We start from the raw sequence: 72,089 nt of genomic DNA, 5'->3' as shown, positions 1-72,089 counted from the left end.
CATTTTAACATGTTACTTTTTAACATAATACATTTTAATATGTTACATTTTAACATGTTATATTTTAATATGTTACATTTTAAAATGTTGCTTTTTAACATGATAAAATGTTACATTTTACCATGTTACATTTTAAAATGTTACATTTTAGGATGTTACATTTTAACATGTTACATTTTAACATATTACATTTTAACATGTTACATTTTAACATAATACATTTTAATATGTTACATTTTAACATGTTGCATTTTAACATGATAAAATGTTACATTTTAACATGTTACATTTTAATGTGTTACATTTTAACATGTTACATTTTAGCATATTACATTTTAACATGATAAAATGTTACATTTTAACGTGTTACATTTTAATATGTTACATTTTAAGATGTTACATTTTAAAATGTTACATTTTAACTTGTTATATTTTAAAATGTTACATTTTAATATTTTTTATTTTAAAATGTTACATTTTAACATGTTACAATTTTTTACATGTTACATTTTAACATGTTACATTTTACGACGTTACATTTTAACATGTTACATTTTAACATATTACATTTTAACATGTTACATTTTAACTTGTTACATTTTAATATGTTACATTTTAATATGTTACATTTTAACAAGATAAAATGTTACATTTTAACATGATACATTTTAAAATGTTACATTTTAACATGTTACATTTTAAAATGTTACATTTTAACTTGTTACATTTTAAAATGTTACATTTTAACATTTTTTATTTTAAAATGTTACATTTTAACATGTTACAATTTTAACATGTTACATTTTAACATGTTACATTTTACGACGTTACATTTTAACATGTAACATTTTAACATATTACATTTTAACATGTTACATTTTAACTTGTTACATTTTAATATGTTACATTTTAATATGTTACATTTTAATATGTTACATTTTAACAAGATAAAATGTTACATTTTAACATGTTACATTTTAAAATGTTACATTTTACGATGTTACATTTTATCATGTTACATTTTAACATATTACATTTTAACATGTTACTTTTTAACATAATACATTTTAATATGTTACATTTTAACATGTTATATTTTAATATGTTACATTTTAAAATGTTGCTTTTTAACATGATAAAATGTTACATTTTACCATGTTACATTTTAAAATGTTACATTTTACCATGTTACATTTTAAAATGTTACATTTTAGGATGTTACATTTTAACATGTTACATTTTAACATATTACATTTTAACATGTTACATTTTAACATAATACATTTTAATATGTTACATTTTAATATGTTGCATTTTAACATGATCAAATGTTTCATTTTAACATGTTACATTTAAATATGTTACATTTTAACAAGTTACATTTTAACATGTTACATTTAAAAATGTTACATTTTAACATGATACATTTTAAAATGTTACATTTTAACATGTTACATTTTAAAATGTTACATTTTAACTTGTTACATTTTAAAATGTTACATTTTAACATTTTTTATTTTAAAATGTTACATTTTAACATGTTACAATTTTAACATGTTACATTTTAACATGTTACATTTTACGACGTTACATTTTAACATGTAACATTTTTACATATTACATTTTAACATGTTACATTTTAACTTGTTACATTTTAATATGTTACATTTTAACAAGATAAAATGTTACATTTTATCATGTTACATTTTAACATATTACATTTTAACATGTTACTTTTTAACATAATACATTTTAATATGTTACATTTTAACATGTTATATTTTAATATGTTACATTTTAAAATGTTGCTTTTTAACATGATAAAATGTTACATTTTACCATGTTACATTTTAAAATGTTACATTTTAGGATGTTACATTTTAACATGTTACATTTTAACATATTACATTTTAACATGTTACATTTTAACATAATACATTTTAATATGTTACATTTTAACATGTTGCATTTTAACATGATAAAATGTTACATTTTAACATGTTACATTTTAATGTGTTACATTTTAACATGTTACATTTTAACGTGTTACATTTTAATATGTTACATTTTAATATGTTACATTTTAAAATGTTACATTTTAACTTGTTATATTTTAAAATGTTACATTTTAACATTTTTTATTTTAAAATGTTACATTTTAACATGTTACAATTTTTTACATGTTACATTTTAACATGTTACATTTTACGACGTTACATTTTAACATGTTACATTTTAACATATTACATTTTAACATGTTACATTTTAACTTGTTACATTTTAATATGTTACATTTTAATATGTTACATTTTAACAAGATAAAATGTTACATTTTAACATGTTACATTTTAAAATGTTACATTTTACGATGTTACATTTTATCATGTTACATTTTAACATATTACATTTTAACATGTTACTTTTTAACATAATACATTTTAATATGTTACATTTTAACATGTTATATTTTAATATGTTACATTTTAAAATGTTGCTTTTTAACATGATAAAATGTTACATTTTACCATGTTACATTTTAAAATGTTACATTTTAGGATGATACATTTTAACATGTTACATTTTAACATATTACATTTTAACATGTTGCATTTTAACATAATAAAATGTTACATTTTAACACGTTACATTTAAAAATGTTACATTTTACGATGTTACATTTTAACATGTTACATTTTAGCATATAACATTTTAACATGTTACATTTTAACATGTTACATTTTAAAATGTTACATTTTAGGATGTTACATTTTAACATGTTACATTTTAACATATTAAATTTTAACATGTTACATTTTAACATAATACATTTTAATATGTTACATTTTAACATGTTGCATTTTAACATGATCAAATGTTTCATTTTAACATGTTACATTTTAATATGTTACATTTTAACAAGTTACATTTTAACATGTTACATTTAAAAATGTTACATTTTAACATGATACATTTTAAAATGTTACATTTTAACATGTTACATTTTAAAATGTTACATTTTAACTTGTTACATTTTAAAATGTTACATTTTAACATTTTTTATTTAAAAAAATGTAACATGTTAAAATGTAATACGTTAAAATGTAACATGTTAAAATGTAACATCCTAAAATGTAACATTTTAAAATGTAACATGTTAAAATGTAACATTTTATCATGTTAAAATGTAACATGTTAAAATGTAACATCCTGAAATGTAACATTTTAAAATGTAACATGTTAAAATGTAACATTTTAAAATGTAACATGTTAAATGTAACATTTTTATCATATTAAAATGCAACATGTTAAAATGTAACAACATGTTACATTTTAACATGTTACATTTTAATATGTTACATTTTAATATGTTGCATTTTAACATGATAAAATGTTACATTTTAAAATGTTACATTTTAATATTCTACATCTTAACATGTTGCATTTTAATATGTTACATTTTAACATGTTGCATTTTAACATGATAAAATGTTACATTTTAACATGTTACATTTTAAAATGTTACATTTTACGATGTTACATTTTATATGTTACATTTTAACATGTTACATTTTAATGTGTTACATTTTAACATGTTACATTTTAATATGTTACATTTTAACATGTTGCATTTTAACATGATAAAATGTTACATTTAACATGTTACATTTTAAAATGTTACATTTTAACATGTTACATTTTAAAATGTTACATTTTAACATGTTACATTTTAAAATGTTACATTTTAACATGTTACATTTTAAAATGTTACATTTTAACATGTTACATTTTAAAATGTAACATTTTAACATGTTACATTTTAACATGTTACATTTTACGACGTTACATTTTAACATGTAACATTTTAACATATTACATTTTAACATGTTACATTTTAACATGTTACATTTTAATATGTTTCATTTTAACATTTTGCATTTTAACATGATAAAATGTTACATTTTAACATGTTACATTTTAATATGTTACATTTTAACATGTTGCATTTTAACATGATAAAATGTTACATTTTAACATGTTACATTTTAATATGTTACATTTTAACATGTTGCATTTTAACATGATAAAATGTTACATTTTAACATGTTGCATTTTAACATAATAAAATGTTACATTTTAACACGTTACATTTAAAAATGTTACATTTTACGATGTTACATTTTAACATGTTACATTTTAGCATATTACGTTTTTACATGTTACATTTTAACATGATAAAATGTTACATTTTAACATGTTACATTTTAATATGTTACATTATAACATGTTGCATTTTAACATGATAAAATGTTACATTTTAACATGTTACATTTTAAAATGTTACATTTTACGATGTTACATTTTAGCATGTTACATTTTAGCATATTACATTTTAACATGTTACATTTTAACATGTTACATTTTAATATGTTACATTTTAACATGTTGCATTTTAACATGAAAAAATGTATCATTTTAAAATGTTACATTTTAATATTCTACATCTTAACATGTTGCATTTTAACACGATAAACTGTTACATTTTCGCATGTTACATTTTAATATGTTACATTTTAACATGTTACATTTTAACATGTTGCATTTTAACATGATAAAATGTTATATTTTAACATGTTACATTAAAAAATGTTACATTTTACGACGTTACATTTTAACATGTTACATTTTAGCATATTACGTTTTTACATGTTACATTTTAACATGATAAAATGTTACATTTTAAAATGTTACATTTTAATATGTTACATTATAACATGTTGCATTTTAACATGTTACATTTTACGATGTTAAATTTTAGCATGTTACATTTTAGCATATTACATTTTAACATGTTACATTTTAACATGTTACATTTTTAAATGTTACATTTTAGGATGTTACATTTTAACATGTTACATTTTAACATATTACATTTTAACATGTTACATTTTAACATAATACATTTTAGCATATTACATTTTAACATGTTACATTTTTACATGTTACATTTTAAAATGTTACATTTTAAAATGTTACATTTTAGGATGTTACATTTTAGGATGTTACATTTTAACATGTTACATTTTAACGTATTACATTTTAACATGTTACATTTTAACATAATACGTTTTAATATGTTACATTTTAACATGTTGCATTTTAATATGATAAAAATGTTACATTTAACATGTTACATTTTAAAATGTTACATTTTAACATGTTACATTTTAAAATGTTACATTTCAGGATGTTACATTTTAACATGTTACATTTTAACATGATAAAATGTTACATTTTAACATGTTACATTTTAAAATGTTACATTTTAGGATGTTATATTTTAACATGTTACATTTTAACGTATTACATTTTAACATGTTACATTTTAACATAATACATTTTAATATGTTACATTTTAACATGTTGCATTTTAACATGATAAAATGTTACATTTAACATGTTACATTTTAAAATGTTACATTTTAACATGTTACATTTTAAAATGTTACATTTTAACATTCTACATTTTAAAATGTTACATTTTAACATTTTACATTTTAAAATGTTACATTTTAACATTTTACATTTTAACATGTTACATTTTAACATGTTACATTTTACGACGTTACATTTTAACATGTAACATTTTAACATATTACATTTTAACATGTTACATTTTAACTTGTTACATTTTAATATGTTACATTTTAATATGTTACATTTTAACAAGATAAAATGTTACATTTTAACATGTTACATTTTAAAATGTTACATTTTACGATGTTACATTTTATCATGTTACATTTTAACATATTACATTTTAACATGTTACTTTTTAACATAATACATTTTAATATGTTACATTTTAACATGTTATATTTTAATATGTTACATTTTAAAATGTTGCTTTTTAACATGATAAAATGTTACATTTTACCATGTTACATTTTAAAATGTTACATTTTAGGATGTTACATTTTAACATGTTACATTTTAACATATTACATTTTAACATGTTACATTTTAACATAATACATTTTAATATGTTACATTTTAATATGTTGCATTTTAACATGATCAAATGTTTCATTTTAACATGTTACATTTAAATATGTTACATTTTAACAAGTTACATTTTAACATGTTACATTTAAAAATGTTACATTTTAACATGATACATTTTAAAATGTTACATTTTAACATGTTACATTTTAAAATGTTACATTTTAACTTGTTACATTTTAAAATGTTACATTTTAACATTTTTTATTTTAAAATGTTACATTTTAACATGTTACAATTTTAACATGTTACATTTTAACATGTTACATTTTACGACGTTACATTTTAACATGTAACATTTCAACATATTACATTTTAACATGTTACATTTTAACTTGTTACATTTTAATATGTTACATTTTAATATGTTACATTTTAACAAGATAAAATGTTACATTTTATCATGTTACATTTTAACATATTACATTTTAACATGTTACTTTTTAACATAATACATTTTAATATGTTACATTTTAACATGTTATATTTTAATATGTTACATTTTAAAATGTTGCTTTTTAACATGATAAAATGTTACATTTTACCATGTTACATTTTAAAATGTTACATTTTAGGATGTTACATTTTAACATGTTACATTTTAACATATTACATTTTAACATGTTACATTTTAACATAATACATTTTAATATGTTACATTTTAACATGTTGCATTTTAACATGATAAAATGTTACATTTTAACATGTTACATTTTAATGTGTTACATTTTAATATGTTACATTTTAAAATGTTGCATTTTAACTTGTTATATTTTAAAATGTTACATTTTAACATGTTACAATTTTTTACATGTTACATTTTAACATGTTACATTTTACGACGTTACATTTTAACATGTTACATTTTAACATATTACATTTTAACATGTTACATTTTAACTTGTTACATTTTAATATGTTACATTTTAATATGTTACATTTTAACAAGATAAAATGTTACATTTTAACATGTTACATTTTAAAATGTTACATTTTACGATGTTACATTTTATCATGTTACATTTTAACATATTACATTTTAACATGTTACTTTTTAACATAATACATTTTAATATGTTACATTTTAACATGTTATATTTTAATATGTTACATTTTAAAATGTTGCTTTTTAACATAATAAAATGTTACATTTTAACACGTTACATTTAAAAATGTTACATTTTACGATGTTACATTTTAACATGTTACATTTTAGCATATTACATTTTAACATGTTACATTTTAACATGTTACATTTTAAAATGTTACATTTTAGGATGTTACATTTTAACATGTTACATTTTAACATATTAAATTTTAACATGTTACATTTTAACATAATACATTTTAATATGTTACATTTTAACATGTTGCATTTTAACATGATCAAATGTTTCATTTTAACATGTTACATTTTAATATGTTACATTTTAACAAGTTACATTTTAACATGTTACATTTAAAAATGTTACATTTTAACATGATACATTTTAAAATGTTACATTTTAACATGTTACATTTTAAAATGTTACATTTTAACTTGTTACATTTTAAAATGTTACATTTTAACATTTTTTATTTTAAAATGTTACATTTTAACATGTTACAATTTTAACATGTTACATTTTAACATGTTACATTTTACGACGTTACATTTTAACATGTAACATTTTAACATATTACATTTTAACATGTTACATTTTAACTTGTTACATTTTAATATGTTACATTTTAATATGTTACATTTTAACAAGATAAAATGTTACATTTTAACATGTTACATTTTAAAATGTTACATTTTACGATGTTACATTTTATCATGTTACATTTTAACATATTACATTTTAACATGTTACTTTTTAACATAATACATTTTAATATGTTACATTTTAACATGTTATATTTTAATATGTTACATTTTAAAATGTTGCTTTTTAACATGATAAAATGTTACATTTTACCATGTTACATTTTAAAATGTTACATTTTAGGATGTTACATTTTAACATGTTACATTTTAACATATTACATTTTAACATGTTACATTTTAACATAATACATTTTAATATGTTACATTTTAACATGTTGCATTTTAACATGATAAAATGTTACATTTTAACATGTTACATTTTATTGTGTTACATTTTAACATGTTACATTTTAGCATATTACATTTTAACATGATAAAATGTTACATTTTAACGTGTTACATTTTAATATGTTACATTTTAACATGTTACATTTTAAAATGTTACATTTTAACTTGTTACATTTTAAAATGTTACATTTTAACATTTTTTATTTTAAAATGTTACATTTTAACATGTTACATTTTAACATAATACATTTTAATATGTTACATTTTAACATGTTGCATTTTAACATGATCAAATGTTTCATTTTAACATGTTACATTTTAATATGTTACATTTTAACATGTTACATTTAAAAATGTTGAATTTTAACATGATACATTTTAAAATGTTACATTTTAACATGTTACATTTTAAAATGTTACATTTTAACTTGTTACATTTTAAAATGTTACACTTTAACATTTTTTATTTTAAAATGTTACATTTTAACATGTTACAATTTTAACATGTTACATTTTAACATGTTACATTTTACGACGTTACATTTTAACATGTAACATTTTAACATATTACATTTTAACATGTTACATTTTAACTTGTTACATTTTAATATGTTACATTTTAATATGTTACATTTTAACAAGATAAAATGTTACATTTTAACATGTTACATTTTAAAATGTTACATTTTACGATGTTACATTTTATCATGTTACATTTTAACATATTACATTTTAACATGTTACTTTTTAACATAATACATTTTAATATGTTACATTTTAACATGTTATATTTTAATATGTTACATTTTAAAATGTTGCTTTTTAACATGATAAAATGTTACATTTTACCATGTTACATTTTAAAATGTTACATTTTAGGATGTTACATTTTAACATGTTACATTTTAACATATTACATTTTAACATGTTACATTTTAACATAATACATTTTAATATGTTACATTTTAACATGTTGCATTTTAACATGATAAAATGTTACATTTTAACATGTTACATTTTATTGTGTTACATTTTAACATGTTACATTTTATTGTGTTACATTTTAACATGTTACATTTTAGCATATTACATTTTAACATGATAAAATGTTACATTTTAACGTGTTACATTTTAATATGTTACATTTTAACATGTTACATTTTAAAATGTTACATTTTAACTTTTTACATTTTAAAATGTTACATTTTAACATTTTTTATTTTAAAATGTTACATTTTAACATGTTACATTTTAACATAATACATTTTAATATGTTACATTTTAACATGTTGCATTTTAACATGATCAAATGTTTCATTTTAACATGTTACATTTTAATATGTTACATTTTAACAAGTTACATTTTAACATGTTACATTTAAAAATGTTACATTTTAACATGATACATTTTAAAATGTTACATTTTAACATGTTACATTTTAAAATGTTACATTTTAACTTGTTACATTTTAAAATGTTACATTTTAACATTTTTTATTTTAAAATGTTACATTTTAACATGTTACAATTTTAACATGTTACATTTTAACATGTTACATTTTACGACGTTACATTTTAACATGTAACATTTTAACATATTACATTTTAACATGTTACATTTTAACTTGTTACATTTTAATATGTTACATTTTAATATGTTACATTTTAACAAGATAAAATGTTACATTTTAACATGTTACATTTTAAAATGTTACATTTTACGATGTTACATTTTATCATGTTACATTTTAACATATTACATTTTAACATGTTACTTTTTAACATAATACATTTTAATATGTTACATTTTAACATGTTATATTTTAGTATGTTACATTTTAAAATGTTGCTTTTTAACATGATAAAATGTTACATTTTACCATGTTACATTTTAAAATGTTACATTTTAGGATGTTACATTTTAACATGTTACATTTTAACATATTACATTTTAACATGTTACATTTTAACATAATACATTTTAATATGTTACATTTTAACATGTTGCATTTTAGCATGATAAAATGTTACATTTTAACATGTTACATTTTAATGTGTTACATTTTAACATGTTACATTTTAATGTGTTACATTTTAACATGTTACATTTTAGCATATTACATTTTAACATGATAAAATGTTACATTTTAACGTGTTACATTTTAATATGTTACATATTAACATGTTACATTTTAACATGTTAAATTTTAATATGTTACATTTTAACATGTTGCATTTTAACATGATAAAATGTTACATTTTAACATGTTGCATTTTAACATGATAAAATGTAACATTTTAACATGTTGCATTTTAACAAAATAAAATGTTACATTTTAACACGTTACATTTAAAAATGTTACATTTTACGATGTTACATTTTAACATGTTACATTTTAGCATATTACATTTTAACGTGTTACATTTTAACATGTTACATTTTAATATGTTACATTTTAACATGTTGCATTTTAACATGATAAAATGTGAAATTTTAACATGTTACATTTTAATATATTACATTTTAACATGTTACATTTTAATATGTTACATTTTAACATGTTGCATTTTAACATGATAAAATGTTACATTTTATCATGTTACATTTTAAAATGTTACATTTTAACATGTTACATTTTAAAATGTTACATTTTAACATGTTACATTTTAAAATGTTACATTTTAACATGTTACATTTTAAAATGTTACATTTTAACATGTTACATTTTAAAATGTTACATTTTAACATGTTACATTTTAACATGTTACATTTTACGACGTTACATTTTAACATGTAACATTTTAACATATTACATTTTAACATGTTACATTTTAAAATGTAAAATGTTAAAATGTAACATTTTAAAATGTAACATGTTAAAATGTAACATTTTAAAATGTAACATGTTAAATGTAACATTTTATCATGTTAAAATGCAACATGTTAAAATGTAACATATTAAAATGTATTATGTTAAAATGTAACATGTTAAAATGTAATACGTTAAAATGTAACATGTTAAAATGTAACATCCTAAAATGTAACATTTTAAAATGTAACATGTTAAAATGTAACATCCTGAAATGTAACATTTTAAAATGTAACATGTTAAAATGTAAAATTTTAAAATGTAACATGTTAAATGTAACATTTTTATCATTTTAAAATGCAACATGTTAAAATGTAACATATTAAAACGTATTATGTTAAAATGTAACATGTAAAAATGTAACATGTTAAAATGTAATATGCTAAAATGTATTATGTTAAAATGTAACATGTTAAAATGTAATATGTTAAAATGTAACATGTTAAAATGTAACATTTAAAAATGTAACATGTTAAAATGTCACATGTTAAAATGTAATATGCTAAAATGTAACATGCTAAAATTTAACATCGTAAAATGTAACATGTTAAAATGCAACATGTTATAATGTAACATATTAAAATGTAACATTTTAAAATGTAACATTTTATCATGTTAAAATGTAACATGTAAAAACGTAATATGCTAAAATGTAACATGTTAAAATGTAACGTCGTAAAATGTAACATTTTTTAATGTAACATGTTAAAATATAACATTTTATCATGTTAAAATGCAACATGTTAAAATGCAACATGTTAAAATGTAACATGTTAAAATGTAACATATTAAAATGTAACATGCTAAAATGTAACAGTTTATCGTGTTAAAATGCAACATGTTAAGATGTAGAATATTAAAATGTAACATTTTAAAATGTAACATTTTATCATGTTAAAATGCAACATGTTAAAATGTAACATATTAAAATGTAACATGTTAAAATGTAACATGTTAAAATGTAATATGCTAAAATGTAACATGCTAAAATGTAACATCGTAAAATGTAACATTTTAAAATGTAACATGTTAAAATGTAACATTTTATCATGTTAAAATGCAACATGTTAAAATGTAACATGTTAAAATGTAACATATTAAAATGTAACATGCTAAAATGTAACAGTTTATCGTGTAAAATGCAACATGTTAAGATGTAGAATATTAAAATGTAACATTTTAAAATGTAACATTTTATCATGTTAAAATGCAACATTTTAAAATGTAACATATTAAAATGTAACATGTTAAAATGTAACATATTAAAATGTATTATGTTAAAAAGTAACTTGTTAAAATGTAATATGTTAAAATGTAACATGATAAAATGTAACATCGTAAAATGTAACATTGTAAAATGTAACATGTTAAAATGTAACATTTTATCATGTTAAAATGCAACATGTTAAAATGTAACATATTACAATGTAACATGATAAAATGTAACATTTTATCATGTTAAAATGCAACATGTTAAAATGTAATATGTTAAAATGTAACATGTTAAAATGTAACATCCTAAAATGTAACACTTTAAAATGTAACATGGTAAAATGTAACATTTTATCATGTTAAAATGCAACATGTTAAAATGTAACATCCTAAAATGTAACATTTTAAAATGTAACATGTTAAATGTAACATTTTATCATGTTAAAATGCAACATTTTAAAATGTAACATATTAAAATGTAACATGTTAAAATGTAACATATTAAAATGTATTATGTTAAAAAGTAACATGTTAAAATGTAATATGTTAAAATGTAACATGATAAAATGTAACATCGTAAAATGTAACATTGTAAAATGTAACATGTTAAAATGTAACATTTTATCATGTTAAAATGCAACATGTTAAAATGTAACATATTACAATGTAACATGATAAAATGTAACATTTTATCATGTTAAAATGCAACATGTTAAAATGTAACATATTAAAATGTAACATGTTAAAATGTAATATATTAAAATGTAACATGTTAAAATTTCACATTTTATCATGTTAAAATGCAACATGTTAAAATGTAACATATTAAAATGTAACATGTTAAAATGTAACACGTTAAAATGTAATATGCTAAAATGTAACTTGTTAAAATGTAACATCGTAAAATGTAACATTTGAAAATGTAACATTTTAAAATGTAACATGTTAAAATGTAACATTTTATCATGTTAAAATGCAACATGTTAAAATGTAACATTTTATCATGTTAAAATGCAACATGTTAAAATGTAACATATTAAAATGTAACATTTTATCATGTTAAAATGCAACATGTTGAAATGTAACATATTAAAATGTAACATGTTAATATGTAACATTTTATCATGTTAAAATGCAACATGTTAAAATGTAACATATTAAAATGTAACATGTTAAAATGTAACATGTTAAAAATGTAACATGTTAAAATGTAATATGTTAAAATGTTACATGTTAAAATGTAACATCCTAAAATGTAACATTTTAAAATGTAACATTGTAAAATGTAACATGTTAAAATGTAACATTTTAAAATGTAAAATGTTAAAATGTAACATTTTAAAATGTAAAATGTTAAAATGTAACATTTTAAAATGTAACATGTTAAAATGTAACATTTTAAAATGTAACATGTTAAATGTAACATTTTATCATGTTAAAATGCAACATGTTAAAATGTAACATATTAAAATGTATTATGTTAAAATGTAACATGTTAAAATGTAATACGTTAAAATGTAACATGTTAAAATGTAACATCCTAAAATGTAACATTTTAAAATGTAACATGTTAAAATGTAACATCCTGAAATGTAACATTTTAAAATGTAACATGTTAAAATGTAAAATTTTAAAATGTAACATGTTAAATGTAACATTTAAAAATGTAACATGTTAAAATGTCACATGTTAAAATGTAATATGCTAAAATGTAACATGCCAAAATTTAACATCGTAAAATGTAACATGTTAAAATGCAACATGTTATAATGTAACATATTAAAATGTAACATTTTAAAATGTAACATTTTATCATGTTAAAATGTAACATGTAAAAACGTAATATGCTAAAATGTAACATGTTCAAATGTAACGTCGTAAAATGTAACATTTTTTAATGTAACATGTTAAAATATAACATTTTATCATGTTAAAATGCAACATGTTAAAATGTAACATGTTAAAATGTAACATATTAAAATGTAACATGCTAAAATGTAACAGTTTATCGTGTTAAAATGCAACATGTTAAGATGTAGAATATTAAAATGTAACATTTTAAAATGTAACATTTTATCATGTTAAAATGCAACATGTTAAAATGTAACATATTAAAATGTAACATGTTAAAATGTAACATGTTAAAATGTAATATGCTAAAATGTAACATGCTAAAATGTAACATCGTAAAATGTAACATTTTAAAATGTAACATGTTAAAATGTAACATTTTATCATGTTAAAATGCAACATGTTAAAATGTAACATGTTAAAATGTAACATATTAAAATGTAACATGCTAAAATGTAACAGTTTATCGTGTAAAATGCAACATGTTAAGATGTAGAATATTAAAATGTAACATTTTAAAATGTAACATTTTATCATGTTAAAATGCAACATTTTAAAATGTAACATATTAAAATGTAACATGTTAAAATGTAACATATTAAAATGTATTATGTTAAAAAGTAACTTGTTAAAATGTAATATGTTAAAATGTAACATGATAAAATGTAACATCGTAAAATGTAACATTGTAAAATGTAACATGTTAAAATGTAACATTTTATCATGTTAAAATGCAACATGTTAAAATGTAACATATTACAATGTAACATGATAAAATGTAACATTTTATCATGTTAAAATGCAACATGTTAAAATGTAACATATTAAAATGTAACAGGTTAAAATGTAATATATTAAAATGTAACATGTTAAAATTTCACATTTTATCATGTTAAAATGCAACATGTTAAAATGTAACATATTAAAATGTAACATGTTAAAATGTAACACGTTAAAATGTAATATGCTAAAATGTAACTTGTTAAAATGTAACATCGTAAAATGTAACATTTGAAAATGTAACATTTTAAAATGTAACATGTTAAAATGTAACATTTTATCATGTTAAAATGCAACATGTTAAAATGTAACATATTAAAATGTAACATTTTATCATGTTAAAATGCAACATGTTGAAATGTAACATATTAAAATGTAACATGTTAATATGTAACATTTTATCATGTTAAAATGCAACATGTTAAAATGTAACATATTAAAATGTAACATGTTAAAATGTAACATTTTATCATGTTTAAATGTAACATGTTAAAATGTAACATTTTATCATGTTAAAATGCAACATGTTAAAATGTAACATATTAAAATGTAACATGTTAAAATGTAACATGTTAAAATGTAACATGTTAAAAATGTAACATTTTAAAAATGTAATATGTTAAAATGTTACATGTTAAAATGTAACATCCTAAAATGTAACATTTTAAAATGTAACATTGTAAAATGTAACATGTTAAAATGTAACATTTTAAAATGTAAAATGTTAAAATGTAACATTTTAAAATGTAAAATGTTAAAATGTAACATTTTAAAATGTAAAATGTTAAAATGTAACATTTTAAAATGTAACATGTTAAAATGTAACATTTTAAAATGTAACATGTTAAATGTAACATTTTATCATGTTAAAATGCAACATGTTAAAATGTAACATATTAAAATGTATTATGTTAAAATGTAACATGTTAAAATGTAATACGTTAAAATGTAACATGTTAAAATGTAACATCCTAAAATGTAACATTTTAAAATGTAACATGTTAAAATGTAACATTTTATCATGTTAAAATGTAACATGTTAAAATGTAACATCCTGAAATGTAACATTTTAAAATGTAACATGTTAAAATGTAACATTTTAAAATGTAACATGTTAAATGTAACATTTTTATCATATTAAAATGCAACATGTTAAAATGTAACAACATGTTACATTTTAACATGTTACATTTTAATATGTTACATTTTAATATGTTGCATTTTAACATGATAAAATGTTACATTTTAAAATGTTACATTTTAATATTCTACATCTTAACATGTTGCATTTTAATATGTTACATTTTAACATGTTGCATTTTAACATGATAAAATGTTACATTTTAACATGTTACATTTTAAAATGTTACATTTTACGATGTTACATTTTATATGTTACATTTTAACATGTTACATTTTAATGTGTTACATTTTAACATGTTACATTTTAATATGTTACATTTTAACATGTTGCATTTTAACATGATAAAATGTTACATTTAACATGTTACATTTTAAAATGTTACATTTTAACATGTTACATTTTAAAATGTTACATTTTAACATGTTACATTTTAAAATGTTACATTTTAACATGTTACATTTTAAAATGTTACATTTTAACATGTTACATTTTAAAATGTAACATTTTAACATGTTACATTTTAACATGTTACATTTTACGACGTTACATTTTAACATGTAACATTTTAACATATTACATTTTAACATGTTACATTTTAACATGTTACATTTTAATATGTTTCATTTTAACATTTTGCATTTTAACATGATAAAATGTTACATTTTAAAATGTTACATTTTAATATGTTACATTTTAACATGTTGCATTTTAACATGATAAAATGTTACATTTTAACATGTTACATTTTAATATGTTACATTTTAACATGTTGCATTTTAACATGATAAAATGTTACATTTTAACATGTTGCATTTTAACATAATAAAATGTTACATTTTAACACGTTACATTTAAAAATGTTACATTTTACGATGTTACATTTTAACATGTTACATTTTAGCATATTACGTTTTTACATGTTACATTTTAACATGATAAAATGTTACATTTTAACATGTTACATTTTAATATGTTACATTATAACATGTTGCATTTTAACATGATAAAATGTTACATTTTAACATGTTACATTTTAAAATGTTACATTTTACGATGTTACATTTTAGCATGTTACATTTTAGCATATTACATTTTAACATGTTACATTTTAACATGTTACATTTTAATATGTTACATTTTAACATGTTGCATTTTAACATGAAAAAATGTATCATTTTAAAATGTTACATTTTAATATTCTACATCTTAACATGTTGCATTTTAACACGATAAACTGTTACATTTTAGCATGTTACATTTTAATATGTTACATTTTAACATGTTACATTTTAACATGTTGCATTTTAACATGATAAAATGTTATATTTTAACATGTTACATTTTAATATGTTACATTATAACATGTTGCATTTTAACATGTTACATTTTACGATGTTAAATTTTAGCATGTTACATTTTAGCATATTACGTTTTTACATGTTACATTTTAACATGATAAAATGTTACATTTTAAAATGTTACATTTTAAAATGTTACATTTTAATATGTTACATTATAACATGTTGCATTTTAACATGTTACATTTTACGATGTTAAATTTTAGCATGTTACATTTTAGCATATTACATTTTAACATGTTACATTTTAACATGTTACATTTTTAAATGTTACATTTTAGGATGTTACATTTTAACATGTTACATTTTAACATATTACATTTTAACATGTTACATTTTAACATAATACATTTTAGCATATTACATTTTAACATGTTACATTTTTACATGTTACATTTTAAAATGTTACATTTTAAAATGTTACATTTTTACATGTTACATTTTAAAATGTTACATTTTAAAATGTTACATTTTAGGATGTTACATTTTAGGATGTTACATTTTAACATGTTACATTTTAACGTATTACATTTTAACATGTTACATTTTAACATAATACGTTTTAATATGTTACATTTTAACATGTTGCATTTTAATATGATAAAAATGTTACATTTAACATGTTACATTTTAAAATGTTACATTTTAACATGTTACATTTTAAAATGTTACATTTCAGGATGTTACATTTTAACATGTTACATTTTAACATGATAAAATGTTACATTTTAACATGTTACATTTTAAAATGTTACATTTTAGGATGTTATATTTTAACATGTTACATTTTAACGTATTACATTTTAACATGTTACATTTTAACATAATACATTTTAATATGTTACATTTTAACATGTTGCATTTTAACATGATAAAATGTTACATTTAACATGTTACATTTTAAAATGTTACATTTTAACATGTTACATTTTAAAATGTTACATTTTAACATTCTACATTTTAAAATGTTACATTTTAACATTTTACATTTTAAAATGTTACATTTTAACATTTTACATTTTAAAATGTTACATTTTAACATGTTACATTTTACAATGTTACATTTTAAAATGTTACATTTTAGGATGTTACATTTTAACATGTAACATTTTAACATATTACATTTTAACATGTTACATTTTTAACATGTTACATTTTAACATGTTACATTTTAATATGTTACATTTTAACATGTTGCATTTTAACATGATAAAATGTTACATTTTAAAATGTTACATTTTAATATTCTACATCTTAACATGTTGCATTTTAATATGTTACATTTTAACATGTTGCATTTTAACATGATAAAATGTTACATTTTAACATGTTACATTTTAAAATGTTACATTTTACGATGTTACATTTTATATGTTACATTTTAACATGTTACATTTTAAAATGTTACATTTTACGATGTTACATTTTATATGTTACATTTTAACATGTTACATTTTAATGTGTTACATTTTAACATGTTACATTTTAATATGTTACATTTTAACATGTTGCATTTTAACATGATAAAATGTTACATTTAACATGTTACATTTTAAAATGTTACATTTTAACATGTTACATTTTAAAATGTTACATTTTAACATGTTACATTTTAAAATGTTACATTTTAACATGTTACATTTTAACATGTTACATTTTAACATGTTACATTTTAACATGTTACATTTTAATATGTTACATTTTAACATTTTGCATTTTAACATGATAAAATGTTACATTTTAACATGTTACATTTTAATATGTTACATTTTAACATGTTGCATTTTAACATGATAAAATGTTACATTTTAACATGTTACATTTTAATATGTTACATTTTAACATGTTGCATTTTAACATGATAAAATGTTACATTTTAACATGTTGCATTTTAACATTATAAAATGTTACATTTTAACACGTTACATTTAAAAATGTTACATTTTACGATGTTACATTTTAACATGTTACATTTTAGCATATTACGTTTTTACATGTTACATTTTAACATGATAAAATGTTACATTTTAACATGTTACATTTTAATATGTTACATTATAACATGTTACATTTTAACATAATACATTTTAGCATATTACATTTTAACATGTTACATTTTTACATGTTACATTTTAAAATGTTACATTTTAAAATGTTACATTTTAGGATGTTACATTTTAGGATGTTACATTTTAACATGTTACATTTTAACGTATTACATTTTAACATGTTACATTTTAACATAATACATTTTAATATGTTACATTTTAACATGTTGCATTTTAATATGATAAAAATGTTACATTTAACATGTTACATTTTAAAATGTTACATTTTAACATGTTACATTTTAAAATGTTACATTTCAGGATGTTACATTTTAACATGTTACATTTTAAAATGTTACATTTTAGGATGTTATATTTTAACATGTTACATTTTAACGTATTACATTTTAACATGTTACATTTTAACATAATACATTTTAATATGTTACATTTTAACATGTTGCATTTTAACATGATAAAATGTTACATTTAACATGTTACATTTTAAAATGTTACATTTTAACATGTTACATTTTAAAATGTTACATTTTAACATTCTACATTTTAAAATGTTACATTTTAACATTTTACATTTTAAAATGTTACATTTTAACATTTTACATTTTAAAATGTTACATTTTAACATGTTACATTTTACAATGTTACATTTTAAAATGTTACATTTTAGGATGTTACATTTTAACATGTAACATTTTAACATATTACATTTTAACATGTTACATTTTTAACATGTTACATTTTAACATGTTACATTTTAATATGTTACATTTTAACATGTTGCATTTTAACATGATAAAATGTTACATTTTAAAATGTTACATTTTAATATTCTACATCTTAACAGGTTGCATTTTAATATGTTACATTTTAACATGTTGCATTTTAACATGATAAAATGTTACATTTTAACATGTTACATTTTAAAATGTTACATTTTACGATGTTACATTTTATATGTTACATTTTAACATGTTACATTTTAATGTGTTACATTTTAACATGTTACATTTTAATATGTTACATTTTAACATGTTGCATTTTAACATGATAAAATGTTACATTTAACATGTTACATTTTAAAATGTTACATTTTAACATGTTACATTTTAAAATGTTACATTTTAACATGTTACATTTTAAAATGTTACATTTTAACATGTTACATTTTAAAATGTTACATTTTAACATGTTACATTTTAAAATGTAACATTTTAACATGTTACATTTTAACATGTTACATTTTACGACGTTACATTTTAACATGTAACATTTTAACATATTACATTTTAACATGTTACATTTTAACATGTTACATTTTAATATGTTACATTTTAACATTTTGCATTTTAACATGATAAAATGTTACATTTTAACATGTTACATTTTAATATGTTACATTTTAACATGTTGCATTTTAACATGATAAAATGTTACATTTTAACATGTTACATTTTAATATGTTACATTTTAACATGTTGCATTTTAACATGATAAAATGTTACATTTTAACATGTTGCATTTTAACATTATAAAATGTTACATTTTAACACGTTACATTTAAAAATGTTACATTTTACGATGTTACATTTTAACATGTTACATTTTAGCATATTACGTTTTTACATGTTACATTTTAACATGATAAAATGTTACATTTTAACATGTTACATTTTAATATGTTACATTATAACATGTTGCATTTTAACATGATAAAATGTTACATTTTAACATGTTACATTTTAAAATGTTACATTTTACGATGTTACATTTTAGCATGTTACATTTTAGCATATTACATTTTAACATGCTACATTTTAATATGTTACATTTTAACATGTTGCATTTTAACATGATAAAATGTTACATTTTAAAATGTTACATTTTAATATTCTACATCTTAACATGTTGCATTTTAACACGATAAACTGTTACATTTTAGCATGTTACATTTTAATATGTTACATTTTAACATGTTACATTTTAACATGTTGCATTTTAACATGATAAAATGTTATATTTTAACATGTTACATTAAAAAATGTTACATTTTACGACGTTACATTTTAACATGTTACATTTTAGCATATTACGTTTTTACATGTTACATTTTAACATGATAAAATGTTACATTTTAAAATGTTACATTTTATTATGTTACATTATAACATGTTGCATTTTAACATGTTACATTTTACGATGTTAAATTTTAGCATGTTACATTTTAGCATATTACATTTTAACATGTTACATTTTAACATGTTACATTTTTAAATGTTACATTTTAGGATGTTACATTTTAACATGTTACATTTTAACATATTACATTTTAACATGTTACATTTTAACATATTACATTTTAACATGTTACATTTTAACATGTTAAATTTTAATATGTTACATTTTAACATGTTGCATTTTAACATGATAAAATGTTACATTTTAACATGTTGCATTTTAACATAATAAAATGTTACATTTTAACACGTTACATTTAAAAATGTTACATTTTACGATGTTACATTTTAACATGTTACATTTTAGCATATTACATTTTAACATGTTACATTTTAACATGTTACATTTTAAAATGTTACATTTTAGGATGTTACATTTTAACATGTTACATTTTAACATATTACATTTTAACATGTTACATTTTAACATAATACATTTTAATATGTTACATTTTAACATGTTGCATTTTTACATGATCAAATGTTTCATTTTAACAAGTTACATTTAAAAATGTTACATTTTAACATGATACATTTTAAAATGTTACATTTTAACATGTTACATTTTAAAATGTTACATTTTAACTTGTTACATTTTAAAATGTTACATTTTAACATTTTTTATTTTAAAATGTTACATTTTAACATGTTACAATTTTAACATGTTACATTTTAACATGTTACATTTTACGACGTTACATTTTAACATGTAACATTTTAACATATTACATTTTAACATGTTACATTTTAACTTGTTACATTTTAATATGTTACATTTTAATATGTTACATTTTAATATGTTACATTTTAACAAGATAAAATGTTACATTTTAACATGTTACATTTTAAAATGTTACATTTTACGATGTTACATTTTATCATGTTACATTTTAACATATTACATTTTAACATGTTACTTTTTAACATAATACATTTTAATATGTTACATTTTAACATGTTATATTTTAATATGTTACATTTTAAAATGTTGCTTTTTAACATGATAAAATGTTACATTTTACCATGTTACATTTTAAAATGTTACATTTTAGGATGTTACATTTTAACATGTTACATTTTAACATATTACATTTTAACATGTTACATTTTAACATAATACATTTTAATATGTTACATTTTAATATGTTGCATTTTAACATGATCAAATGTTTCATTTTAACATGTTACATTTAAATATGTTACATTTTAACAAGTTACATTTTAACATGTTACATTTAAAAATGTTACATTTTAACATGATACATTTTAAAATGTTACATTTTAACATGTTACATTTTAAAATGTTACATTTTAACTTGTTACATTTTAAAATGTTACATTTTAACATTTTTTATTTTAAAATGTTACATTTTAACATGTTACAATTTTAACATGTTACATTTTAACATGTTACATTTTACGACGTTACATTTTAACATGTAACATTTTAACATATTACATTTTAACATGTTACATTTTAACTTGTTACATTTTAATATGTTACATTTTAATATGTTACATTTTAACAAGATAAAATGTTACATTTTATCATGTTACATTTTAACATATTACATTTTAACATGTTACTTTTTAACATAATACATTTTAATATGTTACATTTTAACATGTTATATTTTAATATGTTACATTTTAAAATGTTGCTTTTTAACATGATAAAATGTTACATTTTACCATGTTACATTTTAAAATGTTACATTTTAGGATGTTACATTTTAACATGTTACATTTTAACATATTACATTTTAACATGTTACATTTTAACATAATACATTTTAATATGTTACATTTTAACATGTTGCATTTTAACATGATAAAATGTTACATTTTAACATGTTACATTTTAATGTGTTACATTTTAACATGTTACATTTTAGCATATTACATTTTAACATGATAAAATGTTACATTTTAACGTGTTACATTTTAATATGTTACATTTTAATATGTTACATTTTAAAATGTTACATTTTAACTTGTTATATTTTAAAATGTTACATTTTAATATTTTTTATTTTAAAATGTTACATTTTAACATGTTACAATTTTTTACATGTTACATTTTAACATGTTACATTTTACGACGTTACATTTTAACATGTTACATTTTAACATATTACATTTTAACATGTTACATTTTAACTTGTTACATTTTAATATGTTACATTTTAATATGTTACATTTTAACAAGATAAAATGTTACATTTTAACATGATACATTTTAAAATGTTACATTTTAACATGTTACATTTTAAAATGTTACATTTTAACTTGTTACATTTTAAAATGTTACATTTTAACATTTTTTATTTTAAAATGTTACATTTTAACATGTTACAATTTTAACATGTTACATTTTAACATGTTACATTTTACGACGTTACATTTTAACATGTAACATTTTAACATATTACATTTTAACATGTTACATTTTAACTTGTTACATTTTAATATGTTACATTTTAATATGTTACATTTTAATATGTTACATTTTAACAAGATAAAATGTTACATTTTAACATGTTACATTTTAAAATGTTACATTTTACGATGTTACATTTTATCATGTTACATTTTAACATATTACATTTTAACATGTTACTTTTTAACATAATACATTTTAATATGTTACATTTTAACATGTTATATTTTAATATGTTACATTTTAAAATGTTGCTTTTTAACATGATAAAATGTTACATTTTACCATGTTACATTTTAAAATGTTACATTTTACCATGTTACATTTTAAAATGTTACATTTTAGGATGTTACATTTTAACATGTTACATTTTAACATATTACATTTTAACATGTTACATTTTAACATAATACATTTTAATATGTTACATTTTAATATGTTGCATTTTAACATGATCAAATGTTTCATTTTAACATGTTACATTTAAATATGTTACATTTTAACAAGTTACATTTTAACATGTTACATTTAAAAATGTTACATTTTAACATGATACATTTTAAAATGTTACATTTTAACATGTTACATTTTAAAATGTTACATTTTAACTTGTTACATTTTAAAATGTTACATTTTAACATTTTTTATTTTAAAATGTTACATTTTAACATGTTACAATTTTAACATGTTACATTTTAACATGTTACATTTTACGACGTTACATTTTAACATGTAACATTTTTACATATTACATTTTAACATGTTACATTTTAACTTGTTACATTTTAATATGTTACATTTTAACAAGATAAAATGTTACATTTTATCATGTTACATTTTAACATATTACATTTTAACATGTTACTTTTTAACATAATACATTTTAATATGTTACATTTTAACATGTTATATTTTAATATGTTACATTTTAAAATGTTGCTTTTTAACATGATAAAATGTTACATTTTACCATGTTACATTTTAAAATGTTACATTTTAGGATGTTACATTTTAACATGTTACATTTTAACATATTACATTTTAACATGTTACATTTTAACATAATACATTTTAATATGTTACATTTTAACATGTTGCATTTTAACATGATAAAATGTTACATTTTAACATGTTACATTTTAATGTGTTACATTTTAACATGTTACATTTTAACGTGTTACATTTTAATATGTTACATTTTAATATGTTACATTTTAAAATGTTACATTTTAACTTGTTATATTTTAAAATGTTACATTTTAACATTTTTTATTTTAAAATGTTACATTTTAACATGTTACAATTTTTTACATGTTACATTTTAACATGTTACATTTTACGACGTTACATTTTAACATGTTACATTTTAACATATTACATTTTAACATGTTACATTTTAACTTGTTACATTTTAATATGTTACATTTTAATATGTTACATTTTAACAAGATAAAATGTTACATTTTAACATGTTACATTTTAAAATGTTACATTTTACGATGTTACATTTTATCATGTTACATTTTAACATATTACATTTTAACATGTTACTTTTTAACATAATACATTTTAATATGTTACATTTTAACATGTTATATTTTAATATGTTACATTTTAAAATGTTGCTTTTTAACATGATAAAATGTTACATTTTACCATGTTACATTTTAAAATGTTACATTTTAGGATGATACATTTTAACATGTTACATTTTAACATATTACATTTTAACATGTTGCATTTTAACATAATAAAATGTTACATTTTAACACGTTACATTTAAAAATGTTACATTTTACGATGTTACATTTTAACATGTTACATTTTAGCATATTACATTTTAACATGTTACATTTTAACATGTTACATTTTAAAATGTTACATTTTAGGATGTTACATTTTAACATGTTACATTTTAACATATTAAATTTTAACATGTTACATTTTAACATAATACATTTTAATATGTTACATTTTAACATGTTGCATTTTAACATGATCAAATGTTTCATTTTAACATGTTACATTTTAATATGTTACATTTTAACAAGTTACATTTTAACATGTTACATTTAAAAATGTTACATTTTAACATGATACATTTTAAAATGTTACATTTTAACATGTTACATTTTAAAATGTTACATTTTAACTTGTTACATTTTAAAATGTTACATTTTAACATTTTTTATTTAAAAAAATGTAACATGTTAAAATGTAATACGTTAAAATGTAACATGTTAAAATGTAACATCCTAAAATGTAACATTTTAAAATGTAACATGTTAAAATGTAACATTTTATCATGTTAAAATGTAACATGTTAAAATGTAACATCCTGAAATGTAACATTTTAAAATGTAACATGTTAAAATGTAACATTTTAAAATGTAACATGTTAAAATGTAACATTTTAAAATGTAACATGTTAAATGTAACATTTTTATCATATTAAAATGCAACATGTTAAAATGTAACAACATGTTACATTTTAACATGTTACATTTTAATATGTTACATTTTAATATGTTGCATTTTAACATGATAAAATGTTACATTTTAAAATGTTACATTTTAATATTCTACATCTTAACATGTTGCATTTTAATATGTTACATTTTAACATGTTGCATTTTAACATGATAAAATGTTACATTTTAACATGTTACATTTTAAAATGTTACATTTTACGATGTTACATTTTATATGTTACATTTTAACATGTTACATTTTAATGTGTTACATTTTAACATGTTACATTTTAATATGTTACATTTTAACATGTTGCATTTTAACATGATAAAATGTTACATTTAACATGTTACATTTTAAAATGTTACATTTTAACATGTTACATTTTAAAATGTTACATTTTAACATGTTACATTTTAAAATTTTACATTTTAACATGTTACATTTTAAAATGTTACATTTTAACATGTTACATTTTAAAATGTAACATTTTAACATGTTACATTTTAACATGTTACATTTTACGACGTTACATTTTAACATGTAACATTTTAACATATTACATTTTAACATGTTACATTTTAACATGTTACATTTTAATATGTTTCATTTTAACATTTTGCATTTTAACATGATAAAATGTTACATTTTAACATGTTACATTTTAATATGTTACATTTTAACATGTTGCATTTTAACATGATAAAATGTTACATTTTAACATGTTACATTTTAATATGTTACATTTTAACATGTTGCATTTTAACATGATAAAATGTTACATTTTAACATGTTGCATTTTAACATAATAAAATGTTACATTTTAACACGTTACATTTAAAAATGTTACATTTTACGATGTTACATTTTAACATGTTACATTTTAGCATATTACGTTTTTACATGTTACATTTTAACATGATAAAATGTTACATTTTAACATGTTACATTTTAATATGTTACATTATAACATGTTGCATTTTAACATGATAAAATGTTACATTTTAACATGTTACATTTTAAAATGTTACATTTTACGATGTTACATTTTAGCATGTTACATTTTAGCATATTACATTTTAACATGTTACATTTTAACATGTTACATTTTAATATGTTACATTTTAACATGTTGCATTTTAACATGAAAAAATGTATCATTTTAAAATGTTACATTTTAATATTCTACATCTTAACATGTTGCATTTTAACACGATAAACTGTTACATTTTCGCATGTTACATTTTAATATGTTACATTTTAACATGTTACATTTTAACATGTTGCATTTTAACATGATAAAATGTTATATTTTAACATGTTACATTAAAAAATGTTACATTTTACGACGTTACATTTTAACATGTTACATTTTAGCATATTACGTTTTTACATGTTACATTTTAACATGATAAAATGTTACATTTTAAAATGTTACATTTTAATATGTTACATTATAACATGTTGCATTTTAACATGTTACATTTTACGATGTTAAATTTTAGCATGTTACATTTTAGCATATTACATTTTAACATGTTACATTTTAACATGTTACATTTTTAAATGTTACATTTTAGGATGTTACATTTTAACATGTTACATTTTAACATATTACATTTTAACATGTTACATTTTAACATAATACATTTTAGCATATTACATTTTAACATGTTACATTTTTACATGTTACATTTTAAAATGTTACATTTTAAAATGTTACATTTTAGGATGTTACATTTTAGGATGTTACATTTTAACATGTTACATTTTAACGTATTACATTTTAACATGTTACATTTTAACATAATACGTTTTAATATGTTACATTTTAACATGTTGCATTTTAATATGATAAAAATGTTACATTTAACATGTTACATTTTAAAATGTTACATTTTAACATGTTACATTTTAAAATGTTACATTTCAGGATGTTACATTTTAACATGTTACATTTTAACATGATAAAATGTTACATTTTAACATGTTACATTTTAAAATGTTACATTTTAGGATGTTATATTTTAACATGTTACATTTTAACGTATTACATTTTAACATGTTACATTTTAACATAATACATTTTAATATGTTACATTTTAACATGTTGCATTTTAACATGATAAAATGTTACATTTAACATGTTACATTTTAAAATGTTACATTTTAACATGTTACATTTTAAAATGTTACATTTTAACATTCTACATTTTAAAATGTTACATTTTAACATTTTACATTTTAAAATGTTACATTTTAACATTTTACATTTTAACATGTTACATTTTAACATGTTACATTTTACGACGTTACATTTTAACATGTAACATTTTAACATATTACATTTTAACATGTTACATTTTAACTTGTTACATTTTAATATGTTACATTTTAATATGTTACATTTTAACAAGATAAAATGTTACATTTTAACATGTTACATTTTAAAATGTTACATTTTACGATGTTACATTTTATCATGTTACATTTTAACATATTACATTTTAACATGTTACTTTTTAACATAATACATTTTAATATGTTACATTTTAACATGTTATATTTTAATATGTTACATTTTAAAATGTTGCTTTTTAACATGATAAAATGTTACATTTTACCATGTTACATTTTAAAATGTTACATTTTAGGATGTTACATTTTAACATGTTACATTTTAACATATTACATTTTAACATGTTACATTTTAACATAATACATTTTAATATGTTACATTTTAATATGTTGCATTTTAACATGATCAAATGTTTCATTTTAACATGTTACATTTAAATATGTTACATTTTAACAAGTTACATTTTAACATGTTACATTTAAAAATGTTACATTTTAACATGATACATTTTAAAATGTTACATTTTAACATGTTACATTTTAAAATGTTACATTTTAACTTGTTACATTTTAAAATGTTACATTTTAACATTTTTTATTTTAAAATGTTACATTTTAACATGTTACAATTTTAACATGTTACATTTTAACATGTTACATTTTACGACGTTACATTTTAACATGTAACATTTTAACATATTACATTTTAACATGTTACATTTTAACTTGTTACATTTTAATATGTTACATTTTAATATGTTACATTTTAACAAGATAAAATGTTACATTTTATCATGTTACATTTTAACATATTACATTTTAACATGTTACTTTTTAACATAATACATTTTAATATGTTACATTTTAACATGTTATATTTTAATATGTTACATTTTAAAATGTTGCTTTTTAACATGATAAAATGTTACATTTTACCATGTTACATTTTAAAATGTTACATTTTAGGATGTTACATTTTAACATGTTACATTTTAACATATTACATTTTAACATGTTACATTTTAACATAATACATTTTAATATGTTACATTTTAACATGTTGCATTTTAACATGATAAAATGTTACATTTTAACATGTTACATTTTAATGTGTTACATTTTAACATGTTACATTTTAGCATATTACATTTTAACATGATAAAATGTTACATTTTAACGTGTTACATTTTAATATGTTACATTTTAATATGTTACATTTTAAAATGTTACATTTTAACTTGTTATATTTTAAAATGTTACATTTTAACATTTTTTATTTTAAAATGTTACATTTTAACATGTTACAATTTTTTACATGTTACATTTTAACATGTTACATTTTACGACGTTACATTTTAACATGTTACATTTTAACATATTACATTTTAACATGTTACATTTTAACTTGTTACATTTTAATATGTTACATTTTAATATGTTACATTTTAACAAGATAAAATGTTACATTTTAACATGTTACATTTTAAAATGTTACATTTTACGATGTTACATTTTATCATGTTACATTTTAACATATTACATTTTAACATGTTACTTTTTAACATAATACATTTTAATATGTTACATTTTAACATGTTATATTTTAATATGTTACATTTTAAAATGTTGCTTTTTAACATGATAAAATGTTACATTTTACCATGTTACATTTTAAAATGTTACATTTTAGGATGTTACATTTTAACATATTACATTTTAACATATTACATTTTAACATGTTGCATTTTAACATAATAAAATGTTACATTTTAACACGTTACATTTAAAAATGTTACATTTTACGATGTTACATTTTAACATGTTACGTTTTAGCATATTACATTTTAACATGTTACATTTTAACATGTTACATTTTAAAATGTTACATTTTAGGATGTTACATTTTAACATGTTACATTTTAACATATTAAATTTTAACATGTTACATTTTAACATAATACATTTTAATATGTTACATTTTAACATGTTGCATTTTAACATGATCAAATGTTTCATTTTAACATGTTACATTTTAATATGTTACATTTTAACAAGTTACATTTTAACATGTTACATTTAAAAATGTTACATTTTAACATGATACATTTTAAAATGTTACATTTTAACATGTTACATTTTAAAATGTTACATTTTACGATGTTACATTTTATCATGTTACATTTTAACATATTACATTTTAACATGTTACTTTTTAACATAATACATTTTAATATGTTACATTTTAACATGTTATATTTTAATATGTTACATTTTAAAATGTTGCTTTTTAACATGATAAAATGTTACATTTTACCATGTTACATTTTAAAATGTTACATTTTAGGATGTTACATTTTAACATGTTACATTTTAACATATTACATTTTAACATGTTACATTTTAACATAATACATTTTAATATGTTACATTTTAATATGTTGCATTTTAACATGATCAAATGTTTCATTTTAACATGTTACATTTAAATATGTTACATTTTAACAAGTTACATTTTAACATGTTACATTTAAAAATGTTACATTTTAACATGATACATTTTAAAATGTTACATTTTAACATGTTACATTTTAAAATGTTACATTTTAACTTGTTACATTTTAAAATGTTACATTTTAACATTTTTTATTTTAAAATGTTACATTTTAACATGTTACAATTTTAACATGTTACATTTTAACATGTTACATTTTACGACGTTACATTTTAACATGTAACATTTTAACATATTACATTTTAACATGTTACATTTTAACTTGTTACATTTTAATATGTTACATTTTAATATGTTACATTTTAACAAGATAAAATGTTACATTTTATCATGTTACATTTTAACATATTACATTTTAACATGTTACTTTTTAACATAATACATTTTAATATGTTACATTTTAACATGTTATATTTTAATATGTTACATTTTAAAATGTTGCTTTTTAACATGATAAAATGTTACATTTTACCATGTTACATTTTAAAATGTTACATTTTAGGATGTTACATTTTAACATGTTACATTTTAACATATTACATTTTAACATGTTACATTTTAACATAATACATTTTAATATGTTACATTTTAACATGTTGCATTTTAACATGATAAAATGTTACATTTTAACATGTTACATTTTAATGTGTTACATTTTAACATGTTACATTTTAGCATATTACATTTTAACATGATAAAATGTTACATTTTAACGTGTTACATTTTAATATGTTACATTTTAATATGTTACATTTTAAAATGTTACATTTTAACTTGTTATATTTTAAAATGTTACATTTTAACATTTTTTATTTTAAAATGTTACATTTTAACATGTTACAATTTTTTACATGTTACATTTTAACATGTTACATTTTACGACGTTACATTTTAACATGTTACATTTTAACATATTACATTTTAACATGTTACATTTTAACTTGTTACATTTTAATATGTTACATTTTAATATGTTACATTTTAACAAGATAAAATGTTACATTTTAACATGTTACATTTTAAAATGTTACATTTTACGATGTTACATTTTATCATGTTACATTTTAACATATTACATTTTAACATGTTACTTTTTAACATAATACATTTTAATATGTTACATTTTAACATGTTATATTTTAATATGTTACATTTTAAAATGTTGCTTTTTAACATGATAAAATGTTACATTTTACCATGTTACATTTTAAAATGTTACATTTTAGGATGTTACATTTTAACATATTACATTTTAACATATTACATTTTAACATGTTGCATTTTAACATAATAAAATGTTACATTTTAACACGTTACATTTAAAAATGTTACATTTTACGATGTTACATTTTAACATGTTACGTTTTAGCATATTACATTTTAACATGTTACATTTTAACATGTTACATTTTAAAATGTTACATTTTAGGATGTTACATTTTAACATGTTACATTTTAACATATTAAATTTTAACATGTTACATTTTAACATAATACATTTTAATATGTTACATTTTAACATGTTGCATTTTAACATGATCAAATGTTTCATTTTAACATGTTACATTTTAATATGTTACATTTTAACAAGTTACATTTTAACATGTTACATTTAAAAATGTTACATTTTAACATGATACATTTTAAAATGTTACATTTTAACATGTTACATTTTAAAATGTTACATTTTAACTTGTTACATTTTAAAATGTTACATTTTAACATTTTTTATTTTAAAAAATGTAACATGTTAAAATGTAATACGTTAAAATGTAACATGTTAAAATGTAACATCCTAAAATGTAACATTTTAAAATGTAACATGTTAAAATGTAACATTTTATCATGTTAAAATGTAACATGTTAAAATGTAACATGTTAAAATGTAACATCCAGAAATGTAACATTTTAAAATGTAACATGTTAAAATGTAACATTTTAAAATGTAACATGTTAAATGTAACATTTTTATCATATTAAAATGCAACATGTTAAAATGTAACAACATGTTACATTTTAACATGTTACATTTTAATATGTTACATTTTAATATGTTGCATTTTAACATGATAAAATGTTACATTTTAAAATGTTACATTTTAATATTCTACATCTTAACATGTTGCATTTTAATATGTTACATTTTAACATGTTGCATTTTAACATGATAAAATGTTACATTTTAACATGTTACATTTTAAAATGTTACATTTTACGATGTTACATTTTATATGTTACATTTTAACATGTTACATTTTAATGTGTTACATTTTAACATGTTACATTTTAATATGTTACATTTTAACATGTTGCATTTTAACATGATAAAATGTTACATTTAACATGTTACATTTTAAAATGTTACATTTTAACATGTTACATTTTAAAATGTTACATTTTAACATGTTACATTTTAAAATGTTACATTTTAACATGTTACATTTTAAAATGTAACATTTTAACATGTTACATTTTAACATGTTACATTTTACGACGTTACATTTTAACATGTAACATTTTAACATATTACATTTTAACATGTTACATTTTAACATGTTACATTTTAATATGTTTCATTTTAACATTTTGCATTTTAACATGATAAAATGTTACATTTTAACATGTTACATTTTAATATGTTACATTTTAACATGTTGCATTTTAACATGATAAAATGTTACATTTTAACATGTTGCATTTTAACATAATAAAATGTTACATTTTAACACGTTACATTTAAAAATGTTACATTTTACGATGTTACATTTTAACATGTTACATTTTAGCATATTACGTTTTTACATGTTACATTTTAACATGATAAAATGTTACATTTTAACATGTTACATTTTAATATGTTACATTATAACATGTTGCATTTTAACATGATAAAATGTTACATTTTAACATGTTACATTTTAAAATGTTACATTTTACGATGTTACATTTTAGCATGTTACATTTTAGCATATTACATTTTAACATGTTACATTTTAACATGTTACATTTTAATATGTTACATTTTAACATGTTGCATTTTAACATGAAAAAATGTATCATTTTAAAATGTTACATTTTAATATTCTACATCTTAACATGTTGCATTTTAACACGATAAACTGTTACATTTTCGCATGTTACATTTTAATATGTTACATTTTAACATGTTACATTTTAACATGTTGCATTTTAACATGATAAAATGTTATATTTTAACATGTTACATTAAAAAATGTTACATTTTACGACGTTACATTTTAACATGTTACATTTTAGCATATTACGTTTTTACATGTTACATTTTAACATGATAAAATGTTACATTTTAAAATGTTACATTTTAATATGTTACATTATAACATGTTGCATTTTAACATGTTACATTTTACGATGTTAAATTTTAGCATGTTACATTTTAGCATATTACATTTTAACATGTTACATTTTAACATGTTACATTTTTAAATGTTACATTTTAGGATGTTACATTTTAACATGTTACATTTTAACATATTACATTTTAACATGTTACATTTTAACATAATACATTTTAGCATATTACATTTTAACATGTTACATTTTTACATGTTACATTTTAAAATGTTACATTTTAAAATGTTACATTTTAGGATGTTACATTTTAGGATGTTACATTTTAACATGTTACATTTTAACGTATTACATTTTAACATGTTACATTTTAACATAATACGTTTTAATATGTTACATTTTAACATGTTGCATTTTAATATGATAAAAATGTTACATTTAACATGTTACATTTTAAAATGTTACATTTTAACATGTTACATTTTAAAATGTTACATTTCAGGATGTTACATTTTAACATGTTACATTTTAACATGATAAAATGTTACATTTTAACATGTTACATTTTAAAATGTTACATTTTAGGATGTTATATTTTAACATGTTACATTTTAACGTATTACATTTTAACATGTTACATTTTAACATAATACATTTTAATATGTTACATTTTAACATGTTGCATTTTAACATGATAAAATGTTACATTTAACATGTTACATTTTAAAATGTTACATTTTAACATGTTACATTTTAAAATGTTACATTTTAACATTCTACATTTTAAAATGTTACATTTTAACATTTTACATTTTAAAATGTTACATTTTAACATTTTACATTTTAAAATGTTACATTTTAACATGTTACATTTTACAATGTTACATTTTAAAATGTTACATTTTAGGATGTTACATTTTAACATGTAATATTTTAACATATTACATTTTAACATGTTACATTTTTAACATGTTACATTTTAACATGTTACATTTTAATATGTTACATTTTAACATGTTGCATTTTAACATGATAAAATGTTACATTTTAAAATGTTACATTTTAATATTCTACATCTTAACATGTTGCATTTTAAAATGTTACATTTTAACATGTTGCATTTTAACATGATAAAATGTTACATTTTAACATGTTACATTTTAAAATGTTACATTTTACGATGTTACATTTTATATGTTACATTTTAACATGTTACATTTTAATGTGTTACATTTTAACATGTTACATTTTAATATGTTACATTTTAACATGTTGCATTTTAACATGATAAAATGTTACATTTAACATGTTACATTTTAAAATGTTACATTTTAACATGTTACATTTTAAAATGTTACATTTTAACATGTTACATTTTAAAATGTTACATTTTAACATGTTACATTTTAAAATGTTACATTTTAACATGTTACATTTTAAAATGTAACATTTTAACATGTTACATTTTAACATGTTACATTTTACGACGTTACATTTTAACATGTAACATTTTAACATATTACATTTTAACATGTTACATTTTAACATGTTACATTTTAATATGTTACATTTTAACATTTTGCATTTTAACATGATAAAATGTTACATTTTAACATGTTACATTTTAATATGTTACATTTTAACATGTTGCATTTTAACATGATAAAATGTTACATTTTAACATGTTACATTTTAATATGTTACATTTTAACATGTTGCATTTTAACATGATAAAATGTTACATTTTAACATGTTGCATTTTAACATTATAAAATGTTACATTTTAACACGTTACATTTAAAAATGTTACATTTTACGATGTTACATTTTAACATGTTACATTTTAGCATATTACGTTTTTACATGTTACATTTTAACATGATAAAATGTTACATTTTAACATGTTACATTTTAATATGTTATATTATAACATGTTGCATTTTAACATGATAAAATGTTACATTTTAACATGTTACATTTTAAAATGTTACATTTTACGATGTTACCTTTTAGCATGTTACATTTTAGCATATTACATTTTAACATAACACATTTTAACATGTTACATTTTAATATGTTACATTTTAACATGTTGCATTTCAACATGATAAAATGTTACATTTTAAAATGTTACATTTTAATATTCTACATCTTAACATGTTGCATTTTAACACGATAAACTGTTACATTTTAGCATGTTACATTTTAATATGTTACATTTTAACATGTTACATTTTAACATGTTGCATTTTAACATGATAAAATGTTATATTTTAACATGTTACATTAAAAAATGTTACATTTTACGACGTTACATTTTAACATGTTACATTTTAGCATATTACGTTTTTACATGTTACATTTTAACATGATAAAATGTTACATTTTAAAATGTTACATTTTAATATGTTACATTATAACATGTTGCATTTTAACATGTTACATTTTACGATGTTAAATTTTAGCATGTTACATTTTAGCATATTACATTTTAACATGTTACATTTTAACATGTTACATTTTTAAATGTTACATTTTAGGATGTTACATTTTAACATGTTACATTTTAACATATTTCATTTTAACATGTTACATTTTAACATATTACATTTTAACATGTTACATTTTAACATGTTAAATTTTAATATGTTACATTTTAACATGTTGCATTTTAACATGATAAAATGTTACATTTTAACATGTTGCATTTTAACATAATAAAATGTTACATTTTAACACGTTACATTTAAAAATGTTACATTTTACGATGTTACATTTTAACATGTTACATTTTAGCATATTACATTTTAACATGTTACATTTTAACATGTTACATTTTAAAATGTTACATTTTAGGATGTTACATTTTAACATGTTACATTTTAACATATTACATTTTAACATGTTACATTTTAACATAATACATTTTAATATGTTACATTTTAACATGTTGCATTTTAACATGATCAAATGTTTCATTTTAACAAATTACATTTAAAAATGTTACATTTTAACATGATACATTTTAAAATGTTACATTTTAACATGTTACATTTTAAAATGTTACATTTTAACTTGTTACATTTTAAAATGTTACATTTTAACATTTTTTATTTTAAAATGTTACATTTTAACATGTTACAATTTTAACATGTTACATTATAACATGTTACATTTTACGACGTTACATTTTAACATGTAACATTTTAACATATTACATTTTAACATGTTACATTTTAACTTGTTACATTTTAATATGTTACATTTTAATATGTTACATTTTAATATGTTACATTTTAACAAGATAAAATGTTACATTTTAACATGTTACATTTTAAAATGTTACATTTTACGATGTTACATTTTATCATGTTACATTTTAACATATTACATTTTAACATGTTACTTTTTAACATAATACATTTTAATATGTTACATTTTAACATGTTATATTTTAATATGTTACATTTTAAAATGTTGCTTTTTAACATGATAAAATGTTACATTTTACCATGTTACATTTTAAAATGTTACATTTTAGGATGTTACATTTTAACATGTTACATTTTAACATATTACATTTTAACATGTTACATTTTAACATAATACATTTTAATATGTTACATTTTAATATGTTGCATTTTAACATGATCAAATGTTTCATTTTAACATGTTACATTTAAATATGTTACATTTTAACAAGTTACATTTTAACATGTTACATTTAAAAATGTTAATTTTAACATGATACATTTTAAAATGTTACATTTTAACATGTTACATTTTAAAATGTTACATTTTAACTTGTTACATTTTAAAATGTTACATTTTAACATTTTTTATTTTAAAATGTTACATTTTAACATGTTACAATTTTAACATGTTACATTTTAACATGTTACATTTTACGACGTTACATTTTAACATGTAACATTTCAACATATTACATTTTAACATGTTACATTTTAACTTGTTACATTTTAATATGTTACATTTTAATATGTTACATTTTAACAAGATAAAATGTTACATTTTATCATGTTACATTTTAACATATTACATTTTAACATGTTACTTTTTAACATAATACATTTTAATATGTTACATTTTAACATGTTATATTTTAATATGTTACATTTTAAAATGTTGCTTTTTAACATGATAAAATGTTACATTTTACCATGTTACATTTTAAAATGTTACATTTTAGGATGTTACATTTTAACATGTTACATTTTAACATATTACATTTTAACATGTTACATTTTAACATAATACATTTTAATATGTTACATTTTAACATGTTGCATTTTAACATGATAAAATGTTACATTTTAACATGTTACATTTTAATGTGTTACATTTTAACATGTTACATTTTAGCATATTACATTTTAACATGATAAAATGTTACATTTTAACGTGTTACATTTTAATATGTTACATTTTAATATGTTACATTTTAAAATGTTACATTTTAACTTGTTATATTTTAAAATGTTACATTTTAACATGTTACAATTTTTTACATGTTACATTTTAACATGTTACATTTTACGACGTTACATTTTAACATGTTACATTTTAACATATTACATTTTAACATGTTACATTTTAACTTGTTACATTTTAATATGTTACATTTTAATATGTTACATTTTAACAAGATAAAATGTTACATTTTAACATGTTACATTTTAAAATGTTACATTTTACGATGTTACATTTTATCATGTTACATTTTAACATATTACATTTTAACATGTTACTTTTTAACATAATACATTTTAATATGTTACATTTTAACATGTTATATTTTAATATGTTACATTTTAAAATGTTGCTTTTTAACATAATAAAATGTTACATTTTAACACGTTACATTTAAAAATGTTACATTTTACGATGTTACATTTTAACATGTTACATTTTAGCATATTACATTTTAACATGTTACATTTTAACATGTTACATTTTAAAATGTTACATTTTAGGATGTTACATTTTAACATGTTACATTTTAACATATTAAATTTTAACATGTTACATTTTAACATAATACATTTTAATATGTTACATTTTAACATGTTGCATTTTAACATGATCAAATGTTTCATTTTAACATGTTACATTTTAATATGTTACATTTTAACAAGTTACATTTTAACATGTTACATTTAAAAATGTTACATTTTAACATGATACATTTTAAAATGTTACATTTTAACATGTTACATTTTAAAATGTTACATTTTAACTTGTTACATTTTAAAATGTTACATTTTAACATTTTTTATTTTAAAATGTTACATTTTAACATGTTACAATTTTAACATGTTACATTTTAACATGTTACATTTTACGACGTTACATTTTAACATGTAACATTTTAACATATTACATTTTAACATGTTACATTTTAACTTGTTACATTTTAATATGTTACATTTTAATATGTTACATTTTAACAAGATAAAATGTTACATTTTAACATGTTACATTTTAAAATGTTACATTTTACGATGTTACATTTTATCATGTTACATTTTAACATATTACATTTTAACATGTTACTTTTTAACATAATACATTTTAATATGTTACATTTTAACATGTTATATTTTAATATGTTACATTTTAAAATGTTGCTTTTTAACATGATAAAATGTTACATTTTACCATGTTACATTTTAAAATGTTACATTTTAGGATGTTACATTTTAACATGTTACATTTTAACATATTACATTTTAACATGTTACATTTTAACATAATACATTTTAATATGTTACATTTTAACATGTTGCATTTTAACATGATAAAATGTTACATTTTAACATGTTACATTTTATTGTGTTACATTTTAACATGTTACATTTTAGCATATTACATTTTAACATGATAAAATGTTACATTTTAACGTGTTACATTTTAATATGTTACATTTTAACATGTTACATTTTAAAATGTTACATTTTAACTTGTTACATTTTAAAATGTTACATTTTAACATTTTTTATTTTAAAATGTTACATTTTAACATGTTACATTTTAACATAATACATTTTAATATGTTACATTTTAACATGTTGCATTTTAACATGATCAAATGTTTCATTTTAACATGTTACATTTTAATATGTTACATTTTAACATGTTACATTTAAAAATGTTGAATTTTAACATGATACATTTTAAAATGTTACATTTTAACATGTTACATTTTAAAATGTTACATTTTAACTTGTTACATTTTAAAATGTTACACTTTAACATTTTTTATTTTAAAATGTTACATTTTAACATGTTACAATTTTAACATGTTACATTTTAACATGTTACATTTTACGACGTTACATTTTAACATGTAACATTTTAACATATTACATTTTAACATGTTACATTTTAACTTGTTACATTTTAATATGTTACATTTTAATATGTTACATTTTAACAAGATAAAATGTTACATTTTAACATGTTACATTTTAAAATGTTACATTTTACGATGTTACATTTTATCATGTTACATTTTAACATATTACATTTTAACATGTTACTTTTTAACATAATACATTTTAATATGTTACATTTTAACATGTTATATTTTAATATGTTACATTTTAAAATGTTGCTTTTTAACATGATAAAATGTTACATTTTACCATGTTACATTTTAAAATGTTACATTTTAGGATGTTACATTTTAACATGTTACATTTTAACATATTACATTTTAACATGTTACATTTTAACATAATACATTTTAATATGTTACATTTTAACATGTTGCATTTTAACATGATAAAATGTTACATTTTAACATGTTACATTTTATTGTGTTACATTTTAACATGTTACATTTTATTGTGTTACATTTTAACATGTTACATTTTAGCATATTACATTTTAACATGATAAAATGTTACATTTTAACGTGTTACATTTTAATATGTTACATTTTAACATGTTACATTTTAAAATGTTACATTTTAACTTGTTACATTTTAAAATGTTACATTTTAACATTTTTTATTTTAAAATGTTACATTTTAACATGTTACATTTTAACATAATACATTTTAATATGTTACATTTTAACATGTTGCATTTTAACATGATCAAATGTTTCATTTTAACATGTTACATTTTAATATGTTACATTTTAACAAGTTACATTTTAACATGTTACATTTAAAAATGTTACATTTTAACATGATACATTTTAAAATGTTACATTTTAACATGTTACATTTTAAAATGTTACATTTTAACTTGTTACATTTTAAAATGTTACATTTTAACATTTTTTATTTTAAAATGTTACATTTTAACATGTTACAATTTTAACATGTTACATTTTAACATGTTACATTTTACGACGTTACATTTTAACATGTAACATTTTAACATATTACATTTTAACATGTTACATTTTAACTTGTTACATTTTAATATGTTACATTTTAATATGTTACATTTTAACAAGATAAAATGTTACATTTTAACATGTTACATTTTAAAATGTTACATTTTACGATGTTACATTTTATCATGTTACATTTTAACATATTACATTTTAACATGTTACTTTTTAACATAATACATTTTAATATGTTACATTTTAACATGTTATATTTTAGTATGTTACATTTTAAAATGTTGCTTTTTAACATGATAAAATGTTACATTTTACCATGTTACATTTTAAAATGTTACATTTTAGGATGTTACATTTTAACATGTTACATTTTAACATATTACATTTTAACATGTTACATTTTAACATAATACATTTTAATATGTTACATTTTAACATGTTGCATTTTAGCATGATAAAATGTTACATTTTAACATGTTACATTTTAATGTGTTACATTTTAACATGTTACATTTTAATGTGTTACATTTTAACATGTTACATTTTAGCATATTACATTTTAACATGATAAAATGTTACATTTTAACGTGTTACATTTTAATATGTTACATATTAACATGTTACATTTTAACATGTTAAATTTTAATATGTTACATTTTAACATGTTGCATTTTAACATGATAAAATGTTACATTTTAACATGTTGCATTTTAACATGATAAAATGTTACATTTTAACATGTTGCATTTTAACAAAATAAAATGTTACATTTTAACACGTTACATTTAAAAATGTTACATTTTAGGATGTTACATTTTAACATGTTACATTTTAACATATTACATTTTAACATGTTACATTTTAACATAATACATTTTAATATGTTACATTTTAACATGTTGCATTTTAACATGATAAAATGTTACATTTTAACATGTTACATTTTATTGTGTTACATTTTAACATGTTACATTTTAGCATATTACATTTTAACATGATAAAATGTTACATTTTAACGTGTTACATTTTAATATGTTACATTTTAACATGTTACATTTTAAAATGTTACATTTTAACTTGTTACATTTTAAAATGTTACATTTTAACATTTTTTATTTTAAAATGTTACATTTTAACATGTTACATTTTAACATAATACATTTTAATATGTTACATTTTAACATGTTGCATTTTAACATGATCAAATGTTTCATTTTAACATGTTACATTTTAATATGTTACATTTTAACATGTTACATTTAAAAATGTTGAATTTTAACATGATACATTTTAAAATGTTACATTTTAACATGTTACATTTTAAAATGTTACATTTTAACTTGTTACATTTTAAAATGTTACACTTTAACATTTTTTATTTTAAAATGTTACATTTTAACATGTTACAATTTTAACATGTTACATTTTAACATGTTACATTTTACGACGTTACATTATAACATGTAACATTTTAACATATTACATTTTAACATGTTACATTTTAACTTGTTACATTTTAATATGTTACATTTTACGATGTTACATTTTATCATGTTACATTTTAACATATTACATTTTAACATGTTACTTTTTAACATAATACATTTTAATATGTTACATTTTAACATGTTATATTTTAATATGTTACATTTTAAAATGTTGCTTTTTAACATGATAAAATGTTACATTTTACCATGTTACATTTTAAAATGTTACATTTTAGGATGTTACATTTTAACATGTTACATTTTAACATATTACATTTTAACATGTTACATTTTAACATAATACATTTTAATATGTTACATTTTAACATGTTGCATTTTAACATGATAAAATGTTACATTTTAACATGTTACATTTTATTGTGTTACATTTTAACATGTTACATTTTATTGTGTTACATTTTAACATGTTACATTTTAGCATATTACATTTTAACATGATAAAATGTTACATTTTAACGTGTTACATTTTAATATGTTACATTTTAACATGTTACATTTTAAAATGTTACATTTTAACTTGTTACATTTTAAAATGTTACATTTTAACATTTTTTATTTTAAAATGTTACATTTTAACATGTTACATTTTAACATAATACATTTTAATATGTTACATTTTAACATGTTGCATTTTAACATGATCAAATGTTTCATTTTAACATGTTACATTTTAATATGTTACATTTTAACAAGTTACATTTTAACATGTTACATTTAAAAATGTTACATTTTAACATGATACATTTTAAAATGTTACATTTTAACATGTTACATTTTAAAATGTTACATTTTAACTTGTTACATTTTAAAATGTTACATTTTAACATTTTTTATTTTAAAATGTTACATTATAACATGTTACAATTTTAACATGTTACATTTTAACATGTTACATTTTACGACGTTACATTTTAACATGTAACATTTTAACATATTACATTTTAACATGTTACATTTTAACTTGTTACATTTTAATATGTTACATTTTAATATGTTACATTTTAACAAGATAAAATGTTACATTTTAACATGTTACATTTTAAAATGTTACATTTTACGATGTTACATTTTATCATGTTACATTTTAACATATTACATTTTAACATGTTACTTTTTAACATAATACATTTTAATATGTTACATTTTAACATGTTATATTTTAGTATGTTACATTTTAAAATGTTGCTTTTTAACATGATAAAATGTTACATTTTACCATGTTACATTTTAAAATGTTACATTTTAGGATGTTACATTTTAACATGTTACATTTTAACATATTACATTTTAACATGTTACATTTTAACATAATACATTTTAATATGTTACATTTTAACATGTTGCATTTTAGCATGATAAAATGTTACATTTTAACATGTTACATTTTAATGTGTTACATTTTAACATGTTACATTTTAATGTGTTACATTTTAACATGTTACATTTTAGCATATTACATTTTAACATGATAAAATGTTACATTTTAACGTGTTACATTTTAATATGTTACATATTAACATGTTACATTTTAACATGTTAAATTTTAATATGTTACATTTTAACATGTTGCATTTTAACATGATAAAATGTTACATTTTAACATGTTGCATTTTAACATGATAAAATGTTACATTTTAACATGTTGCATTTTAACAAAATAAAATGTTACATTTTAACACGTTACATTTAAAAATGTTACATTTTACGATGTTACATTTTAACATGTTACATTTTAGCATATTACATTTTAACGTGTTACATTTTAACATGTTACATTTTAATATGTTACATTTTAACATGTTGCATTTTAACATGATAAAATGTGAAATTTTAACATGTTACATTTTAATATATTACATTTTAACATGTTACATTTTAATATGTTACATTTTAACATGTTGCATTTTAACATGATAAAATGTTACATTTTATCATGTTACATTTTAAAATGTTACATTTTAACATGTTACATTTTAAAATGTTACATTTTAACATGTTACATTTTAAAATGTTACATTTTAACATGTTACATTTTAAAATGTTACATTTTAACATGTTACATTTTAAAATGTTACATTTTAACATGTTACATTTTAACATGTTACATTTTACGACGTTACATTTTAACATGTAACATTTTAACATATTACATTTTAACATGTTACATTTTAACATGTTAAATTTTAATATGTTACATTTTAACATGTTGCATTTTAACATGATAAAATGTTACATTTTAACATGTTGCATTTTAACATAATAAAATGTTACATTTTAACACGTTACATTTAAAAATGTTACATTTTACGATGTTACATTTTAACATGTTACATTTTAGCATATTACGTTTTTACATGTTACATTTTAACATGATAAAATGTTACATTTTAACATGTTACATTTTAATATGTTACATTATAACATGTTGCATTTTAATATGTTACATTATAACATGTTGCATTTTAACATGTTACATTTTACGATGTTAAATTTTAGCATGTTACATTTTAGCATATTACATTTTAACATGTTACATTTTAACATGTTACATTTTAAAATGTTACATTTTAGGATGTTACATTTTAACATGTTACATTTTAACATATTACATTTTAACATAATACATTTTAATATGTTACATTTTAACATGTTGCATCTTAACATGATCAAATGTTTCATTTTAACATGTTACATTTTAATATGTTACATTTTAACAAGTTACATTTTAACATGTTACATTTTAAAATGTTACATTTTAACATTTTTTATTTTAAAATGTTACATTTTAACTTGTTACATTTTAAAATGTTACATTTTAACATTTTTTATTTTAAAATGTTACATTTTAACATGTTACATTTTAAAATGTTACATTTTAACATGTTACATTTTAACATGTTACATTTTACGACGTTACATTTTAACATGTAACATTTTAACATATTACATTTTAACATGTTACATTTTAACATGTTAAATTTTAATATGTTACATTTTAACATGTTGCATTTTAACATGATAAAATGTTACATTTTATCATGTTACATTTTAAAATGTTACATTTTAACATGTTACATTTTAAAATGTTACATTTTAACATGTTACATTTTAGCATATTACATTTTAACATGATAAAATGTTACATTTTAACGTGTTACATTTTAATATGTTACATTTTAACATGTTGCATTTTAACATGATAAAATGTTACATTTAACATGTTACATTTTAAAATGTTACATTATAACATGTTACATTTTAAAATGTTACATTTTAAAATGTTACATTTTAACATGTTACATTTTAAAATGTTACATTTTAACATGTTACATTTTAACATGTTACATTTTACGACGTTACATTTTAACATGTAACATTTTAACATTTTACATTTTAAAATGTTACATTTTAACATGTTACATTTTACAATGTTACATTTTAAAATGTTACATTTTAGGATGTTACATTTTAACATGTAACATTTTAACATATTACATTTTAACGTGTTACATTTTTAACATGTTACATTTTAACATGTTACATTTTAACATGTTACATTTTAATATGTTACATTTTAACATGTTGCATTTTAACATGATAAAATGTTACATTTTAACATGTTACATTTTAATATGTTACATTTTAACATGTTGCATTTTAACATGATAAAATGTTACATATTAACATGTTACATTTTAATATGTTACATTTCAACATGTTGCATTTTAACATGATAAAATGTTACATTTTAATATGTTACATTTTAACATGTTGCATTTTAACATGATAAAATGTTACATTTTAACATGTTGCATTTTAACATGATAAAATGTTACATTTTAACATGTTGCATTTTAACATGATAAAATGTTACATTTTAACATGTTACATTTTAAAATGTTACATTTTCAAATGTTACATTTTACGATGTTACATTTTAACAAGTTACATTTTAGCATATTACATTTTAACGTGTTACATTTTAACATGTTACATTTTAATATGTTACATTTTAACATGTTGCATTTTAACATGATAAAATGTGAAATTTTAACATGTTACATTTTAATATATTACATTTTAACATGTTACATTTAAATATGTTACATTTTAACATGTTGCATTTTAACATGATAAAATGTTACATTTTATCATGTTACATTGTAATATGTTACATTTTAACATGTTGCATTTTAACATGATAAAATGTTACATTTTAACATGTTACATTTTACAATGTTACATTTTACGATGTTACATTTTATCATGTTACATTTTAACATATTACATTTTAACATGTTACTTTTTAACATAATACATTTTAATATGTTACATTTTAACATGTTATATTTTAATATGTTACATTTTAAAATGTTGCTTTTTAACATGATAAAATGTTACATTTTACCATGTTAAATTTTAAAATGTTACATTTTAGGATGTTACATTTTAACATGTTACATTTTAACATATTACATTTTAACATGTTACATTTTAACATAATACATTTTAACATGATAAAATGTTACATTTTAACATGTTACATTTTAATGTGTTACATTTTAACATGTTACATTTTAGCATATTACATTTTAACATGATAAAATGTTACATTTTAACGTGTTACATTTTAATATGTTACATTTTAACATGTTACATTTTAAAATGTTACATTATAACTTGTTACATTTTAAAATGTTACATTTTAACATTTTTATTTTAAAATGTTACATTTTAACATGTTACAATTTTAAAATGTTACATTTTAACATGTTACATTTTAAAATGTTACATTTTAACATGTTACATTTTAACATGTTACATTTTAACATGATAAAATGTTACATTTTAACATGTTACATTTTAAAATGTTACATTTTCAAATGTTACATTTTAACAAGTTACATTTTAGCATATTACATTTTAACGTGTTACATTTTAACATGTTACATTTTAATATGTTACATTTTATCATGTTACATTTTAAAATGTTACATTTTAACATGTTACATTTTAAAATGTTACATTTTAACATGTTACATTTTAGCATATTACATTTTAACATGATAAAATGTTACATTTTAACGTGTTACATTTTAATATGTTACATTTTAACATGTTGCATTTTAACATGATAAAATGTTACATTTAACATGTTACATTTTAAAATGTTACATTATAACATGTTACATTTTAAAATGTTACATTTTAACATGTTACATTTTAAAATGTTACATTTTAACATGTTACATTTTAAAATGTTACATTTTAACATGTTACATTTTAACATGTTACATTTTACGACGTTACATTTTAACATGTAACATTTTAACATTTTACATTTTAAAATGTTACATTTTAACATGTAACATTTTAACATTTTACATTTTAAAATGTTACATTTTAACATGTTACATTTTACAATGTTACATTTTAAAATGTTACATTTTAGGATGTTACATTTTAACATGTAACATTTTAACATATTACATTTTAACGTGTTACATTTTTAACATGTTACATTTTAACATGTTACATTTTAACATGTTACATTTTAATATGTTACATTTTAACATGTTGCATTTTAACATGATAAAATGTTACATTTTAACATGTTACATTTTAATATGTTACATTTTAACATGTTGCATTTTAACATGATAAAATGTTACATATTAACATGTTACATTTTAATATGTTACATTTCAACATGTTGCATTTTAACATGATAAAATGTTACATTTTAATATGTTACATTTTAACATGTTGCATTTTAACATGATAAAATGTTACATTTTAACATGTTGCATTTTAACATGATAAAATGTTACATTTTAACATGTTGCATTTTAACATGATAAAATGTTACATTTTAACATGTTACATTTTAAAATGTTACATTTTCAAATGTTACATTTTACGATGTTACATTTTAACAAGTTACATTTTAGCATATTACATTTTAACGTGTTACATTTTAACATGTTACATTTTAATATGTTACATTTTAACATGTTGCATTTTAACATGATAAAATGTGAAATTTTAACATGTTACATTTTAACATATTACATTTTAACATGTTACATTTTAACATAATACATTTTAATATGTTACATTTTAACATGTTGCATTTTAGCATGATAAAATGTTACATTTTAACATGTTACATTTTAATGTGTTACATTTTAACATGTTACATTTTAATGTGTTACATTTTAACATGTTACATTTTAGCATATTACATTTTAACATGATAAAATGTTACATTTTAACGTGTTACATTTTAATATGTTACATATTAACATGTTACATTTTAACATGTTAAATTTTAATATGTTACATTTTAACATGTTGCATTTTAACATGATAAAATGTTACATTTTAACATGTTGCATTTTAACATGATAAAATGTTACATTTTAACATGTTGCATTTTAACAAAATAAAATGTTACATTTTAACACGTTACATTTAAAAATGTTACATTTTACGATGTTACATTTTAACATGTTACATTTTAGCATATTACATTTTAACGTGTTACATTTTAACATGTTACATTTTAATATGTTACATTTTAACATGTTGCATTTTAACATGATAAAATGTGAAATTTTAACATGTTACATTTTAATATATTACATTTTAACATGTTACATTTTAATATGTTACATTTTAACATGTTGCATTTTAACATGATAAAATGTTACATTTTATCATGTTACATTTTAAAATGTTACATTTTAACATGTTACATTTTAAAATGTTACATTTTAACATGTTACATTTTAAAATGTTACATTTTAACATGTTACATTTTAAAATGTTACATTTTAACATGTTACATTTTAAAATGTTACATTTTAACATGTTACATTTTAACATGTTACATTTTACGACGTTACATTTTAACATGTAACATTTTAACATATTACATTTTAACATGTTACATTTTAACATGTTAAATTTTAATATGTTACATTTTAACATGTTGCATTTTAACATGATAAAATGTTACATTTTAACATGTTGCATTTTAACATAATAAAATGTTACATTTTAACACGTTACATTTAAAAATGTTACATTTTACGATGTTACATTTTAACATGTTACATTTTAGCATATTACGTTTTTACATGTTACATTTTAACATGATAAAATGTTACATTTTAACATGTTACATTTTAATATGTTACATTATAACATGTTGCATTTTAATATGTTACATTATAACATGTTGCATTTTAACATGTTACATTTTACGATGTTAAATTTTAGCATGTTACATTTTAGCATATTACATTTTAACATGTTACATTTTAACATGTTACATTTTAAAATGTTACATTTTAGGATGTTACATTTTAACATGTTACATTTTAACATATTACATTTTAACATAATACATTTTAATATGTTACATTTTAACATGTTGCATCTTAACATGATCAAATGTTTCATTTTAACATGTTACATTTTAATATGTTACATTTTAACAAGTTACATTTTAACATGTTACATTTTAAAATGTTACATTTTAACATTTTTTATTTTAAAATGTTACATTTTAACTTGTTACATTTTAAAATGTTACATTTTAACATTTTTTATTTTAAAATGTTACATTTTAACATGTTACATTTTAAAATGTTACATTTTAACATGTTACATTTTAACATGTTACATTTTACGACGTTACATTTTAACATGTAACATTTTAACATATTACATTTTAACATGTTACATTTTAACATGTTAAATTTTAATATGTTACATTTTAACATGTTGCATTTTAACATGATAAAATGTTACATTTTATCATGTTACATTTTAAAATGTTACATTTTAACATGTTACATTTTAAAATGTTACATTTTAACATGTTACATTTTAGCATATTACATTTTAACATGATAAAATGTTACATTTTAACGTGTTACATTTTAATATGTTACATTTTAACATGTTGCATTTTAACATGATAAAATGTTACATTTAACATGTTACATTTTAAAATGTTACATTATAACATGTTACATTTTAAAATGTTACATTTTAAAATGTTACATTTTAACATGTTACATTTTAAAATGTTACATTTTAACATGTTACATTTTAACATGTTACATTTTACGACGTTACATTTTAACATGTAACATTTTAACATTTTACATTTTAAAATGTTACATTTTAACATGTTACATTTTACAATGTTACATTTTAAAATGTTACATTTTAGGATGTTACATTTTAACATGTAACATTTTAACATATTACATTTTAACGTGTTACATTTTTAACATGTTACATTTTAACATGTTACATTTTAACATGTTACATTTTAATATGTTACATTTTAACATGTTGCATTTTAACATGATAAAATGTTACATTTTAACATGTTACATTTTAATATGTTACATTTTAACATGTTGCATTTTAACATGATAAAATGTTACATATTAACATGTTACATTTTAATATGTTACATTTCAACATGTTGCATTTTAACATGATAAAATGTTACATTTTAATATGTTACATTTTAACATGTTGCATTTTAACATGATAAAATGTTACATTTTAACATGTTGCATTTTAACATGATAAAATGTTACATTTTAACATGTTGCATTTTAACATGATAAAATGTTACATTTTAACATGTTACATTTTAAAATGTTACATTTTCAAATGTTACATTTTACGATGTTACATTTTAACAAGTTACATTTTAGCATATTACATTTTAACGTGTTACATTTTAACATGTTACATTTTAATATGTTACATTTTAACATGTTGCATTTTAACATGATAAAATGTGAAATTTTAACATGTTACATTTTAATATATTACATTTTAACATGTTACATTTAAATATGTTACATTTTAACATGTTGCATTTTAACATGATAAAATGTTACATTTTATCATGTTACATTGTAATATGTTACATTTTAACATGTTGCATTTTAACATGATAAAATGTTACATTTTAACATGTTACATTTTACAATGTTACATTTTACGATGTTACATTTTATCATGTTACATTTTAACATATTACATTTTAACATGTTACTTTTTAACATAATACATTTTAATATGTTACATTTTAACATGTTATATTTTAATATGTTACATTTTAAAATGTTGCTTTTTAACATGATAAAATGTTACATTTTACCATGTTAAATTTTAAAATGTTACATTTTAGGATGTTACATTTTAACATGTTACATTTTAACATATTACATTTTAACATGTTACATTTTAACATAATACATTTTAACATGATAAAATGTTACATTTTAACATGTTACATTTTAATGTGTTACATTTTAACATGTTACATTTTAGCATATTACATTTTAACATGATAAAATGTTACATTTTAACGTGTTACATTTTAATATGTTACATTTTAACATGTTACATTTTAAAATGTTACATTATAACTTGTTACATTTTAAAATGTTACATTTTAACATTTTTATTTTAAAATGTTACATTTTAACATGTTACATTTTAACATGTTACATTTTAACATGATAAAATGTTACATTTTAACATGTTACATTTTAAAATGTTACATTTTCAAATGGTACATTTTAACAAGTTACATTTTAGCATATTACATTTTAACGTGTTACATTTTAACATGTTACATTTTAATATGTTACATTTTATCATGTTACATTTTAAAATGTTACATTTTAACATGTTACATTTTAAAATGTTACATTTTAACATGTTACATTTTAGCATATTACATTTTAACATGATAAAATGTTACATTTTAACGTGTTACATTTTAATATGTTACATTTTAACATGTTGCATTTTAACATGATAAAATGTTACATTTAACATGTTACATTTTAAAATGTTACATTATAACATGTTACATTTTAAAATGTTACATTTTAACATGTTACATTTTAAAATGTTACATTTTAACATGTTACATTTTAAAATGTTACATTTTAACATGTTACATTTTAACATGTTACATTTTACGACGTTACATTTTAACATGTAACATTTTAACATTTTACATTTTAAAATGTTACATTTTAACATGTAACATTTTAACATTTTACATTTTAAAATGTTACATTTTAACATGTTACATTTTACAATGTTACATTTTAAAATGTTACATTTTAGGATGTTACATTTTAACATGTAACATTTTAACATATTACATTTTAACGTGTTACATTTTTAACATGTTACATTTTAACATGTTACATTTTAACATGTTACATTTTAATATGTTACATTTTAACATGTTGCATTTTAACATGATAAAATGTTACATTTTAACATGTTACATTTTAATATGTTACATTTTAACATGTTGCATTTTAACATGATAAAATGTTACATATTAACATGTTACATTTTAATATGTTACATTTCAACATGTTGCATTTTAACATGATAAAATGTTACATTTTAATATGTTACATTTTAACATGTTGCATTTTAACATGATAAAATGTTACATTTTAACATGTTGCATTTTAACATGATAAAATGTTACATTTTAACATGTTGCATTTTAACATGATAAAATGTTACATTTTAACATGTTGCATTTTAACATGATAAAATGTTACATTTTAACATGTTGCATTTTAACATGATAAAATGTTACATTTTAACATGTTACATTTTAAAATGTTACATTTTCAAATGTTACATTTTACGATGTTACATTTTAACAAGTTACATTTTAGCATATTACATTTTAACGTGTTACATTTTAACATGTTACATTTTAATATGTTACATTTTAACATGTTGCATTTTAACATGATAAAATGTGAAATTTTAACATGTTACATTTTAATATATTACATTTTAACATGTTACATTTAAATATGTTACATTTTAACATGTTGCATTTTAACATGATAAAATGTTACATTTTATCATGTTACATTGTAATATGTTACATTTTAACATGTTGCATTTTAACATGATAAAATGTTACATTTTAACATGTTACATTTTACAATGTTACATTTTACGATGTTACATTTTATCATGTTACATTTTAACATATTACATTTTAACATGTTACTTTTTAACATAATACATTTTAATATGTTACATTTTAACATGTTATATTTTAATATGTTACATTTTAAAATGTTGCTTTTTAACATGATAAAATGTTACATTTTACCATGTTAAATTTTAAAATGTTACATTTTAGGATGTTACATTTTAACATGTTACATTTTAACATATTACATTTTAACATGTTACATTTTAACATAATACATTTTAACATGATAAAATGTTACATTTTAACATGTTACATTTTAATGTGTTACATTTTAACATGTTACATTTTAGCATATTACATTTTAACATGATAAAATGTTACATTTTAACGTGTTACATTTTAATATGTTACATTTTAACATGTTACATTTTAAAATGTTACATTATAACTTGTTACATTTTAAAATGTTACATTTTAACATTTTTATTTTAAAATGTTACATTTTAACATGTTACATTTTAACATGTTACATTTTAACATGATAAAATGTTACATTTTAACATGTTACATTTTAAAATGTTACATTTTCAAATGGTACATTTTAACAAGTTACATTTTAGCATATTACATTTTAACGTGTTACATTTTAACATGTTACATTTTAATATGTTACATTTTATCATGTTACATTTTAAAATGTTACATTTTAACATGTTACATTTTAAAATGTTACATTTTAACATGTTACATTTTAGCATATTACATTTTAACATGATAAAATGTTACATTTTAACGTGTTACATTTTAATATGTTACATTTTAACATGTTGCATTTTAACATGATAAAATGTTACATTTAACATGTTACATTTTAAAATGTTACATTATAACATGTTACATTTTAAAATGTTACATTTTAACATGTTACATTTTAAAATGTTACATTTTAACATGTTACATTTTAAAATGTTACATTTTAACATGTTACATTTTAACATGTTACATTTTACGACGTTACATTTTAACATGTAACATTTTAACATTTTACATTTTAAAATGTTACATTTTAACATGTAACATTTTAACATTTTACATTTTAAAATGTTACATTTTAACATGTTACATTTTACAATGTTACATTTTAAAATGTTACATTTTAGGATGTTACATTTTAACATGTAACATTTTAACATATTACATTTTAACGTGTTACATTTTTAACATGTTACATTTTAACATGTTACATTTTAACATGTTACATTTTAATATGTTACATTTTAACATGTTGCATTTTAACATGATAAAATGTTACATTTTAACATGTTACATTTTAATATGTTACATTTTAACATGTTGCATTTTAACATGATAAAATGTTACATATTAACATGTTACATTTTAATATGTTACATTTCAACATGTTGCATTTTAACATGATAAAATGTTACATTTTAATATGTTACATTTTAACATGTTGCATTTTAACATGATAAAATGTTACATTTTAACATGTTGCATTTTAACATGATAAAATGTTACATTTTAACATGTTGCATTTTAACATGATAAAATGTTACATTTTAACATGTTACATTTTAAAATGTTACATTTTCAAATGTTACATTTTACGATGTTACATTTTAACAAGTTACATTTTAGCATATTACATTTTAACGTGTTACATTTTAACATGTTACATTTTAATATGTTACATTTTAACATGTTGCATTTTAACATGATAAAATGTGAAATTTTAACATGTTACATTTTAATATATTACATTTTAACATGTTACATTTTAATATGTTACATTTTAACATGTTGCATTTTAACATGATAAAATGTTACATTTTATCATGTTACATTGTAATATGTTACATTTTAACATGTTGCATTTTAACATGATAAAATGTTACATTCTAACATGTTACATTTTACAATGTTACATTTTACGATGTTACATTTTATCATGTTACATTTTAACATATTACATTTTAACATGTTACTTTTTAACATAATACATTTTAATATGTTACATTTTAACATGTTATATTTTAATATGTTACATTTTAAAATGTTGCTTTTTAACATGATAAAATGTTACATTTTACCATGTTACATTTTAAAATGTTACATTTTAGGATGTTACATTTTAAAATGTTACATTTTAACATATTACATTTTAACATGTTACATTTTAACATAATACATTTTAACATGATAAAATGTTACATTTTAACATGTTACATTTTAATGTGTTACATTTTAACATGTTACATTTTAGCATATTACATTTTAACATGATAAAATGTTACATTTTAACGTGTTACATTTTAATATGTTACATTTTAACATGTTACATTTTAAAATGTTACATTTTAACTTGTTACATTTTAAAATGTTACATTTTAACATTTTTTATTTTAAAATGTTACATTTTAACATGTTACAATTTTAAAATGTTACATTTTAACATGTTACATTTTAAAATGTTACATTTTAACATGTTACATTTTAACATGTTACATTTTAACATGATAAAATGTTACATTTTAACATGTTACATTTTAATATGTTACATTTTAACATGTTGCATTTTAACATGATAAAATGTTACATATTAACATGTTACATTTTAATATGTTACATTTCAACATGTTGCATTTTAACATGATAAAATGTTACATTTTAATATGTTACATTTTAACATGTTGCATTTTAACATGATAAAATGTTACATTTTAACATGTTGCATTTTAACATGATAAAATGTTACATTTTAACATGTTGCATTTTAACATGATAAAATGTTACATTTTAACATGTTGCATTTTAACATGATAAAATGTTACATTTTAACATGTTACATTTTAAAATGTTACATTTTCAAATGTTACATTTTACGATGTTACATTTTAACAAGTTACATTTTAGCATATTACATTTTAACGTGTTACATTTTAACATGTTACATTTTAACATATTACATTTTAACATGTTACTTTTTAACATAATACATTTTAATATGTTACATTTTAACATGTTATATTTTAATATGTTACATTTTAAAATGTTGCTTTTTAACATGATAAAATGTTACATTTTACCATGTTAAATTTTAAAATGTTACATTTTAGGATGTTACATTTTAACATGTTACATTTTAACATATTACATTTTAACATGTTACATTTTAACATAATACATTTTAACATGATAAAATGTTACATTTTAACATGTTACATTTTAATGTGTTACATTTTAACATGTTACATTTTAGCATATTACATTTTAACATGATAAAATGTTACATTTTAACGTGTTACATTTTAATATGTTACATTTTAACATGTTACATTTTAAAATGTTACATTATAACTTGTTACATTTTAAAATGTTACATTTTAACATTTTTATTTTAAAATGTTACATTTTAACATGTTACATTTTAACATGTTACATTTTAACATGATAAAATGTTACATTTTAACATGTTACATTTTAAAATGTTACATTTTCAAATGGTACATTTTAACAAGTTACATTTTAGCATATTACATTTTAACGTGTTACATTTTAACATGTTACATTTTAATATGTTACATTTTATCATGTTACATTTTAAAATGTTACATTTTAACATGTTACATTTTAAAATGTTACATTTTAACATGTTACATTTTAGCATATTACATTTTAACATGATAAAATGTTACATTTTAACGTGTTACATTTTAATATGTTACATTTTAACATGTTGCATTTTAACATGATAAAATGTTACATTTAACATGTTACATTTTAAAATGTTACATTATAACATGTTACATTTTAAAATGTTACATTTTAACATGTTACATTTTAAAATGTTACATTTTAACATGTTACATTTTAAAATGTTACATTTTAACATGTTACATTTTAACATGTTACATTTTACGACGTTACATTTTAACATGTAACATTTTAACATTTTACATTTTAAAATGTTACATTTTAACATGTAACATTTTAACATTTTACATTTTAAAATGTTACATTTTAACATGTTACATTTTACAATGTTACATTTTAAAATGTTACATTTTAGGATGTTACATTTTAACATGTAACATTTTAACATATTACATTTTAACGTGTTACATTTTTAACATGTTACATTTTAACATGTTACATTTTAACATGTTACATTTTAATATGTTACATTTTAACATGTTGCATTTTAACATGATAAAATGTTACATTTTAACATGTTACATTTTAATATGTTACATTTTAACATGTTGCATTTTAACATGATAAAATGTTACATATTAACATGTTACATTTTAATATGTTACATTTCAACATGTTGCATTTTAACATGATAAAATGTTACATTTTAATATGTTACATTTTAACATGTTGCATTTTAACATGATAAAATGTTACATTTTAACATGTTGCATTTTAACATGATAAAATGTTACATTTTAACATGTTGCATTTTAACATGATAAAATGTTACATTTTAACATGTTACATTTTAAAATGTTACATTTTCAAATGTTACATTTTACGATGTTACATTTTAACAAGTTACATTTTAGCATATTACATTTTAACGTGTTACATTTTAACATGTTACATTTTAATATGTTACATTTTAACATGTTGCATTTTAACATGATAAAATGTGAAATTTTAACATGTTACATTTTAATATATTACATTTTAACATGTTACATTTTAATATGTTACATTTTAACATGTTGCATTTTAACATGATAAAATGTTACATTTTATCATGTTACATTGTAATATGTTACATTTTAACATGTTGCATTTTAACATGATAAAATGTTACATTCTAACATGTTACATTTTACAATGTTACATTTTACGATGTTACATTTTATCATGTTACATTTTAACATATTACATTTTAACATGTTACTTTTTAACATAATACATTTTAATATGTTACATTTTAACATGTTATATTTTAATATGTTACATTTTAAAATGTTGCTTTTTAACATGATAAAATGTTACATTTTACCATGTTACATTTTAAAATGTTACATTTTAGGATGTTACATTTTAAAATGTTACATTTTAACATATTACATTTTAACATGTTACATTTTAACATAATACATTTTAACATGATAAAATGTTACATTTTAACATGTTACATTTTAATGTGTTACATTTTAACATGTTACATTTTAGCATATTACATTTTAACATGATAAAATGTTACATTTTAACGTGTTACATTTTAATATGTTACATTTTAACATGTTACATTTTAAAATGTTACATTTTAACTTGTTACATTTTAAAATGTTACATTTTAACATTTTTTATTTTAAAATGTTACATTTTAACATGTTACAATTTTAAAATGTTACATTTTAACATGTTACATTTTAAAATGTTACATTTTAACATGTTACATTTTAACATGTTACATTTTAACATGATAAAATGTTACATTTTAACATGTTACATTTTAATATGTTACATTTTAACATGTTGCATTTTAACATGATAAAATGTTACATATTAACATGTTACATTTTAATATGTTACATTTCAACATGTTGCATTTTAACATGATAAAATGTTACATTTTAATATGTTACATTTTAACATGTTGCATTTTAACATGATAAAATGTTACATTTTAACATGTTGCATTTTAACATGATAAAATGTTACATTTTAACATGTTGCATTTTAACATGATAAAATGTTACATTTTAACATGTTGCATTTTAACATGATAAAATGTTACATTTTAACATGTTACATTTTAAAATGTTACATTTTCAAATGTTACATTTTACGATGTTACATTTTAACAAGTTACATTTTAGCATATTACATTTTAACGTGTTACATTTTAACATGTTACATTTTAATATGTTACATTTTATCATGTTACATTTTAAAATGTTACATTTTAACATGTTACATTTTAAAATGTTACATTTTAACATGTTACATTTTAGCATATTACATTTTAACATGATAAAATGTTACATTTTAACGTGTTACATTTTAATATGTTACATTTTAACATGTTGCATTTTAACATGATAAAATGTTACATTTAACATGTTACATTTTAAAATGTTACATTATAACATGTTACATTTTAAAATGTTACATTTTAACATGTTACATTTTAAAATGTTACATTTTAACATGTTACATTTTAAAATGTTACATTTTAACATGTTACATTTTAACATGTTACATTTTACGACGTTACATTTTAACATGTAACATTTTAACATTTTACATTTTAAAATGTTACATTTTAACATGTTACATTTTACAATGTTACATTTTAAAATTTTACATTTTAGGATGTTACATTTTAACATGTAACATTTTAATATATTACATTTTAACATGTTACATTTTTAACATGTTACATTTTAACATGTTACATTTTAACATGTTACATTTTAATATGTTACATTTTAACATGTTGCATTTTAACATAATAAAATGTTACATTTTAACATGTTACATTTTAATATGTTACATTTTAACATGTTGCATTTTAACATGGTAAAATGTTACATATTAACATGTTACATTTTAATATGTTACATTTCAACATGTTGCATTTTAACATGATAAAATGTTACTTTTTAATATGTTACATTTTAACATGTTGCATTTTAACACGATAAAATGTTACATTTTAACATGTTGCATTTTAACATGATAAAATGTTACATTTTAACATGTTGCATTTTAACATGATAAAATGTTACATTTTAACATGTTACATTTTAAAATGTTACATTTTCAAATGTTACATTTTACGATGTTACATCTTAACAAGTTACATTTTAGCATATTACATTTTAACGTGTTACATTTTAACATGTTACATTTTAATATGTTACATTTTAACATGTTGCATTTTAACATGATAAAATGTGAAATTTTAACATGTTACTTTTTAATATATTACATTTTAACATGTTACATTTTAATATGTTACATTTTAACATGTTGCATTTTAAAATGTTACATTTTCAAATGTTACATTTTACGATGTTACATTTTAACAAGTTACATTTTAGCATATTACATTTTAACGTGTTACATTTTAACATGTTACATTTTAATATGTTACATTTTAACATGTTGCATTTTAACATGATAAAATGTTACATTTTAACATGTTACATTTTACAATGTTACATTTTACGATGTTACATTTTATCATGTTACATTTTAACATATTACATTTTAACGTGTTACTTTTTAACATAATACATTTTAATATGTTACATTTTAACATGTTATATTTTAATATGTTACATTTTAAAATGTTGCTTTTTAACATGATAAAATGTTACATTTTACCATGTTACATTTTAAAATGTTACATTTTAGGATGTTACATTTTAACATGTTACATTTTAACATATTACATTTTAACATGTTACATTTTAACATAATACATTTTAATATGTTACATTTTAACATGTTGCATTTTAACATGATAAAATGTTACATTTTAACATGTTACATTTTAATGTGTTACATTTTAACATGTTACATTTTAGCATATTACATTTTAACATGATAAAATGTTACATTTTAACGTGTTACATTTTAATATGTTACATTTTAACATGTTACATTTTAAAATGTTACATTTTAACTTGTTACATTTTAAAATGTTACATTTTAACATTTTTTATTTTAAAATGTTACATTTTAACATGTTACAATTTTAACATGTTACATTTTAACATGTTACAATTTTAACATGTTACATTTTAACATGTTACATTTTACGACGTTACATTTTAACATGTTACATTTTAACATATTACATTTTAACATGTTAAATTTTAATATGTTACATTTTAACATGTTGCATTTTAACATGATAAAATGTTACATTTTATCATGTTACATTTTAAAATGTTACATTTTAACATGTTACATTTTAAAATGTTACATTTTAACATGTTACATTTTAGCATATTACATTTTAACATGATAAAATGTTACATTTTAACGTGTTACATTTTAATATGTTACATTTTAACATGTTGCATTTTAACATGATAAAATGTTACATTTAACATGTTACATTTTAAAATGTTACATTATAACATGTTACATTTTAAAATGTTACATTTTAACATGTTACATTTTAACATGTTACATTTTAAAATGTTACATTTTAACATGTTACATTTTAAAATGTTACATTTTAACATGTTACATTTTAACATGTTACATTTTAACATGTTACATTTTACGACGTTACATTTTAACATGTAACATTTTAACATTTTACATTTTAAAATGTTACATTTTAACATGTTACATTTTACAATGTTACATTTTAAAATGTTACATTTTAGGATGTTACATTTTAACATGTAACATTTTAACATATTAGATTTTAACATGTTACATTTTTAATATGTTACATTTTAACATGTTACATTTTAACATGTTACATTTTAATATGTTACATTTTAACATGTTGCATTTTAACATGATAAAATGTTACATTTTAACATGTTACATTTTAATATGTTACATTTTAACATGTTGCATTTTAACATGATAAAATGTTACATATTAACATGTTACATTTTAATATGTTACATTTCAACATGTTGCATTTTAACATGATAAAATGTTACATTTTAATATGTTACATTTTAACATGTTGCATTTTAACATGATAAAATGTTACATTTTAACATGTTGCATTTTAACATGATAAAATGTTACATTTTAACATGTTGCATTTTAACATGATAAAATGTTACATTTTAACATGTTACATTTTAAAATGTTACATTTTCAAATGTTACATTTTACGATGTTACATTTTAACAAGTTACATTTTAGCATATTACATTTTAACGTGTTACATTTTAACATGTTACATTTTAATATGTTACATTTTAACATGTTGCATTTTAACATGATAAAATGTGAAATTTTAACATGTTACATTTTAATATATTACATTTTAACATGTTACATTTTAATATGTTACATTTTAACATGTTGCATTTTAACATGATAAAATGTTACATTTTATCATGTTACATTGTAATATGTTACATTTTAACATGTTGCATTTTAACATGATAAAATGTTACATTTTAACATGTTACATTTTACAATGTTACATTTTACGATGTTACATTTTATCATGTTACATTTTAACATATTACATTTTAACATGTTACTTTTTAACATAATACATTTTAATATGTTACATTTTAACATGTTATATTTTAATATGTTACATTTTAAAATGTTGCTTTTTAACATGATAAAATGTTACATTTTACCATGTTACATTTTAAAATGTTACATTTTAGGATGTTACATTTTAACATGTTACATTTTAACATATTACATTTTAACATGTTACATTTTAACATAATACATTTTAATATGTTACATTTTAACATGTTGCATTTTAACATGATAAAATGTTACATTTTAACATGTTACATTTTAATGTGTTACATTTTAACATGTTACATTTTAGCATATTACATTTTAACATGATAAAATGTTACATTTTAACGTGTTACATTTTAATATGTTACATTTTAACATGTTACATTTTAAAATGTTACATTTTAACTTATTACATTTTAAAATGTTACATTTTAACATTTTTTATTTTAAAATGTTACATTTTAACATGTTACAATTTTAACATGTTACATTTTAACATGTTACAATTTTAACATGTTACATTTTAACATGTTACATTTTACGACGTTACATTTTAACATGTTACATTTTAACATATTACATTTTAACATGTTACATTTTAACTTGTTACATTTTAATATGTTACATTTTAATATGTTACATTTTAACAAGATAAAATGTTACATTTTAACATGTTACATTTTAAAATGTTACATTTTACGATGTTACATTTTATCATGTTACATTTTAACATATTACATTTTAACATGTTACTTTTTAACATAATACATTTTAATATGTTACATTTTAACATGTTGCATTTTAACATGATAAAATGTTACATATTAACATGTTACATTTTAATATGTTACATTTCAACATGTTGCATTTTAACATGATAAAATGTTACATTTTAATATGTTACATTTTAACATGTTGCATTTTAACATGATAAAATGTTACATTTTAACATGTTGCATTTTAACATGATAAAATGTTACATTTTAACATGTTGCATTTTAACATGATAAAATGTTACATTTTAACATGTTGCATTTTAACATGATAAAATGTTACATTTTAACATGTTACATTTTAAAATGTTACATTTTCAAATGTTACATTTTACGATGTTACATTTTAACAAGTTACATTTTAGCATATTACATTTTAACGTGTTACATTTTAACATGTTACATTTTAATATGTTACATTTTAACATGTTGCATTTTAACATGATAAAATGTGAAATTTTAACATGTTACATTTTAATATATTACATTTTAACATGTTACATTTTAATATGTTACATTTTAACATGTTGCATTTTAACATGATAAAATGTTACATTTTATCATGTTACATTGTAATATGTTACATTTTAACATGTTGCATTTTAACATGATAAAATGTTACATTTTAACATGTTGCATTTTAACATGATAAAATGTTACATTTTAACATGTTACATTTTAAAATGTTACATTTTCAAATGTTACATTTTACGATGTTACATTTTAACAAGTTACATTTTAGCATATTACATTTTAACGTGTTACATTTTAACATGTTACATTTTAATATGTTACATTTTAACATGTTGCATTTTAACATGATAAAATGTGAAATTTTAACATGTTACATTTTAATATATTACATTTTAACATGTTACTTTTTAACATAATACATTTTAATATGTTACATTTTAACATGTTATATTTTAATATGTTACATTTTAAAATGTTGCTTTTTAACATGATAAAATGTTACATTTTACCATGTTACATTTTAACATAATACATTTTAATATGTTACATTTTAACATGTTGCATTTTAACATGATAAAATGTTACATTTTAACATGTTACATTTTAATGTGTTACATTTTAACATGTTACATTTTAGCATATTACATTTTAACATGATAAAATGTTACATTTTAACGTGTTACATTTTAATATGTTACATTTTAACATGTTACATTTTAAAATGTTACATTTTAACTTGTTACATTTTAAAATGTTACATTTTAACATTTTTTATTTTAAAATGTTACATTTTAACATGTTACAATTTTAACATGTTACATTTTAACATGTTACATTTTACGACGTTACATTTTAACATGTTACATTTTAACATATTACATTTTAACATGTTACATTTTAACTTGTTACATTTTAATATGTTACATTTTAATATGTTACATTTTAACAAGATAAAATGTTACATTTTAACATGTTACATTTTAAAATGTTACATTTTACGATGTTACATTTTATCATGTTACATTTTAACATGTTACTTTTTAACATAATACATTTTAATATGTTACATTTTAACATGTTATATTTTAATATGTTATATTTTAAAATGTTGCTTTTTAACATGATAAAATGTTACATTTTACCATGTTACATTTTAAAATGTTACATTTTAGGATGTTACATTTTAACATGTTACATTTTAACATATTACATTTTAACATGTTACATTTTAACATAATACATTTTAATATGTTACATTTTAACATGTTGCATTTTAACATGATAAAATGTTACATTTTAACATGTTACATTTTAATGTGTTACATTTTAACATGTTACATTTTAGCATATTACATTTTAACATGATAAAATGTTACATTTTAACGTGTTACATTTTAATATGTTACATTTTAACATGTTACATTTTAACATGTTAAATTTTAATATGTTACATTTTAACATGTTGCATTTTAACATGATAAAATGTTACATTTTAACATGTTGCATTTTAACATAATAAAATGTTACATTTTAACACGTTACATTTAAAAATGTTACATTTTACGATGTTACATTTTAACATGTTACATTTTAGCATATTACATTTTAACGTGTTACATTTTAACATGTTACATTTTAATATGTTACATTTTAACATGTTGCATTTTAACATGATAAAATGTTACATTTTAACATGTTGCATTTTAACATAATAAAATGTTACATTTTAACACGTTACATTTAAAAATGATACATTTTACGATGTTACATTTTAACATGTTACATTTTATTACATTTCAACATGTTACATTTTAATATGTTACATTTTAACATGTTGCATTTTAACATGATAAAATGTTACATTTTATCATGTTACATTTTAAAATGTTACATTTTAACATGTTACATTTTAAAATGTTACATTTTAACATGTTACATTTTAGCATATTACATTTTAACATGATAAAAAGTTACATTTTAACGTGTTACATTTTAATATGTTACATTTTAACATGTTGCATTTTAACATGATAAAATGTTACATTTAACATGTTACATTTTAAAATGTTACATTTTAACATGTTACATTTTAAAATGTTACATTTTAACATGTTACATTTTAAAATGTTACATTTTAACATGTTACATTTTAAAATGTTACATTTTAACATGTTACATTTTAAAATGTTACATTTAAACATGTTACATTTTAACATGCTACATTTTACGACGTTACATTTTAACATGTAACATTTTAACATATTACATTTTAACATGTTACATTTTAACATGTTAAATTTTAATATGTTACATTTTAACATGTTGCATTTTAACATGATAAAATGTTACATTTTAACATGTTGCATTTTAACATACTAAAATGTTACATTTTAACACGTTACATTTAAAAATGTTACATTTTACGATGTTACATTTTAACATGTTACATTTTAGCATATTACATTTTAACATGTTACATTTTAACATGTTACATTTTAAAATGTTACATTTTAGGATGTTACATTTTAACATGTTACATTTTAACATATTACATTTTAACATGTTACATTTTAACATAATACATTTTAATATGTTACATTTTAACATGTTGCATTTTAACATGATCAAATGTTTCATTTTAACATGTTACATTTTAATATGTTACATTTTAACAAGTTACATTTTAACATGTTACATTTAAAAATGTTACATTTTAACATGATACATTTTAAAATGTTACATTTTAACATGTTACATTTTAAAATGTTACATTTTAACTTGTTACATTTTAAAATGTTACATTTTAACATTTTTTATTTTAAAATGTTACATTTTAACATGTTACAATTTTAACATGTTACATTTTAACATGTTACAATTTTAACATGTTACATTTTAACATGTTACATTTTACGACGTTACATTTTAACATGTAACATTTTAACATATTACATTTTAACATGTTACATTTTAACTTGTTACATTTTAATATGTTACATTTTAATATGTTACATTTTAACAAGATAAAATGTTACATTTTAACATGTTACATTTTAAAATGTTACATTTTACGATGTTACATTTTATCATGTTACATTTTAACATATTACATTTTAACATGTTACTTTTTAACATAATACATTTTAATATGTTACATTTTAACATGTTATATTTTAGTATGTTACATTTTAAAATGTTGCTTTTTAACATGATAAAATGTTACATTTTACCATGTTACATTTTAAAATGTTACATTTTAGGATGTTACATTTTAACATGTTACATTTTAACATATTACATTTTAACATGTTACATTTTAACATAATACATTTTAATATGTTACATTTTAACATGTTGCATTTTAACATAATAAAATGTTACATTTTAATATGTTACATTTTAATGTGTTACATTTTAACATGTTACATTTTAGCATATTACATTTTAACATGATAAAATGTTACATTTTAACGTGTTACATTTTAATATGTTACATTTTAACATGTTACATTTTAACATGTTGCATTTTAACATAATAAAATGTTACATTTTAACACGTTACATTTAAAAATGTTACATTTTACGATGTTACATTTTAACATGTTACATTTTAGCATATTACATTTTAACGTGTTACATTTTAACATGTTACATTTTAATATGTTACATTTTAACATGTTGCATTTTAACATGATAAAATGTGAAATTTTAACATGTTACATTTTAATATATTACATTTTAACATGTTACATTTTAATATGTTACATTTTAACATGTTGCATTTTAACATGATAAAATGTTACATTTTATCATGTTACATTTTAAAATGTTACATTTTAACATGTTACATTTTAAAATGTTACATTTTAACATGTTACATTTTAGCATATTACATTTTAACATGATAAAAAGTTACATTTTAACGTGTTACATTTTAATATGTTACATTTTAACATGTTGCATTTTAACATGATAAAATGTTACATTTAACATGTTACATTTTAAAATGTTACATTTTAACATGTTACATTTTAAAATGTTACATTTTAACATGTTACATTTTAAAATGTTACATTTTAACATGTTACATTTTAAAATGTTACATTTTAACATGTTACATTTTAAAATGTTACATTTTAACATGTTACATTTTAAAATGTTACATTTTAACATGTTACATTTTAACATGCTACATTTTACGACGTTACATTTTAACATGTAACATTTTAACATATTACATTTTAACATGTTACATTTTAACATGTTAAATTTTAATATGTTACATTTTAACATGTTGCATTTTAACATGATAAAATGTTACATTTTAACATGTTGCATTTTAACATAATAAAATGTTACATTTTAACACGTTACATTTAAAAATGTTACATTTTACGATGTTACATTTTAACATGTTACATTTTAGCATATTACGTTTTTACATGTTACATTTTAACATGATAAAATGTAACATTTTAACATGTTACATTTTAATATGTTACATTATAACATGTTGCATTTTAACATGTTACATTTTACGATGTTAAATTTTAGCATGTTACATTTTAGCATATTACATTTTAACATGTTACATTTTAACATGTTACATTTTAAAATGTTACATTTTAGGATGTTACATTTTAACATGTTACATTTTAACATATTACATTTTAACATGTTACATTTTAACATAATACATTTTAATATGTTACATTTTAACATGTTGCATCTTAACATGATCAAATGTTTCATTTTAACATGTTACATTTTAATATGTTACATTTTAAAATGTTACATTTTAACATTTTTTATTTTAAAATGTTACATTTTAACTTGTTACATTTTAAAATGTTACATTTTACGATGTTACATTTTAAAATGTTACATTTTAACATGTTACATTTTAACATGTTACATTTTAATATGTTACATTTTAACATGTTGCATTTTAACATGATAAAATGTGAAATTTTAACATGTTACATTTTAATATATTACATTTTAACATGTTACATTTTAATATGTTACATTTTAACATGTTGCATTTTAACATGATAAAATGTTACATTTTATCATGTTACATTGTAATATGTTACATTTTAACATGTTGCATTTTAACATGATAAAATGTTACATTTTAACATGTTACATTTTACAATGTTACATTTTACGATGTTACATTTTATCATGTTACATTTTAACATATTACATTTTAACATGTTACTTTTTAACATAATACATTTTAATATGTTACATTTTAACATGTTATATTTTAATATGTTACATTTTAAAATGTTGCTTTTTAACATGATAAAATGTTACATTTTACCATGTTACATTTTAAAATGTTACATTTTAGGATGTTACATTTTAACATGTTACATTTTAACATATTACATTTTAACATGTTACATTTTAACATAATACATTTTAATATGTTACATTTTAACATGTTGCATTTTAACATGATAAAATGTTACATTTTAACATGTTACATTTTAATGTGTTACATTTTAACATGTTACATTTTAGCATATTACATTTTAACATGATAAAATGTTACATTTTAACGTGTTACATTTTAATATGTTACATTTTAACATGTTACATTTTAAAATGTTACATTTTAACTTATTACATTTTAAAATGTTACATTTTAACATTTTTTATTTTAAAATGTTACATTTTAACATGTTACAATTTTAACATGTTACATTTTAACATGTTACAATTTTAACATGTTACATTTTAACATGTTACATTTTACGACGTTACATTTTAACATGTTACATTTTAACATATTACATTTTAACATGTTACATTTTAACTTGTTACATTTTAATATGTTACATTTTAATATGTTACATTTTAACAAGATAAAATGTTACATTTTAACATGTTACATTTTAAAATGTTACATTTTACGATGTTACATTTTATCATGTTACATTTTAACATATTACATTTTAACATGTTACTTTTTAACATAATACATTTTAATATGTTACATTTTAACATGTTGCATTTTAACATGATAAAATGTTACATATTAACATGTTACATTTTAATGTGTTACATTTTACGATGTTACATTTTAACATGTTACATTTTAGCATATTACGTTTTTACATGTTACATTTTAACATGATAAAATGTAACATTTTAACATGTTACATTTTAATATGTTACATTATAACATGTTGCATTTTAACATGTTACATTTTACGATGTTAAATTTTAGCATGTTACATTTTAGCATATTACATTTTAACATGTTACATTTTAACATGTTACATTTTAAAATGTTACATTTTAGGATGTTACATTTTAACATGTTACATTTTAACATATTACATTTTAACATGTTACATTTTAACATAATACATTTTAATATGTTACATTTTAACATGTTGCATCTTAACATGATCAAATGTTTCATTTTAACATGTTACATTTTAATATGTTACATTTTAAAATGTTACATTTTAACATTTTTTATTTTAAAATGTTACATTTTAACTTGTTACATTTTAAAATGTTACATTTTACGATGTTACATTTTAAAATGTTACATTTTAACATGTTACATTTTAACATGTTACATTTTAATATGTTACATTTTAACATGTTGCATTTTAACATGATAAAATGTGAAATTTTAACATGTTACATTTTAATATATTACATTTTAACATGTTACATTTTAATATGTTACATTTTAACATGTTGCATTTTAACATGATAAAATGTTACATTTTATCATGTTACATTGTAATATGTTACATTTTAACATGTTGCATTTTAACATGATAAAATGTTACATTTTAACATGTTACATTTTACAATGTTACATTTTACGATGTTACATTTTATCATGTTACATTTTAACATATTAC

Source organism: Macrosteles quadrilineatus, unplaced genomic scaffold, assembly GCF_028750875.1.
Source record: "Macrosteles quadrilineatus isolate MER2022 unplaced genomic scaffold, UCM_ALF_1.0 Scaffold_45__1_contigs__length_977938, whole genome shotgun sequence".
Taxonomy (NCBI): domain Eukaryota; kingdom Metazoa; phylum Arthropoda; class Insecta; order Hemiptera; family Cicadellidae; genus Macrosteles; species Macrosteles quadrilineatus.
This window is presented reverse-complemented; position numbering follows the sequence as displayed.